At 49.0% G+C, this 71,598-nt stretch overlaps 1 protein-coding gene across 2 annotated transcripts; it reads left to right on the top strand.

Annotated features, from left to right (window-relative positions):
- The first annotated feature begins 20,006 nt into the window (after window positions 1–20,006).
- LOC311520207 (C-type lectin domain family 4 member F-like) lies at window positions 20,007–69,962 on the top strand. 2 transcript variants are annotated; one of them, XM_084627506.1, is made up of 8 exons: window positions 20,007–20,180; window positions 53,739–53,895; window positions 59,693–59,797; window positions 61,612–61,719; window positions 62,094–62,177; window positions 64,259–64,410; window positions 64,923–65,029; window positions 68,958–69,962. In XM_084627506.1, the coding sequence occupies exons 2-8, from the start codon at window positions 53,793–53,795 to the stop codon at window positions 69,109–69,111; spliced, it is 813 nt and encodes a 270-aa protein (XP_084483632.1). In that variant the 5' UTR covers window positions 20,007–20,180; window positions 53,739–53,792; the 3' UTR covers window positions 69,112–69,962. The 2 variants fall into 2 exon arrangements, with proteins under 2 accessions (XP_084483632.1, XP_084483633.1); XM_084627507.1 differs by lacking the exons at window positions 20,007–20,180; window positions 53,739–53,895 and adding an exon at window positions 56,652–56,722.
- Window positions 69,963–71,598: the final 1,636 nt, after the last annotated feature.

Raw genomic sequence — 71,598 nt, 5'->3', positions numbered from 1 at the left:
GGGTGCACCACAAGGCAGCGGCTCCCCACTATCCACCCACCCCACAGGTAGCCTGGAGCTTGGGAGGGGTGCAGCCCATTGATCTGGCTCTCTGAATGCAGGGGGGCTGAAGGGGGAAAGACGCCAGGAAGTTAAGAGAGCTGCGGGGAGGGGGGGGAAGGCAGGGCAAGGGGAGAGATTCTGGAGGCTGCTTTTCCCCTTGGCTGGAGCTGGAGACTTTCCAGTCAATGGCTCATTTCCACTGAGGCAGATAGCCAGTGATGCAACGAAGCCGGCTTGTTCGGTCGCCCACACGGCTCAGCTCCATGTGGGAGCAAGAGAGGCTGGAATACGTGCATGGCTGGCACCCCACTGCTGCCACCCACGGTGCCGGCTGCTGCTCGCGCCAGGCCAGCTGGCAGCGGACAGGCCCCTGCTGGTCTCTGTGCTGCTGATGGAAGCAGTCAGCAGCCGAGGTGCCTGCGAGCAGCTGCTGTGCAGGGTGGGGAAGTCCTGGCAGCCCCATAGGGAAGGATAGAGCCTGCAACTCGGGTGCCCAGGAGGAAGGAGGAGCTGTTGTCTGCCAGGGGGTCAGCAGCAGAAGGAAATGCAGCTTCAGGCCTCATTGGGCCAACAAGTCACTTCCAAGACAGCCTGGCTGAGCCTCACAGCAGCCCGGGGGGCCACAAGGCAGGAGCAAGATCCTGGTCCCAGTGAAGTCAATGGGAGTTTTGCCAACAACTTCAGCGGAGCCAGGCTATCATGCTGGGCGTGAGAGCTTTGAACAATGGCAGTAGGTCCCCCACCTACTGTTCCCTCTAAGCTCTGCGCGGCTAAGCCTCTAAGCACACGGATCCTAAACCCTGCGCACACGGCAAAACACCGCACGCACAACAATTTGCACAGAAGAAATTTTTTGCGCACACGGGCTGTCAAAAATTAGAGGGAACATTGCCCCCACCCCTGCTTTTTCCTCGTCTTCTTGGTGCTTCCCATGCCAGGCCCCCGGGGGCATCCGTGCCCCTTGGGCTGGTGGTGTTTGCTGGGGCCAGCTGTAGGAGGGCACCCCAGAGGCCCATGGTAAGGATGAACCATGTAACTGGCAGACAAACATGTGTGGGTTTAGGAGGAGGAGGAGCTGTGGGTTAGAGGCCCGGGACTCAGGAGGTCAGGGCTCAATTCCCAGCTCTGCCACCGCATACCTGTGTGACCCTGGGTCAGTCACTGAGCCTCAGTTTTCCTGTCTGTAAAATGGGGATCATCTCCCCCCACCTCACTGCTGTGTGACTAAAGCCATTAGTCTGGAAGGCACTTGGGTCCTGTGGCGACGAGGGCTGCATAAGGGCATGTCTACATATGAGAGTTATTACACAGCAAGGTAAGATGGGAATGCAACGCAGAATGGGAATCCCTCCATGTGAGGACAAACCCTGAATGCCCTCCCCTCTGCTGCTTGTCTTCCTGGATGGGGAATGCCCCAGGGCAGGGCCCAGAGGTTTGTTCTGCGTGGCGAGGCCCAGCTCCTGACTGCAGTATCGAAGATGGAAGTGCTGTCGGTCAGGTCTGCCTTTCCTTGCGGGCACCACAGTTTCGGGCTCGCCAAGCAACCGGACAGTCCCCTCACTCTCGACACCCAGGGTGGTCAATAAACCACAGGCACGGCCCAGCATTGTGGGCAGCAGCAGCGGTGGTCTGCAGGGCAGTTATGGGAGGACACAGGAGAGAAGCCCTCCGATCCTGCCCTGGTGAAGGATCCTGAAGCCATTTAAGGGAACTGTGTGAGAGTGTGCAGGAGTCCAGTATGCAGTCCCTGGGTGTGGCTTTGCTGGCCTGGTCTGTGAGAGCTATGAAGGCAGCGTTCCCATCTCTTTTCAAAGACGGAGCACCTCCAGCCAAGCCAGGAGACTCTGGATAGGCCCAGGGTTTCCTTGGGACAGCTCCACCAAAGAAAGATGGCTGCAGGGCCTTCAGGGGGATAAATGGTGCATGTCACCAGGAAGTGCCACGCCTCCCATGTTGGTGTGAACCGATGCATTAAAGTGCGGGTCATCCTGTCCAGGTTCCTTCCCCACTCTGAACTCTAGGGTACAGATGTAGGGACCTGCATGAAAACCCCCAAAGCTTATTTTTACCAGCTTAGGTTAAAAACTTCCCCAAGGTACAAACTGTGCCTTGTCCTTGAACCCTCTGCTGCCACCACCAAGCATGTTAACAAAGAACAGGAAAAGAGCCCACTTGGAGACGCCTCTGCGTAGGTGCCAGAGGAGGGGACATGCTGCTGCTTCCTGGAGCTGCCTGAGGTAAGCACCACGCAGAGCCTGCCCTGCACCCTGAACCTCCTCCCCCAGCCCTGATCCCCCTCCTGCCTTCCAAACCCCTCAATCCCAGCCCGGAGACCCCTCCCACACTCCGAACCCCTCAGCCCCAGCCTGGAGCCCCCTCCTGCACCTCAAACCCCTCATCTCTGGCCCCACACCAGAGCCCACCCCCCCAGCCAGAGCCCTCACCCCCCTGTACCCCAACTGCCAAAATATCCCCCCAAGCCCTACACCCCCCTTCCTGAGGAAAGCTTGATAATAATATCCTCACCAATTGGTACAGGTGTACACAGACCCAAACCTTGGATCTTAAAAACAATAAAAAAAATCAATCAGGTTCTTAAAAGAAGAATTTTAATAAAAGAAAAGGTAAAAGAATCACCTCTGTAAAATCAGGATGGTAAATACCTTACAGGGTAATCAGATTCAAAACAGAGAATCCCTCTAGGCAAAACCTTAAGTTACAAAAAGACACAAAAACAGGAATACACATTCCCTCCCGCACAGCTTATTTTACAAGCCATTAAACAAAAGAAAACCTAACGCATTTTCTAGCTGGATTTCGCACTAACTTTACAGGAGTTGTAAGGCTGCATTCCTGATCTGTTCCCGGCAAAGGCATCACACAGAGAGACCAAACGCTTTGTTCCCCCTCACCCCTTCAGATTTGAAAGAATCTTGTCTCCTCATTGGCCATTTTGGGTCAGGTGCCAGTGGGGTTACCTTAGCTTCTTAACCCTTTACGGTGAAAGGATGTTGCCTTTGGCCAGGAGGGATTTTATAGCACTGTATACAGAAAGGTGGTTACCCTTCCCTTTAGATTTATGACACATCCAATGACACAAATGTCTGTGTCATACATGTGACGACATGACATCTTAGCCTCCCATTGCAGGGTGCCGGCCAGCCTCTCGGAGCTGAGCTGCCCTCCCTCAGACGTCCATAATGAAGTCCGAAGGTCAGTCACTCCTCCTCTCTTCTTCCTATGGTCTCTTGTGGCCCATTGCTGTCCTCCAGAGTGTGTGAGACCTCCTGATCACCGACAGCCATGCGGTGGGACATCTCCTCTGGGCAAAAGGCCTCTGAGCATCCCAGAATGTCCATGCAAGAGTGAGTCCATCCAGGTGGCTTTCCTGGGGTCTTTGAACACCAGGGCCCGAGGCTGAGTCAGATGGGCCTGGATTGGGTTGTAACAGCTCCACTTCTGCCACTGAGTATGACCATACTGAGCAAGAGCTTGGCCCAGGTGTCCCTGTGGGTATCAGGCTACATCTGGGCTACATGGCCATGGCTGGAAGGGATATACTCAAGATCCCATAAAACACTGCACTGAATATCAACGATACACCCTGTGTGTCACCTACATTTCTGTTCTTTAATCTCCCTTTTGCCACTTCTGCCTCTGAACATAGACCCTCAGACCTATTTATCACCACTTAACTACTTAGCACTAGCCAAATGCGCCCCCCAATAGCTACAATTTATGAGCAGACTGTCTCGACTGAATGGCAGACAGTGTCATTCCCGACTTAGATCTGAATCAGGAATCGGCGCTATGTTAACGAGCATTAGGGAACAGTTAGTGCACACTAGCAGGATCTATGTGGGCCAGGCAGGGCACGACCCATTGGTGCGCTTTAGAAATCACACCCTGCTAGTGGGCATCACCGTGCTGTGTAGCCAAGCCCTGGACCTCTGTGAATAGTTGTTCTAATGACACATGGATTGTATGCTGCCCCCAGGTGGGTTTTGGATCTTGTTACCAGGCAATGCCTGCTTCCCTAAGCTGTGAACACAGGCCAGTGAAGTTGCTCCTGACAAAGCCCCGCTGGCCGGCTCTGTATCCCCATGGGCTGCGATTCATTATCAGCCGAGATTGAATTTCGTCTCCTGGCTCAGGCGCTACATTGGAAGCCAGATGATGTATTCACTGCAAACAGTCAATTCATTCCAAGGTGGTTCATGCAAACGAGTGCTCTCTGCATTGCATGAGGCTCCTCCAAAGGCAGGGCAGAGCAGGAGGCCGGGGATTGGCACGAGAGAGGAAATTAAAATCTGCTCTGGACGGGCCCCAGGGATCCGGCTGTCAGGGCGTCTCTCACTAGCAATATTGATGCAGCAATTCTGTTCAATTTGCACCGATCTCAGAGAGCTCAGCTGGCCCCGTTCCACGTCGCTGGGCCTGTCTAGGGGTGCTGTGTGTTTCACACCTCACCTGGGCCAGGGCTGGGGGAGCTGATCGGGGTGGATAACCTGTGGCACTGAGAGCTGGAGTGCAGCTCCCAGGGACTTCCCCTGAGCAGCACTGCAAATCCGTCCCCTTTTACTTGGGTTTAGGTGCTGAGCACTAGGGCCTTAACCCTTCCAGATCTCAGTTTCCCCAGGGGACGAGTTAGCTCGTTACAAAGCTGGGTAAGTATTTGAGGTCGGCAGGCATGGAGGGCTGTGCACTACTGCGGCCTGAATTCAGGCCTCAAGGTTTGAAAAGGTCACTGTATGTGACTTGCCAACGGTCACCCCGCGAGTCAGTGGCAGAGCTGGGAACCGACACCATCTGTCAAGTTAAGGTCCTTATCCATCAGCACAGGACCTGAACACCTCACCTTCCTCAGTATATTTCTCCTCACAATGCCCCTGTGCATCAGGGCAGAGCTATTAATACCATTGTACAGATGGGGAAACTGAGGCACGGAGAAATGGAGTGACTTGCCTGTGGTCACACAGAATGCTTACCGTTGAGCAGGAACTGAAGCTCCTTCCCCGCCAAGGACTTCTTTGTGGCGGGGACAGTTGGATGAATGCTCCCTGGAGTAACGAGAATATTACGAGCACTGGGAAAAGGAGCCAGCTGACTGGGTTGCCACTTCCCCTTCTGCCAGTCATTCCCAGCGCAGTCTGGCCCCCTTTCCCTGGGGCGGCCAGCTGACTGCAGCCCCACCCCCCAGGATCGAAGGACAGCCAGAGAAGACATCAAAGGAGATGCAATTAAAACTGCTAAAGCAGACGGGGAATCAGATCAGAGAAGGTGGCGGCAGGAGCTGAACAGAGCCCGAACCCAGAACTCATAAAGGGACACAGTGAATTATGCAAAGAAATCTAAGGAAAGGAGAAGCCATTATATCTGCCCAGCTTGAGTCATTCAGACTAGACAAAGCGTGACTGTAGGGAACAGACCCACAAGGAACTGGAATAGACACAGCCTAAAGGCTCTTTTCATCTCGGACTGTGGGACGATAGAAGCAATATACTATCTCAATGCACATGACCGTGTCTCGATCTCCTCCGGTGGCGGGCTGCAGTGACCATAACAGCCTGCTACTTTACAACACCTACAGGCGTCTTCCCCCGCTTACGAGGGGCTGTGTGGCCCAGTGGTGAGCATGCTAAGCTAGGGCTCAGGAGAGCTGGGTCCTGGGCCCAGCACTGGCCCCACCCGGCTGGGTGACTGTGACAATACACCCCATATTCCTCATAGAGATATTATTATAATAACAATCATAATATAGTGTATGCAGGAGAGATCCTATGAGATGTCACTGGAAAGGTTATGACTTACTGAATATGATTATCCTATTTGTATTCATGTATCATTTTTGTATCTGAAGTTAGGAATATTGACTATATCTGTATTATGAAAGTGTTTACACCTGGGGAAGGCCCACTAGGCAAAAGACTGTCAGTCTAGATGGCTAGCAGGGAAGGACCCATTCAGGTTAAAGGGCGATTTGGAGAAAACAATAGGCTTTAGAAGCAGCTAATCTACCACCAGGAAGCCTTCCCGAGGATGCTGTAAACAGCTTCTGACTCGTGGCTGCTATGACACTATCAGGTCACCTGGTGCTGGACTCCATCTTGGAATATCAGTGTTTTTCCACTGACGGGTCTGGGAACCAAGCTTTGAGACAAAGGATTCCCGCCATCCGCAAAAGCTATTTAAGGCACTGGAGTGACATCATCATGGTTCTTCACTGACTCCCCGCCCCAAAGAGACTCCTGGAAACACCTGAGGAACAAGGCCTGAACTGGAGGGAAGTGCTGGACCAGTCTAAAGGGATTTTTAGCCTATGAATCATAGAATCATAGAACTGGAAGGGACCTCGAGAGGTCATCTAGTCCAGTCGCCTGCAATCAAGGCAGGACTAAGTATTATCTAGACCGTCCCTGACAGGTGTTTGTCCAACCTGCTCTTAAAAATCCCCAATGGGGGAGATTCCACAACCTCCCTGGGCAATTTATTCCAGTGCTTCACCACCCTGACAGTTAGGAAGTTTTTCCTAACGTCCAACCTAAACCTCCCCTGCTGCAATTTAAGCCCATTGCTTCTTATCCTGTTCTCAGAGGTTAAGAAGAACAATTCTTCTCTCTCCTCCTTATAACTACCTTTTATGTACTTGAAAACTGTTCTCATGTCCCCTCTCAGTCTTCTCTTCTCCAGACTAAACAAACCCAATTTTTTCAATCTCCCCTCATAGGTCATGTTTTCTAGACCTTTAATCATTTTTGTTGCTCTTCTCTGGACTTTCTCCAGTTTCTCCACATCTTTCCTGAAATGTGGCAGCCAGAACTGGACACAATACTCCAGCTGAGGCTTAATCAGCGCAGAGTAGAGCAGAAGAATTACTTCTTGTTCTTGCTTACAACCCTCCTGCTAATACAGCCCAGAATGATGTTTGCTTTTTTTGGAACAGAGTTACCCTGTTGACTCATATTTAGCTTATGGTCCACTGTGACCCCCAGATCCTGTTCTGCAGTACCCCTTCCTAGCTCCACCTGGAGGTCAGTTGCAGTCCTGCAAGGTGCCAGGCTGCACTGCGGACCCTGGGGAGAGTCCAGTGCAGCCTATGCAGGGGTGGTGGTAGCCAAGGAGCAGAGGGCATGGCTAGGGTGATGCAGTGGGTGAGCATCACCCAGAGAAGCCTGAAAAAGGGAGCCCATTCCCGGAGGTAAAGGTGCTCAACCTGGGTGGATCCAGAAGTGGATGGGATCTTCTCCAGAGTCCAGGCGGGCTCAGGTCGAGCAGCCATCAGAGTAGCCAGAGTGCGGCGCTCCCTGCTCATGTTCCTTCTTTCCCAGACGTGCCTTTGACACCCCCATGCCATGGTCTAAAAGGGGCACAGGGTGGCACTATTCTGGCAGGTCCATGCTATCTGGGGACCCCTCTCCTACCTGTGCTATTCCTCAGGAGCCACCTCTACCCAGTCCATAGCCCATTCCTGGTGCCAGAGTGTCAGAAAGAGACCAAAGGGCGAGCCAAAATTAGGCTCTCTGTTAAGACAGGAAACAGCTGGGCCCAAGAAGCCCAGCTGTTGTCTGGCTGGTATTTGAGTGGCCAGCACATGCTTTGAAGTCAATGCAGAATATTGGTTAAGATCAATCCCAAGCCTCCACCTGTTCTCCTTTTGAGATCACCAGGGGAGGTGTTTGATTGGCCCAGCAGGGTGCGGGAGACAGAGCGGACTGCGAATATACTGAGAGCCCATTAGCAACTCTTAATGCATCCTGTACAGGAGCTGTTGAGAGAGGAAGGGAGGGGGAAGGCCCCATCTGCACTGGCAGGGCGAATACCGCATTCAGACTAAGGAACAGTTTGGCTCTGGCTGTGGCTAGACTGAGAGAGTCCTGGCCAGTTTGGACACCCATGATGACAGGTCTCAAAGTCTGGGGCAGGGAAGAGAACGCGGGGAAGAGAGGGAATGGAGCTGCTGTCTCCAAGGCAGACCCGAGCAGCCAAACAAATGCACCCATGTTTGCACTAGCATGTGCTTGGTGTTCATTTAACAATCCCAGCACAGGCCACTGTCAGGGAATGAACCTGGGATCTTCAAAGCACAGACTTCTACTGTGTAAAGCTAAAGGAGCAACTCCATTAGTGGATAGCACTAGTGGGATGTTATCCTGTATGCGGAACAGCCGCTAGAAGGAAACAAGACTCACACGTCACGCTCCCAGCCCTGTGCCTAGAAATGCGGCTGTTTAGATCTAGTTGAGAGAGATTCTGCACTGATATCAAAGCCACCAGATGACAGGACCCTGGACAAGTCTGAGACTCCTTGGGACTAAGGTAAAGGAAAGATTTTAAGCAAAAAAGGAGGCGTGGGAGTCTTTTCCCTCTCATACTTAACTGCACCTGGCCAGGAGCGAGGTCAGGTCTAGCCAAACAAAAAGGCACCAAGTTCACAAAGCCAGCAGACCTCAGTGCATAAAAGCAGCGCAAATGCTTCCCCCTCTCCTATCCATGCCCCAAACCAGGCTCCCAAGTCACCTCCTGCCACACAGGCATGGTCCTGCTCATTGCTCCGAAAGGATGGGATTTATGTGGCTCCAGAGATTATAAACTCGCAGGCTCCAGGGCTTGGGCCAACCTGTACCCACCAGAGGGTAGGAAGAAATGTTTCCTATGGATGGGTTATCCCATTGTTGCCCACCAGGGGATTTTTTGCACTTGCATCTGATGCTAGCCACTGCTGGAGTTGGGATACTGGGTTAGATGGACTTTGGGTCTGATCCATTCTGGCAATTCAGTTAGGACTTCTTGATAGTGAGGTCTGTAACATATGGATTGCCAGACTGGATCAGCCATGAGCCCACCTAGCTCAGTGGCCAGCACCAGATGTTGCAGAGAAAAGTGAAAGAACCCTGCAGTCGCAGATGTGAGGTAGTCCACCCCCATAAAAGTCTCTTCCCAATCTCTAATACTTAGAGATTGGCTTAAACCCTGAAGCAGGAGGTTTAATGTCCCTTCCAAACTTTCTGTTAGAGTTAACTGTGATCCAGAGTTAGCTATATAAATGTCAAACCCCTCTTTGAATCTCACTCCATTCTTGGCCTTACTGACATCAGGTGGCAGTGAGTCCCACAGATTAATAGTATATTGTTTGGGAAAAATAGTTCCCCACCTTTCAGCTTCATTGAACGTCCTCTTGTTCTTGTGTTATGAGCCAGGGAGGTTCAGACTGTAGAAGAGTCTCGCTGTTGAAGCAGCACAAGCCCCCTTCCTGGAGACATTTCACATGAGATTGGAGTAAAGCCCTAGGCACACCAGGAACCATACTGTGTTGTCCTGGAGGTATTGATGCTGTTGTCAGCCTTTCCTTCTCTGATTTCCAGGTTCCTTTGATAAAAGGTTAGAGCACTCACAGGAGGAAGCAGGAGAAGAGCATGGAGCCATCACCATGGCATTGCTTGGCATCGTTTGACACTTGGCTGCGATGTCTGAATAAGCAGATGTCAAAACACACTAGCATGTATTCCCAGGTGTGATGTTGCTCTCTGTATGCTCTATAAAAATATGTTTATAAGTGTGAATATGATGTAACTGGAATATGCTTTATGCAAAAGGTCTCTTGTAGGGTACCATTACAAACCTTATGTTCTACTGAGTGTGTTCATACTATTTGTATGTATGGTTTCAGAGTAGCAACCGTGTTAGTCTGTATCCTCAAAAAGAAAAGGAGGACTTGTAGCACCTTAGAGACTAACAAATTTATTTGAGCATAAGCTTTCGTGGGCTAAAACCCACTTCATCGGATGCATGCAGTGGAAAATACAGTAGGAAGATATATACACAGAGAACATGAAACAATGGGTGTTACCATGCACACTATAACGAGAGTGATCAGTTAAGGTGAGCTATTACCAGCAGGAGAGAAGAAAAAAAAAAAACAAAAAACACCTTTTGTAGTCCATGGAAGTTTATGCTCAAATAAATTTGTTAGTCTCTAAGGTGCCACAAGTACTCCTGTTCTATTTGTATGTATGTATCATTCTTATATCTAAAGCTAGAAATATGAAGTATTACTCTGAACTCCTATTGTAATTATACAAAATGTGGGCCATTAATGTTGACTTGGAATCTTGATGGCTCCCATCAACTAGGACAATTGGTCGTGAATGGCTCTGTTTACTTGCAAAACGTCCGGGGTACATGCTGGCCAGTCTTGGAAGAATGGAGACTAGGGGTCTCACAGGACATTTGACCATGTCACATGATACTGGAATCCATCTTAAACCTGGTACTTTTCCATTTCGAAGGAGGTGTGGGAACCCAGAGAGAGACAAAAGATTCCCGTCTTGTGCCAAAGCTATAAAAGGGAATGGAACAGAACAAAGGCGGTCCCCAGTCATGAGAAAGGTCCTGCTTTTCACCTAAGATGCCTGCTGGAACTAACAAGGACTGTACCAGGGAAAAGGATTGGGCTCAGACTAGGAAGGAGTCCAGTCTGTGAACAAAGATTATTGGAACATCTCTGATGGTGAGATTTACTTGTACTCAGTTTCTTAGTGTATTAGGCTTAGACTTGCATGTTTTGTTTTATTTTGCTTGATAACCTACTTTGTTCTGTCTGTTATTACTTGAAACCTTCTTTTTATACTTAATAAAGTCACTTTTGTTTATTGATAAGCCCAGAGTAAGTGATTAATACCCAGGGGAGCAAACAGCTGTGCTTATCGCTCTATCAATGTTATAGAGGGCGGACAATTTATGAGTTTACCCTGTATAAACTTTATACAGAGTAAAACAGATTTATTTGGGGTTTGGATCCCATTGCAAACTGGGTGTCTGGGCGCTGGAGATATGTGACCTGCTGAGCAGTTTATGGTTAAAGTCTGCAGCTTTGGGGGTGTGGACCAGAGCTGGGTCTGTGTTGTATCAGGCTAGCATGTCTGGATCAACAAAGCAGGGTTCTGGAGTCCCAAGCTGGCAGGGAAAATGGGCTCAGAGGCAAATTCAGCACATTAGGTGACAGTCCCAAGGGGGTCTCTGTGACCAAATCCATCACACCAGGAAACTGAGGGAATCAGTAAACTGGTGAAACATACCTTTTTGATGCAGCTTATTTGAAAGGGGAAAAAAAACGAGAGAGACACACAGAGAGAATTCACCCGTCATCTCCCCAGGAAACACACCTCAGAGTCAGAGAACATGGGAAGGTAGGACAGGAGCTGGCTGGAAAATGACAATTTGGTTTCATGAAAAACCTTGAGGTTTTGAAATTTTAGTTGCATTCTGATGTGGAACAAACTTTTGAAAATTGATAAGGGAAGCCAAGGAATACAAGGAGAAATCTACGGGCAGCAGAGTTCAGGAAGAGTTTAAAAGTATATTATGCATTACCATAAGAATGCAGAAAAGGCAGAAGCGTTCAATAAATATTTCTGTTCTGTATTTGGGGGAAAAGAGATGATGTCATCATATATATGACAACATTCTTTCCATCCCACTAGTATCTCAGGAGGACGTTAAACAGCAGCTACTAAAGTGAGACATTTCTTAAATCAGCAGCTCCAAATAACTTGCATTTGAAAGTTTTACCAGAGCTGTCTGAGGAGTTCACTGGACCATTAACGTTGATTTTCAATGAGTCTTGGAACATTGTGGACATTTCAGGGGATTGAAAGAAAGCTAATGTCATGCCAATATTTTAAAAGGGTAAATGGGATGACCCAAGTAATTATAGGCCTGTCAGTCTGACATTTATCTTGTATAATGGAGAATCTGATAAGGACCTAAATTAATAAAGAATGAAAAGAGGGAAATATAAATTAAAGCCAATCAACATGGGTGTATGGAAAATAGATCCTGTCAAACTAACTTGATATCTTTTTGGATGCAATTACAAGTTTGGTTGATAAGGGTAATAGTGTCAATGTAATATATTTAGACTCTGTTAGGCATTTGACTTGTTACCACACAACATTTTGATTAAAAAACTAGAATGATATAAAATTAACATGGCCCACTTGAAATGCATTAAAGGTTAGCTAACTGACAGATCTCAAAATATAAATGGGGAATCATCCTTGGACTGGTGTGTGTGAGACACTTGGCACCCCATATTCATCATCGTGGTATGATGATGATACAAATGCACCAAGTAAGGGGTCAGTGATTTGCTGAATATGATTATCCTATTTGTATGCATGTATCATTTTTGTGTCTGGAGTTAAGAATATTGGCTGTGCGTCTGTATTTCAAATGTGATTGTCCTGGGTAACACCCACAACCAGCCTTTCAGGTACAACAATGAAGAAGCTAGACAGTGCTAATGGCCCATCAGTGAAAATAGGCCATGGAAAAGGCTTGTCCTCACCTGGGGACGCTTCAGTCAGCCTATGGATAATGGCTTCTCTGACTCATCGGGACATGCAAGGGCTTGTGACTAGACCACATGACGCTGAACTCCATTTTGGTACTTGTATTTTTCCACAAACTGGGCTGGGAAAAATTGGCTTGCTTGGAACAAGGGGGTTCCCGCCATATGGAAGAAACTATAAACGGGGGAAGTGACATCACCAAGGGATCCCCATAACTCAACATCTGGAAATACCTCTGGAACAACAAAGACTGAACGGGGGGAAGTGCTGGTCCCAAGCAGGGAAGAAGGAAGCCTGCCTGTGTATGGAAGCTTGGTGGATTGTTTATACTATTTAACAGAGTGAGACATTGATTCAAATCCTATCTCGTGTATTAGACTTAGATTACAATTTTGTTTATTTCTTAGGTAACCATAGCTGATCTGTTTGCTATCACTTATAATCACTTAAAATCTATCTTTCTGTAGGTAATAACTTTTTTTTTTAACCTAAAACAGTGTGGTTTGAGTGAAGTGTTTGGGGAAACATCTCAGCTCAGTTAACAAAGGCTTTGCACATATTCCTCTCCACATCACGCAGGGGGTGGGGGATGGAGTGGGTAATTTTAATAAATTCATACTGGTCCGGTTTTGACCAGGGAAGGACTGTACAGCTCTGAGGGTCTAGGCTGGGGAGTTGGGAGTATTTTGGCTAGAGCCTCTGTATTGTTGGTTTATACAGGGGCTGGCAGAGCATTCATGAACACAGCTGGGTGTGGTCCCTGCCTGTGGATGCTTGTGTGAGGGCAAGCTTGGAGGCCTTCACAGCTTGTCACAATGTCACAGTGTGAGAGGGAACCCAGATTAGTAAAACAGAAGGCTCAACTGTACCCCAGTTCCAGGTTTAACCCTGGGGAGACCTGTCACAGTGCATTTCTGGTTGGGTCCTGCAGGGATTAGTTCTTGGCCCTATGCTATTTAACATTTTTATCAATGACCTGGAGGAAAATCTAAAATCATCACAGATACAGTTTGCAGATGACCCAGAAATTGTGAGAGTGGTTAATAATGAAGAGGACAGGTCACTGACACAGAGCGATCTGGATCGCTTGGTAAACTGAGAGCAAGCAAACAATAGGAGTTTGAATACGGCTAAACGCAAATGAATCCACCTAGGAAGAAAGAATGCAGGCTATAATTACAGGGTGGGGGAATTCTACCCTGGGAAGCAGGGACCCTGAAAAGGATTTGGAGGTCATGGTGGATAATCAACGGAACGTAAGTTCAAAGTGCGATGCTGTGGCCAATAGAGCTAATGGGATCCTGGGCTGTATAAACTGGGGAACCTCAGGTATGAGTGCGACAGACTGACAATACCCTGTAATATCCCCAACACACCTATGGAAATAAGTTAAACTTTACCGAACAAGCTAGACCTTATTGAATGAGGGTTAATGCCTTTGGGGGACATTGCACTAAAAATGCAGTTGTGTCTGGGTTGTTACAGCATTGTATGCACCGTCTCCTGGCAGGGAGTGGGGATGCTAATGAATTTCCTGTTACCTTTGAAGTCGCCTTTCTGGGACATACCCGTATACTAGTTCAGACTGGATTCTCCAGGGATCAACAGACAAAGAAAAGACTTTTGGGTAACAAAAGGGTGAGTTTAAGCTGGCTGAATGCCTTCTTCCTGGTCCAGCAAACTGCCCTATATTATCCCTTGCTGCTTTTCCCCAGAGCCTCCCCTACCTTTCTCGCTCCTCACCATGCTCTGGGTTTGCCAGCCCAAACTCCCTCCTCCAGGGGGGTAACCATCGTCCACCCTCTATAGCCTCAAACACAGCTCCCTTCACCAGGAGTGACTGCAGCCTGCTTCCCTGAAGCTCCCTTCTGCTCTCAGCTCCCTGGCTTTATAGAAGCCCCTTGTGTTCCTGCACAGGTGAGCTTCTCCTAATTAGAGCTTTCCTCTCAGCCTTCAGCGTAATAGCTTAATTGGTCCATCTGGCCTCCATGAACCCCTTCTGGGCGAGTGTGGGGTGGACACCCCATCCCAGGGCCCCAGTCCTTAGAGGAGGATTGGAAGGACTTGGCCTACTGAGGCCTCATCAGACTGTGTGCTGAAGCTGTGATGAACTTGTAACCACAAAGCCACCCCTGGGGTGGGGGGGTGCCTGTTAAGTTCATTAGCACGTGTGCAAGTTATTTAATTGTTTTTAATATGCTTTCCCTGTAGTAGTTTTTAATGTAAGATTAAGTTGGCTTGCTTAGAAAGAGCTGGGTGGTAACTTATACCGGCAGCAGTCCCTCTGTGATCAGTCTCTGACTAGAAAGCAAGCAGGCCTGTTTAGACAGACTGTCCTTGCTGGGAAACACACAAAGAAGGCAGCCTTGGATTACCCATCAGAAGAGAGAGAAACGCAGGTCTCCACCCAGAAAGGCAACAGCTGGTGACCTGGAAGCCAAGAGCTGGGCTGTTTGCCTGTGGCTGAACAGAAATCTTCCCCGCTGTTAGCCATTCGGTGTGGGGAGGGGTGAAGCCATCATCCCAGAGAATTGGGGGAGTGTGTGTGGGGGGGTTAGTTGGGCTTCTGCTGCACATGAACCCCGGAAACCGCAGCCCCTCCTTCTAAATTGCCAACCCATTGTTAATGGCCAACCCAACGGTTACTTCGTATGGGAAATGAGGGCGCTGCTGTTTGAAACCATTCCCACATGTTGTGAAGGTTAAAGAAGCCAAAAGACTGTGGCTTACTATGGCTGCCTGCAAGCCGAATTCTGCTGCCCAGCCCTGCGTGAGTGATCTCTTATGCCAAACCGGCATACCCTCAATAAGAGGCAAAATAAGAATCACAGAATCATAGAATCATAGAATATCAGGGTTGGAAGGGACCCCAAAAGGTCATCTAGTCCAACCCCCTGCTCAAAGCAGGACCAATTCCCAGTTAAATCATCCCAGCCAGGGCTTTGTCAAGCCTGACCTTAAAAACCTCTAAGGAAGGAGATTCTACCACCTCCCTAGGTAACGCATTCCAGTGTTTCACCACCCTCTTAGTGAAAAAGTTTTTCCTAATATCCAATCTAAACCTCCCCCACTGCAACTTGAGACCATTACTCCTCGTTCTGTCATCTGCTACCATTGAGAACAGTTTAGAGCCATCCTCTTTGGAACCCCCTTTCAGGTAGTTGAAAGCAGCTATCAGATCCCCCCTCATTCTTCTCTTCTGCAGGCTAAACAATCCCAGCTCCCTCAGCCTCTCCTCATAACTCATGTGTTCCAGTCCCCTAATCATTTTTGTTGCCCTTCGCTGGACTCTCTCCAATTTATCCACAACTTTGTAATGAAAGCACATGTGCTATGGAATGTTAACAGCAAGGTTTACCATGAAAGAGTCTACCCTGTCCTATAAAATGTGTCTTTTTAACTACCACTCTCCCTTTTTTTTCCCTCCACCAGCCTGATATGTTTCTCCTTCCCAGAGGCTAGCGAAGATTAGAAGGTGAAAAAAATGCACTTGTGATGAAATGTTCTCTGACCTCATGCTGTCCTCCCACACTGACAGAGCACAGCAAAATACGTGAAGGCAGACATGTCAGAGTGCAATATGACCGTGAGGAGAGGTTGCGGGCTGAAGATGGTAGGTGGCATCAGCTTGCTGAAAGAAGGCAGGAGTCAGTGCTCAGGCTGCTGGAGGATCAAACTCATATGCTCCAGCGTATGGTTGAGCTGCAGGAAAGGCAGCAGGAGCACAGACCACCGCTACAGACCCTGTGTAACCAACCGCCCTCCTCCCCAAGTTCCATAGCCTCCTCACCCAGACGCCCAAGAATGCGGTGGGGGGGCCTCCGGCCACCCAGCCACTCCACCCCAGAGGATTGCCCAAGCAACAGAAGGCTGGCATTCAATAAGTTTTAAAGTGCTGTGTGACCTTGTCCTTCCCTCCTCCACCACCCCTCCCAATGCTTCCCTCCTCCACCACCCCTCCCGGGCTACCTTGGCAGTTATCCCCCTATTTGTGTGATGAATAAATAAAGAATGCATGAATGTGAAGCAACAATGACTTTATTGCCCCTGCAAGTGGTGATCAAGGGGGGGAGGGGAGGATGCTTAGCTTACAGGAAAGTAGAGTGAAACCAGGAGGGGGCGGGGGGTTTCCATCAGGGAGAAACAAACAGAACTTTCACACTGTAGCCTGGCCATTCCTGAAACTGGTTTTCAAAGCTTCTCTGATGGCACCGCGCCCTCCTGTACTCTTCTAACTGCCCTGGTGTCTGGCTGTGAGTAATCAGCGGCCCGGCAATTTTCCTCAATCTTCCACCCTGCCATAAATGTCTCCCCCTTACTCTCACAGAGATTGTGGAGCACACAGCAAGCAGTAATAACAATGGGAATGGGTTTCGCTGAGGTCTAACTGAGTCAGTAAACTGCGCCAGCGCGCTTTTAAACTCCCAAATGCACACTCTACCACCATTCTGCACTTGCTCAGCCTATAGCTGAACAGCTCCTGACTACTGTCCAGGATGCCTGTGTATGGCTTCATGAGCCATGGTATGAAGGGGTAGGCTGGGTCCCCAAGGATAACTATAGGCATTTCAACATCCCCAATGGTTATTTTCTGGTCTGGAAAGTAAGTCCCTTGCTGCAGCTGTTGAAACAGACCAGAGTTCCTGAAGATGCGAGTGTCATGAACCTTTCCCGGCCATCCCACATTGATGTTGGTGAAACATCCCTTGTGATCCACCAGTGCTCGCAGCACTATTGAAAAGTACCCCTTGTGGTTTATGTACTCACCAGCTTGGTGCTCCGGTGCCAAGATAGGGATATGGGTTCCATCTATCACCCCACCACAGTTAGGGAATCCCACTGCAGCAAAGCCATCCACTATGACCTGCACATTTCCCAGAGTCACTACCCTTGATAGCAGCAGCTCAGTGATTGCGTTGGCTACTTGCATCACAGCAGCCCCCACAGTAGATTTGCCCACTCCAAATTGATTCCCGACTGATTAGTAGCTGTCTGGCATTGCAAGCTTCCACAGGGCTATCGCCACTCGCTTCTCAACTGTGAGGGCTGCTCTCATCTTGGTATTCTTGCTCCTCAGGACAGGGGAAAGCAAGTCACAAAGTTCCATGAAAGTGCCCTTACGCATGCGAAAGTTTCGCAGCCACTGGGAATCGTCCCAGACCTGCAACACTATGCGGTCCCACCAGTCTGTGCTTGTTTCCCAAGCACAGAATCGGCGTTCCACGCCATCAACCTGCCCAATTGACACCATGATGTGCACATTGCAGCGGCCCGTACTTTGTGAGACGTCTATGTCCATGTCCTCATCACTCCTGTCACCGCGCTGCAGTCGCCTCCTCCTCACCTGGTTTCGCTTTTCGTGCAGGTTATGGTTCTGCATATCCTGCCGGATAACGCGTGCGGTGTTTATAGTGCTCATAATTGCCGCGGTGATCTGAGCTCCATCTTCCCAGTGCTATGGCATCTGCACTGCAAAAAGGCGCAAAACGATTGTCTGCCATTGCTCTGATGGAGGGAGAGGTGACTGACAACATGGCTTACAGGGAATTAAAATCAACAAAGGGGGTGGCTTTGCATCAAGGAGAAACAGAATGGCCCCCTCAAGGATAGAACTCAAAACCCTGGGTTTAGCAGGCCATTGATTTCACAGAGGGAGGGAGGAGAAAATGAATACAAAACAAATCTGGTCTATTTCTTGTTTTCATCCACTTCATCTGTCTTTATACATCTTGCTGGCAGCAGACGGTGCAGTACGACTGCTGGCCATCATCGTCTCCTGGCTGCTCATTAGAAGACAGTGCAGTAGGACTGCTGGCAGGACTGAATCGCCATGAGATGAAACTTAAAAGGGAAATGACCTGGCTGAGTCACTCCCATGTTTGCCCAGGCGCCCTTGACCGACCTCACCAAGGTTGGCTAAAAGAGCACCCTGGAGTACACTGACGATGGCTACCTGTCATGCTGCACTGTCTGCTGCCACAAGGCAATGAGCTGCTGCTGTGTAGCAATGCAGTACCATGTCTGCCAGCACCCAGGAGACATAGGGTGACAGTGAGCTGAGCGGGCTCCATGCTTGCCGTGGTATGGCGTCTGCACGGGTAACCCAGGAAAAAAGGCGCAAAACGATTGTCTGACGTTGCTTTCAAGGAGAGAGGGAGGGCAGGGGGGGCCTGACAACATGTACCCAGAACCACCCGCGACAATGTTTTTGCCCCATCAGGCATTGGGATTTCTACCCAGAATGCAAATGGGCTGTGGAGAAAGTCCAGAGAAGAGCAACAAAAATGATTAAAGGTCTAGAAAACATGACCTACAAGGGAAGATTGAAAAAACTGGGTTTGTTTAGTCTGGAGAAGAGAAGACTCAGAGGGAACACGATAACAGTTTTCAAGTACCTAAAAGGCTGTTACAAGGAGGAGGGAGAAAAATTGCTCTTCTTAACGTCTGAGGACAGGATAAGAAGCAATGGGCTTGAATTGCAGCCAGGGCAGTTTAGGTTGGACATTAGGAAAAGCTTCCTAACTGTCAGGGTGGTGAAGCACTGGGTTAAATTGGGCAGGGAGGTTGTGGAATCTCCCTCATTGGGGATGTTTAAGAGCAGGTCAGACACACACCTGTCAGGGATGGTCTAGAAGATAATACTTAGTCCTGCCTTGATTGCAGGCGACTGGACTAGATGACCTCTCGAGTCCAGTTCTATGATTCTATGAAAGTTTCTATAACACAGGCCAGAGAAACACTCCGTGCCTCAGCTACCCACTGCCAAACAAAGGTAATAATGCTTCCTTGTCTGCCAGGCCCCTCTAGACTGGTGCAGGGATCAGCTCTCCCTCTGTGCCTGCCCAGCACCCAGCACTGGGGGCCCGGATCTCAGCTCTTGCGATTACTGTCCAATCCTGGCTTGGCACAATGATCATTCAGCCGATACAGATGCAAGTGAGACACACAGCGTAAAAGCAGGATGCCCCGGCTGCTTGCCATGCTCTCCAGAGAGAACTTCCACTGTTCTGAGCTCTCCGGGGAAGTGGACAAGTGCAGCTGAGATGAATCCCTCAGAGCTGGAACGTTATCTACTGTGACAGGAAATGTACATAGGTCCCCAGAGGCATCCCTGCTAGGGGTCAAAGGAGTGGGACTCTCATGAGAACAGCGGGAAGAGGAGTGGTTAGAGATGCCCTGTGTTTGGTTGGGGCTTTGGGAGGAGAGGGGGTGTTTACCAGCAGTGAGGTACGCCCTGTATTTTTAGATATACCCCTAGGACCTGTTCTTTGATGGGTACCGAGCACCCCTGGACTTCCGTTGGATTTGCCCTACAATTCTGGAAGCCAGAACATCACAAACTAGGGTGACCATATTGCTCTATGCTGAATACGGGACATCTGGTAAAATTACTCGTATTCAAGCGAGTTCAACGGCAATCAATCAGAACTATGCAGTACAAACGTTCAAGTTAACATCAAATTAACTCAGCCCTGGTTAAAAAGAAATCCTGCGTATGTAACCCATATGCCTAATAGGGAGATATCTCTTTAAGAGACCCATTGCGGGGTGGTGGGAGTGAGTTGTGCCTGGGTCATTGTTGCTAGACAGATTAAGCAATCCACATCCAGAAGCTTTTGGAATTGGGGGTGTTAGTTTTGGGTCTGCTCCAATAGAGTCCCTGTGGCTGGGGTCAGATTCCAGGAGGGCGAGCAGACAGGGCAGCTGCTTTGCAGGGGACCATGTGCCCTGGGTGAGCTGGGGCAGGAAGCAGGCTGGTGTCCTGAACTCTGAAGCATTTTGCAGCAGGTTAGTGATATTATATACCCTCTAACAGGGAAGCCTGGGCAATGCTAATTATAGCATGGGAAATTGGGAGGGGAAAATAACTTCTATTTTAATTGTATGTTTGAATGTGGTTTTGATTTTAGCCAAACTGTTCTAGTTACATTGTCTGAACTAGCCTGAGCCACCAGCTGTTCTTTAACTGTAGTAATGGGGAAAGAGTCATTTCTAGTTTGCTAGGTTTCAGAGTAACAGCCGTGTTAGTCTGTATTCGCAAAAAGAAAAGGAGGACTTGTGGCACCTTAGAGACTAACCAATTTATTAGAGCATGAGCTTTCGTGTTTGTATTTTCTTGTAACAGGGGTTTCTTGAAATCTGTACACGTAACTGGGTGGTTGGTTAATCAGTTCGCTTACTGGCTAGGTGACTGGGAACTTTCAGTTTCCTCTCCCTGTGTTTCTGTGGGGACTGAACTGTTCAGGTTTTAATTTGTTTTCTTTATTTTTGTTTATGTATAACTGTGAAGATAATGTCTGTGGATTATAAAATAGCCATGTTACGTTGTTAAAATTCTTTGTTTCTTTATCATAAGATGTTATGAAGTTATTTAATTAAATTAATTTCTTTCGTTCTTTTTGGGGAATGTGGGGAGGTTGACCTGTGCTGAAAATCCTTAGAGCTTGAACTCTGGTCTCCAGCTACTTTCTATAGGAGCTGGGTTGTTTTTTACGGCATCGGAGATGGAAAATGAAGTGAACTCTAGCCCACCCAAAGGTTACAAATTGATGCCCGAACAGACAGGAACTTGAGGATTGCTCAGAGCTCACCTCTGAATTCTTTTGAGGAATATTGCAGCAGTTAGTTATAAAAGAATCTGGTGTTATTGAATATTATTGAATTTGTGCACTGTGTTAATATTATTAAGATCATGGAAACTTGCACACAGTTAGGGTTAGATCCCTATGGGACCATTTTGGTCAGTGATGTGTCCCCTGTTGATAGTACAGCAGAAATTAAGAGGGCTGTTAGAATCTTTGGTCATGTGACTAATATGAGGCGGGTGAAGGGAGAACAAAAACATGATTCTCTGTGAATTTGAAGGAATCAGGGATATTCTGTGCATTCTGACAGAGGGTTCAAGACTGAGACACAGGCTGTGGATACACCCATCAGTGACAGACAGACTAGGTGGTTAACAGATGCTACACCAATTATAGACCGAGGTCCAGTAGAAGCCTTTACTCCTGCTGTGCGTCTCCCTCCTGACATGCAACATCTTTTGTTAGAGAGAGTGCTGAAATCTGCCAATGAAACTGTGACTGATGTGAAATTTAAATTGAAATGTTTTTTGGGTCATTCACCCAGACCCAATGGAGAAGTAGATTATCCTGCTTGGCGAGCACAAGCCAAAAAGATGATGGAAGACAGTAAGATTTCTGACAAAGTCAAAAGAAAGAAGATGATCGAAAGTTTATTACCCCCAGCATTGAAGGTGGCCTTAGGAGCTGGTAGCAAGGCATCTGCTGTAGAATGCTTTGATATTTTAGAGAAGGCATATGGCTTAAGGCTCAATTTTCTGAGACCCACCAACACACTAGAGAACTACCTTCTGTGTAGCTGACTACACTACACACATTAGCCCAAGAAATTTTGGAGGCTGGTGGGGTAAAAGATACTGAATTGGACTCTTGTATACAAGATCAATTTTTCCGTGGTTGTTGGCATGAATCCTTATTAAATACACTCTTATTAAAAGGGATTAATTGTAGTGGTAGAAAAAAGAGCATCTCTTACACCACACTCCTTTTTGAGGTGAGATCCATTGAAAGGGAGCACTCTGATAAACAGAAGAGAAAACTTCAACAAGAACTAGAAGAAAAAGTTTAGAGGGAGGTTTAGGTTGGATATTAGGAAAAACTTTTTCACTAAGAGGGTGGTGAAACACTGGAATGCGTTACCTAGGGAGGTGGTAGAATCTCCTTCCTTAGAGGTTTTTAAGGTCAGGCTTGACAAAGCCTTGGCTGGGATGATTTAACTGGGAATTGGTCCTGCTTTGAGCAGGGGGTTGGACTAGATGACCTTCTGGGGTCCCTTCCAACCCTGATATTCTATGATTCTATGATTCTAAAAAGGAAGGCCATTGAGCAGGAGTAGTTTGCAGTTGATAAAGGCATATGAAAATCCTCCCATGAAGAAGTCACTGCACTAGACTGGAAGGAGAAATATCTGCAGGGTGAGCAGCAGTTGCTAGGACTGCAGTTGACCCAGCCAAGTTCTGAAACGTCCATTTCAGACACACAATTTACTCCTCAAAGACCCAAAGAATTTAATAAACAAGCAATACCAAGATTTAACAAAAGAAATACTTTATGTTTTAAATGTGGGCAAATAGGACATTTTCAGAATGAATGTCAGAATTCTCCTAACCCCAATGTAATACATGAGCAGCTGACTGGTACACATTCAAATCAGAGCAAGTTTGAGCCAGGAAGAAAAGAAACTAACAACTCTCAGAGCAAGGCTGCTAGTCAATGGGTTCAGGAGACAGATGTTACCCAAATGGGTGTCAGTGAGGCCATCCAGCAGTTAGTGGGACCTGCTTGTCATGGCTATGTATACCTAGGTGGAGTAAGGAGTACCTGCCTAATAGATACTGGTTCTCAAGTTATTTGCATATGTGAAACGGTCTATAATGAGCATTTATCTTATCGAAAGTTACAGTCAATTGGCAGTATACTTCAGATAGAAGGGGCAGGAGGGCAAATGGTTCCATACCTGGGATATATAACCTTGAAGATACGATTCCCAAAGTTTGTGTCTGGGACTAACAAACAACATGGGGTACCAGTCTGCGTTTGTCCAGACTAACGTGTGAATCAACAAGTGTCAACGCTCATAGGCACCAATGGTCTGAATTCGTAAGTGGGATTTCATTACCAAATGAGTGGGCTGAAACTTATAATCAATTTTTACTCAGTCAGAGGTTACAGCAAGAAGCTGACGGTGGGCTAGCAGTTCTTCCTCAATTTGTTAAAATCACTGGCTCCAGTGTGAGAATAGGAGTACATGTCAAAACCTTAACAAGGAAGGATGTCATATTGAAACCTCACTGACATTGGGAAGGGGCAAGCAGTTGAGTGGATAAAACCAGTGCCAACCCAGGTTTCAGCAGCTGCGACTGAAGAGAGAGATGGTGTCATACTGCCACTCAGCTCTGAAGGATCAGCTCTCAGTGCTGCTGAGAAGAAAAGGATTGCTGAGACTTAAGGAAGGAAGCTTATAAGGCTTTTGCTGTTCATGATCTAGACTTTGGAAGAGTTTCAGGAGTGACACATCACATTGAATTCACAAATAATCTCCTTTTAAAGAACTAGAAGGGTTTCACCCTCAGATTTTGAAGATCGACGTCAGCATCTATGTGAGTTGGTGGCCCTTGGAGTGATTCAGGAAACATGTAACCCATATGCATCACCTGTGGTGTTGGTGTGTAAGAAGACTGGAGCTCTTAGGACGGTGGTGGATTATAGAAAACTGAACAGCATAACCAGAAAGGTTGCCTATCCATTACCCAGGACAGAAGAAACCTTTGCCTTATTGGCAGGACCTAAATGGTTTTCTATATTGGATCTAAAGAGTGGATACTATCAAGCTCCAGTAGAGCCGACTGACTGTCTGAAGACAGCCTTCACTACACCGTTTGGTAATTGGCAATTCAAAATGATGCCTCAAGGTCTGACTAATGCTCCAGCTACTTTCCAACGAATGATGGAACGTGTTATGTCTGGTATGAATCTCACAGAAGTTGTAGCATTCTTGGATGACTTAATCATATTTTCAACCACGTTGGAACATGAGGAATGTCTCCTACAAGTTTTGAGAAGACTTCAGGAATATGGTTTAAAACTTGCACCATCAAAGTGTAAATTATTTCAAACTTCAGTGAAATATCTCAGTCATATCATTTCTCAAGATGGGATCTGTCCAGATAAAGAGAAAACTGATGCTATCATCACTTGGCCAGTTCCAACTACTCTCAGAGAACTTCGTAAATTCTTAGGATTTGCTGGTTATTACCGACGATTTGTAGCAAGGTATTCTATTATTGCAAAACCTTTGAATTCTCTTCTTGCTGGTGGCCCTAAAGGAAGTAGATGGAATAGAAAACAGCCACTTGAGAGTAGATTGGATGCAGCTTGCCAAGAGGCCTTTGAAACCTTGAAACAAAAGCTGACTACTGTACTCCTCCTTGGGTTTGCTAATTGGAGGCTACCATATATTCTGCATACTGATGCCAGTACTACTGGGTTAGGTGCAGCTTTGTATCAAATACAGGACTAATGGGAAGCCACGAGTTATCGCTGATGCCAGTAGAGGATTGAGCAATAGTGAACGCAATTATCCAGTTCACAAGTTAGAATTTCTAGCCTTGAAGTGGGCGTTTTGTGATAAGTTCCATGGTTTCCTGTATGGAGCCCAATTTAAAGTAATGACTGATAACGACCCTCTTACTTACATCCTGAAGACTGCAAAGTTGGATGCGGCTGGCCATAGATGGGTGGCAGCCCCGTAGGGTGACCCGAGGTCCTGATTTTATAGGGACAGTCCTGATATTTGAGGCTTTTTCTTATATAGGTGCCTATTACCACCCCCCCCATACACACACACACACTGTTCCGATTTTTCATACTTGCTATCTGGGCACCCTACAGCCTTGTCACTATATAACTTTGATATCATTTATAAATCTGAAATGCCAGTCTTGATGCCGATGCTCTTTCTCGGTGACCGCATGGTATTCCAGGGATAGCTGTTTGCTTTTCTGACTGCCGCTGCACACTGCATGGACGTCTTCAGAGAACTCTCCACCATGACTCCAAGATCTTTCTCCTGATTTGTTGTAGCTAAATTAGCCCCCATCATATTGTATGTATAGTTGGGGTTATTTTTTCCAATGTGCATTACTTTACATTTATCCACATGCAATTTCATTTGCCATGTTGTTGCCCAATCACTTAGTTTTGTGAGATCTTTTTGAAGTTCTTCACAGTCTGCTTTGGTCTTAACTATCTTGAGCAGTTTAGTATCATCTGCAAACTTTGCCACCTCACTGTTTACCCCTTTCTCCAGATCATTTGTGAATAAGTTGAATAGGATTGGCCCTAGGACTGACCCTTGGGGAACACCCCTCTCCATTCTGCAAATTTACCATTTATTCCTACCCTTTGTTCCCTGTCTTTTAACCAGTTCTCAAACCATGAAAGGATCTTCCCTTTTTTCCCATGACAACTTAATTTACGTAAGAGCCTTTGGTGAGGGACCTTGTCAAAGGCTTTCTGGAAATCTAAAGACACTACATCCCTGGGATCCCCCTTGTCCACATGTTTGTTGACCCCCTCAAAGAAGTCGAATAGATCAGTAAGACATGATCTCACTTTACAGAAACCATGTTGACTTTTGAGCGGAACATAAATTGTTGCGCTAGGCCAACGGGGACTGCAGGAAGCGTCATGGGCTGAAGGATGTGCTGGCCACCACTTCTCACAGCCTCCACTGGCTTAGAGCGGTGAACCGTGGCCAGTGGGAGCTGTGACCGGCCGAACCTGCAGATGCGGCAGGTAAACAAACCAGCCCGGCCTGCCACGGGGCTTACCCTGGCGGGCCGTGTACCAAAGGTTGCTGATCCCTGATATAGCCTGTGTGATTCACTTCCTAGAGGCAGGTTATAGACCAAAGCCAGAGGAGGAAAAGAAGGAGAAATATGAGACTCGGTTATATTTATGGGAGTGGTCCAAACTTTTCATTTCAAATGGGGCTTGTACCGGAAAGCACAACGGCAATGAGAGAATAATCCCTATACACATCGGGATAGAGCACTAGAAGGCATCCATGATGAAATGGGTCATCTTGGGACTGAGAGAACTTTGGAATTAGCTAGAGACCGATTTTATTGGCCTAGAATGACCAAAGCAGTAGAAATAAAATGCCAAGACTGTGAGCGCTGTATTAGAAGAAAAGCTAGAGTGGAAAAAGCTGCCAATCTTATGAACATTAAATTATATGCTCCTCTGGAACTGGTTTGCATAGACTTTTTAACCTTAGAGCCAGATGCTTCCGGCACTAAGAATATTTTTGTGGTGACTGATCATTTCACTAAATACGCTCAGGCTTATCCAACGAAGGATCAGATGGCCAGAACGTGTGCTCTGGGAGAATTTTATCACGGGAGAGGTGACACACACATATTCCCGTACACCTCTCTCACACGACCCTCACTGCCCGGCGCTCTCCACCCTCCATGCCTGGCTGGGCCCCCGGGACAGACCCACCTCTCCTGGTACCTGCTGCCACATCTTCCCGAGGCAACACATGGCGGGGGACACGCAGGGTCACATGTCCCCCCTCCCCAGATTTCTGCCAGGGTTCACACCAGAATGGGTCCAGCAGCAGCCATTCTGCACTGTGTGGGAGGGAAGGGGCAGGAGCTGCTTTCAGCTGCAGGGGAGGTGGGGGGAAAGGGATGACCTGGCCTGTGTCTTTGCAGAGCTCGTGGCACCTTAGAGACTAACCAATTTATTTGAGCATAAGCTTTCGTGAGCTACAGCTCACTTCATCGATGAAGTGAGCTGTAGCTCACGAAAGCTTATGCTCAAATAAATTGGTTAGTCTCTAAGGTGCCACGAGTACTCCTTTTCTTTTTGCGAATACAGACTAACATGGCTGTTACTCTGAAACTTTGCAGAGCTCATCTCTTCCCCCGCCCACCCCCTGGGGCTGGAAGCAGCTTGTCCCTTCCTGCCCGCACAGTGCCGAAAGGCAGCTAACACCTCCAGGCTGCTGCTGGCCACCGACAGAACCCACCTGCCTCCTGTCCCCCGGCTACAGCACGGGCAGGAAGGGGTTGGGCCCCAAGGATGCATTGTGCACCACGGTCCAGGGAACCTGACTGCAGGGGCTTCAGCGAACCCGGCCAGAGCGGTGGCTCAGCAGGGGATGGAGCAGCCCCGCACTGGTTGGTGGGGAGGTGAAGAGGGTGCTAAGCCCCTGCCCGGGGGGCTGCTGTGGAGTCTGCAGGGTTGGGGCACAAGCAGGCTAGAAATCCTCCCCTCCCCCGCCACTCCAGAGCTTAGCTGAGGGGCCGAGAGGCTTCCCCGGGCCAGCGCTGGGTGGGGATTCGGCACAGGGAGGGCTCGGCTCCTCCTGGCCAGCGTCCCGGGCCGGAGGGTCTTGGGCTTTCCCGGGGCACCCGCCCAGCCAGAGGCGGTGGGGGAAGGACGGAGCCTGCCAGCCAGGCTGTTGGTGAGCTGGGCGCGCCGGCCAGGGGCTGGCTCTCCGCACACTAAACGGGGGGATACGGAGCAGCAGCGGGGCTGGGGAGGGGGCGAAGGGCAAAGCAGGGAGAGGACAGCCAGAGGGGGAGCACGTAAAGGGCTGAAGGGTGGCAGCAGAGGTGACAAGTAACCGGCCGGCACCTCCCTGCACTCACCATACACCGCAGCACGCAGCCAGTGCCGGTCGGAAATGAGACTGAGAGCCATCACACAGCGGGGGCTGCGCTGATGGACCGGCAGGGAGAGCGCCCGGCCCTGCACACTGCAGCTTTGCCCTGCCACCAGCCTGGCACGCCACCCCCATTGTTGGCCACTGGACCCCACCACTCACCACTGGTAGGCAGGCAGCTGGCGAGCAGGGATCCGGCCAGTAGCAGGACCTGCCAGTACTGATGTGGGGGAGACAGAAAATATGGGACAATTTGCCCATTTTTAAGAAAAAGTCGGGACACCTGCATGGGAGCCTAATTGCGGGACTGTCCCTTTGAAAACAGGACGTCTGGTCACCTTGTCACAAGCCAAGGGCCGGGAGCTGGGAACTGCTGATTTTTAATCCTGCCTCTGTATGCCTGGGGCCAGTCGGTTCACTCACCAGGGAACTATTCCTGTGCTTAAAGTTATGCACATGCGTAAGGGCTTGGGGCCTCAGCGTGCTTCCTGCTCCCACAGAAGTTAATGAGAGTTTTGTCCCGGACTCCAACGGCTGCAGGAACAGGCTTTTAAAAAGGGCCGCATCAGCTGCAAAAGCGCAATTATCTGTGAGCACTGTGAGCTGCCAATTTCTCTACAAACTACAACCCATAAATCACAGAGGCCGGGGCTCCCACAGAAAGGGAATTGCAATCAGCTGGCCGGGCTGTGTCTCAGGCTGAACCTTGATGTGTCTTAGACTGTATCTCTGAAGCGCGTCCTGACCGTGCAGTGCATTCTGCCAAGTAGTAGCTGGTTCTCGCAAGGTTTCATTGCATTTCTACCAGCCACTCAGTCCAGAGGCCATCATCTGAGAACTGCACCCCAGGGGAACACTCACCATCAGACACAACTCCTCAAGCCAGGACAGTGCAATCGGCCAGCCAGTCTGACCTACCACTGACAGTAGAAGTGTGGCTGAATCTCATGAGCCATGACAGAGCTGGTTACATTTTTAACAAAGACTGGCTTAGTAGATTAACACTCAGTTTGGTTCCAAGTGGCTCATGGGGAGCTGTTGTTAGTCATTTTGGACAGCTGCTGGGCATCCATGAAAATGTTCACAGATCCCCAAAGTCTCCTGGATTTTATCAAGGCTGAAATTCCATTCGGCAAGTCAAGGGGCCAGGGAGGAGAAATGACACCATGTGACTCAAGTGACCAATCATGCCCCACAGATCGTTGGGCGCTGAACCAAACAGGTCATGAAGGATGCAGTGGATGAAATCTGTTTGTGTAAATAATTCAGTGAATCTTCACCTCTAGATTCATAGAAATCGGGGTCCATTTGCTGCCCAGAAAAGAGAGAACTCAGTGGTGAATATTCCTAATGAGTCATTCAGCCAGCGCTAATCAATAGCATCAAATGCCACCTGGAAAAACCATACACTTAGCAGCAAAGCAATATGAAACTTCTGTGCTGAGCCCTGAATCCAAGATGAAATTCACCAGATCTCAGGTTCCATTAGAAACTCAGGGGGAACCGGGCTAGGACTGAAACAAACCCTGCCATGATTAAAGGAGGAGCTGATCCAGGTGGAAACCATGGTGGGATTCTGTGCCTTTGCTTGATTTTGGCCCCAAACCAGGTGAAATGGGGTGGTTTTAGCCATCTGGCTGCAAGATTTTCAGTTCACTCAAAACAAAACAAAATGGGGGTTAGATCCCATATGAGATGAAACCAGAAGAGGCTCATGCAGCTCTGCCTTTATGTGAGGTTGTCAAAGCACTTTGAAGATATAAATGATTTAATCCTGCAGGGGAGTAGGGAAGTTTCACGAGCCCCATTTTACATATGAAGGACACTGGGGCACAGAGAATTCAAGGCCAATATTTTCAAAAGCATCTGTCTGGGGTGCTCTGCACCCTGCAGCTCCCATTGCACCCCGAGTGAGTGAACACTAGGTAATCTAAGCCTAAGTGATGTTACAAAAGGAGCTGGAAAGAGAACCCAGGAGCTCTGGCTGCCCAGGTCTGTGTGATCTAACCATTAGACTGATTGCCTTCCTTTCAGAAATCCACAGGAACTAGGGGAGGGAAGGGAACCTGAAATTGCTGTGGCCAATCAATAATGCTGTACTCGTGCATGTCCAGTTTCTCTGCTGCCATATGATGGATTTTAAAAGCAGACTGAAATGTGGATTTAAACCACGAGGAAGGTAAAGGGCAGCTGATTGATTATTCAGTCTTTTCAAGAACCTTTGACAGAAAAACACAAATGAGAAGCTGGCTGAAAATGAGATGCCAGCAGCTGCCAAGGTCTGGCTCTTCCATAATGGAATGATTAAAACATGCCGGAGCGATTCCAGAGACGGAGTCACAATGCAACCTATCCAGGAGGATTATCACAGCAAGCGCTGGTTAGCATCCCTCTACCTGCCAAGCAGGGACTGGATTGCAGCCCCAAACCCTGAGGCAATTTCAAAATATCTGATTGTGGCACGAAATAATGTGCATGCAGGACCAAAATATGGCTCGCCTGATGTGGGAGGGAGACCGTGAAGGAAGCCATTTCGGCTCCCCGTGCACCTGTTTTTGATATGTGTGCATGTAACTACCTGGTGCGGGCGTAGGACACATCCCCACTCCCCTCCCCCACCTCATCCACAGAGGATATGGGCAGGGTAGTCAATAGGCGGACTGTGAGCCAAATCGGGACCACCAGATGTTTTTGAACCTCAAAATCTTTTTATTTACTCATTATTATTGTTATTATTTTAAAAATAATTTTCTCTGGAGTCTGGACCATGACTATACCATGAGCAAGAAATTTGGACCTTGACAAAAAAATTGACTGTCCCTGGGATATGGGTCTGTTACAGCTCTCAGCTTGAGAGCCTGGCTGGTTACCACAAACTTCAGCCATTCATGATCTCAACCGTGGAGGTCCCTGGGTCGATCTCTGTGGTTGGCCGGGATGGGAACTGTCATAGGTGGGCATCTGGGTTTCACAAAGGTGCTGAGCACCTGTAGCCCCCATGGAATGCAGCTGGGACTGTGAGTGCTCAGCCCCACTGTGAGTCGGGGATTAACCCTGGGCTGGAAGTCTCTCAAAGAGCATTAAATGCCTTTATTAGGGAAAAGTCAGTGGGAAGTGGCAGCTCTGACATCCTGTTCCATTTATTCCTGAGTCTATTCCTGCCCTGTCCAAGGGCTGTGGAAGGGAACCAAGGGGTCCGGACTGAGTGGGGTTCTTGGGTGGAGTTTGGGGACAGTTTAGCAAACAGGGTGCCCCCACCACACTGGTCAGTGTACTGCAAGGGTCATAGAACATAAGAACGGCCAGACTGGGTCAGAGCAAAGGTCCATCTAGCCCAGTGTCCTGTCTTCCGACAGTGGCCGATGCCCGATACCCCAGAGGGAATGAACAGAACAGGTGATCATCAAGCGATCCATCCCCTGTCACCCATTCCCAGCTTCTGGCAAACAGAGGCTAGGGACACCATCCCTGCCCATCCTGGCTAATAGCCATTGATGGACCTCTCCTCCATGAATCTATCTAGCTCCCTTTTGAATCCCGTTATAGTCTTGGCCTTCACAACATCCTCTGGCAAGGAGTTCCACAGGTTGACTGTGCATTGTGTGAAAAAATACTTCCTTTTGTTTGTTTTAAACCTGCTGCCTAGTTCTTGTGTTATGAGAAGGAGTAAATAACACTTCCTTATTTATTTTCTCCACACCAGTCATGATTTTATAGACTTCAGTCATCTGCCCCCTTAGTCGTCTCTTTTCCAAGCTGAGAAGTCCCAGTCTTATTAATCCTCTGGCAAAGAGTTCCACAGGTTGACTGTCGATCGGGTCATGCTGGGTAAGACGGACTTGTCTTAGACAGACAGGAAAGAGGTAAGAAGAATAATGCAAGGGTGGAAACAAGCACTGGGGAGAAGGCAGCAGGAACGGTAGGGTTCTCATCTCAGGAACGAGCTAGTTCAGAACAGAGCCATGGAAACGGAGCTGGTGGGGGTGGGGGGAGACCTGTGGAGCTGCCTGGGGGCTGCTTGCCCGCCCCCCCCCCCGCCCAGGGCAGGTGGAGGATCCCTGCCGCAGTTTCTCGCAGCTCCCCGCCTGGCTCTTACCGTCAGAGCCCAGCGCGGATATAAAATTTGTGTCCGCATCTGCGTTGCTATTGGCAGAAATGGTCCACAGCTATAAAGCGGAGACCCGCGGATTTGCAGGGCTCTACCCACGCACCCACTTGCACCAGGGTCGTACACACTAGGGCTGGTTTTGCTCAGCTGAAGTCAATGGGCTGCACCGACTTACCCCCGCTGAGGATCTGGCCCGCTTTATCACCAAACTGGCCGAATACACCCACCTCCCCCTGCCGCTCCCAGGTGAGATTCTATCTGCCTCTGTCCTCGGCCGTAGAGCCCGGCCGCGGGACAGGGGAGTGGGATTGCGGGGTGGGGAGTGGGATTAAAAAAAGAGCCGCAAACAACACGAACGGCCCAGCCAGCCACCGCCGCCCTCTGGCTGCCCAGCTCTGAAGGCCGCGCAGCCGGGCAGGGGTGCGGGTGGTGAGGGAGACTCTCGCGGCCTGTGCCTGGGGATGGCGAGGGGTAGGGGCTCCCCGTCCCCTCGGCACGGCGATGCGGGGGCTCTCCGGCCATTTGCATGGAGGGTTAGAGGTTTCTAATCCCTTTGTGTGGGGAAGGGGAGAGGCAGGGGCTGCGCCTCCCCTTGTCGCAGTGCGTGAGGATGCCGATCTCTCTGCATGGGTGAGTTGGGAGGGTCGGGGGGGGGTCCCCATGCCATTGCACGGGGTGCAGGGAGTGGGTGGGTGCCGGTGGGGAGACATCTGCTGACTGCAGCACATCCAGCCGTTGCTGGGACAATTTTAGAGGGTCTGGGATTCCACAGGTCCCACAGGACCTGCTGGCATAATAGCAGGAGTGGGATAAAAAATCAAGAAACGGTGCGGGAGCAGGTGGGATTGGGAGTGGGTATTGTGGGGCGGGGCGGGAGCGGGCTCTGCTCTGCAGCCTCAATGCCGCCCTCCACCATGGCTCAGGTGACACACCTGCAGCCTCCGTAAGGGCTCCATTGGCTCTCAGAGACAGAATGCAGCTCTTTCCTGTCCTCAGAGGGTACGTAATGCTCAGGACCGGCCAGAGAGCAGGCGGGGGACTGCCTGGCTGCACAAGCAGCTCTGATGTTATTAAGCTTGTCCATAAAATGATGACAAATAAAAATGGCAACCAGTACGGCAGGACCTCCGAGATAACCATGGATCGGTCTGGGTTAAGAAGTCCATCCAGAGCATTACATAGAGTCGCAGACAGGGCCATCCTTCGGGTTTATGGAGCCCTGCGCAGTATTATCAAACTGGTGCCCCTGTGCCTGACAGCAGCCCGGCTCGCGGCCTGGGGGGAGGACGAGGCAGCAAGGGGGTACCGAGCCTCAGACCGGCGCACAGTCTCAGTTCCCCGCAGAGACCCCCGTACCCTCTCCCTCACGCAGAGCGCACGGTGCTGGAGCATTCGGCTCTGTGAATACAGCCCCTGCTTAAGGAGGCTGCAGCGTGCACTGGGTGTGCGGGAGCCGACCCGCTCTTACCTGCTGTCCCGGGCACTGGGTGAAGCTGCCGGCTGGGGACGCCCGGTCCCCAGCCCTTCTCTTCTGCCTGTGGCCCCGCCCATATTCCACCCCGCTCTGCCCCAGGCCCCGCCCCCACTCTGCCCAGGCCCCGCCCTCTCCCCACTGTCTCCCTCCTCTCTTCCCTCCCCCTCCCTGCTCACCCCCTTCCAGGCAAATCCCTGAACCCAAATGAAGCAAAGGACATTAGAAAGAAATTGCAGGAGAGTGTTTTTTTCAAAAGACAATGGAGCATGTTTTCCATGGCACGCCGGAAGGTGAAGACTAGACACACAGAAGGTACCTAATTAAAAGCACAAAATTTAGGAATAAAAAATGTCGGTCACCGGTATTTTGATATACCCTGAAATTTGTTAGATTTGCAAAAACTCTGTGGTAAGGGCGAGTCAGCTGCCCTGCTGAATCCAACATGAAATGTCATGGGATACACGAGGCACATCTTCTCTGTTTTACGTTTTCTTAATTAGTATTTTTAAGCTGATTTTCTATTTTAAATGTACTCTTAAGCCTTCAGAAAGGAATCATTCCAGATGACTACATATCTAACTCACTGAAACAAAGACATTATTTAAAATGAATCAGTCACAGAGGTTTAGTGTGTTCATAACAATGTTCCCTGCTTTTTGAAAAAGGGAACACTCATTTGCTTTGTGTGATCTCCATAACAAGAGACATGTTTATGAAATTTCACCAACTTTGAATTTCCCCACTATATTTTCCACTGAATGCATCCAATGAAGTGAGCTGTAGCTCACGAAAGCTCATGCTCAAAGAAATTGGTTAGTCTCTAAGGTGCCACAAGTCCTCCTTTTCTTTTTGCGAACACAGACTAACACGGCTGCTCCTCTGAAACCTTTAAAAATATGTTTCCAAAGATTTTAGGCATAACAAAGGATTTTATATCTTGCTAATTACTGATTTTGCTGGAGGGTTCTCTTAAAACTAGTTCATCAAATAGTCAGAAGTAAAGAAAGGGAAACTCGTTTGTCCAGCTATCTGGCAGGAAACGGGTGTTGTCCCTTTAAGGGCTGTCTTCAAGAGCGGGGTGAAGGGAGAAAGGGATGGACAGAAAGGACAGGAAGACTTTGGAAGCAAGTTTTTTGTACTATCGTAATTCAAATGAAAATGTGTATTTTAGATGGGGGTGGTCTTTTGAAGGATTTATTTCCAAAACTCTATGTCCAAGCACCACAGTAACGCACAACCGCTTTTGTCAGTACGTTCAGAAACTGACCGTCTATACCTGGGGGTTGGCAAATGCCTGTTAAGTGGCTTCATTACCAGTGAATGGCTCTTTACCAGTGTCAGTGTTGTGCTAATAGGGCTGGCAGGCTGGAGGCTTTTTCACTTGTAAGTTACTAGATCCCCTCCGGAGGAAGACTCGCCAGGCTGCACCAGCCAGCTGTGATGGAAGCCTGCAGGAAGGGTCAGAAGAGGGATAGGAAGAAGGGGAGAGGGTGGACATGAAGACCCAGGGGTGCCCCAAATTTTTTGGTGCCCTACGCAGCCCGGTATGCTGCGTACGCCTAAGCACGGCCCTGGTCACAGAGCAATTCTTGCTGGTGGAAATAATATGAGAGAAACAAACTGCCTTTGCGCGAGCAAGAGACCCACAATCTATATTCTTAACAGGCCGTATTCTTAGCACTCCGATGAAGTAAGTTGTAGCTCACGAAAGCTTATGCTCTAATAAATTGGTTAGTCTCTAAGGTGCCACAAGTACTCCTGTTCTTTTTGCGGATACAGACTAACACGGCTGCTCCTCTGAAACCAACCATTACTAATTGTGTGAATTGATATTTGAGCTTCCCTAGCACCTTTCATCAGAGGGTCTCAAAGCTCAGCTCCTCTGCTGACGAGTGCTGTAGAAAAACCAGACAGGAGGGTGCGCACGGCAAGGGATGCGACAGGTTCGCCGGCTGTGCAGCATGCAATTCAGTAGAGGTTCTATATAATTAAGCAGGTGTAGAGCCAAATATAACAATTTTACCCTTTAATAATAACGGTAACAACTGTATCTGCCTCCTGCCCCCTTCTGGGATTTAATTCTCAGGTAGGACTCTCATCGGGGCATGATCAAAGTGGAGAAATAGCCCCTTTATGCCTACAGACTGGCAGTGATAATGGCTTTATTTATAGTGGCTAATTAGTTTCTGGGATATGCCAGCCGTTCGCACTCCGCTAATGATGATTTTGTCTGGATGTCGGTGCGTTGGGGAGGGCTCTTGTGTTGATCATGCAGCTAATGGCATGCAAACGCTCCTCGGGCCGAGCTCAGCGAGGGTGGCAGAGGACACTGCCCTGTTAGGACAGAATAGGGGTGTCGGGCAGGGCCTGGCACCAATGGAAGTGGCTGGACCCAGTTCAGATCTTCAGTTACACAAATGCAAATCCAGGGCTACCAATGGAGGTACACTGGCCTGGTACAGATCAGACACGCTGCTGCAAATCTGGAGCCGCTCCACTGATTTCAGTGACTGGGATGTAGCCGGGTGTCTCTGAGAGCCAAACCTGACCCTTCATGTCCATTTTGCAGAGCAGATCTATCTGGGTTCAGCTCCCTGGGCAGATCTCTGTTCTCCATTGCCCATGCTGCGAGTTACTCTTCTGCCACGTGTTATTAAAGTGTGTTTACCTGCTCCACCAGCCTTGAACGGGATTTTCCTTGAGCAGTTGGGCAAGCAGTTTACATATGGCTGAGGGCCTAGCGTCACCTAGTGGTCTGCTGTGCTATTCCATACTGCTGTATCTGCTGCCTCGTTCCCTGCTCAGTGGAAAGCAGAAGAATAATAATACCCGGCTCTCCTATAGCGCTTTTCCTAAGCAGATCTCAAAGCACTTCATAAAAGAGGTCAGTACCATCACCCCCATTTGGGGAAAATGAGGCACACAGCAGGACAGTGACTTGCCCAAGGTTACCCAGCAAGTCAAGGAGGACTTGTGGCACCTTAGAGACTAACCAATTTATTAGAGCATAAGCTTTCGTGAGCTACAGCTCACTTCCTCAGATGCATATCGTGGAAACTGCAGCAGGCTTTATATATACACAGAGAATATGAAACAATACCTATTCCCACCCCACTGTCCTGCTGGTAATAGCTTATCTAAAGTGATTTCCAGCACAAATCCAGGTTTTCTCACCCTCCACCCCCCCACACAAATTCACTCTCCTGCTGGTGATAGCCCATCCAAAGTGACAACTCTTTACACAATGTGCATGACAATCAAGCTGGGCTATTTCCTGTATAAATCCAGGTTCTCACATCCCCCCACCCCCATACACACACAAACTCACTCTCCTGCTGGTAATAGCTCATCCAAACTGACCACTCTTCAAGTTAAAATCCAAGTTAAACCAGAACATCTGGGGGGGGGGGTAGGAAAAAACAAGAGGAAACAGGCTACCTTGCATAATGACTTAGCCACTCCAAGTCTCTATTTAAGCCTAAATTAATAGTATCCAATTTGCAAATGAATTCCAATTCAGCAGTTTCTCGCTGGAGTCTGGATTTGAAGTTTTTTTGTTTTAAGATAGCGACCTTCATGTCTGTGATCGCGTGACCAGAGAGATTGAAGTGTTCTCCGACTGGTTTATGAATGTTACAATTCTTGACATCTGATTTGTGTCCATTTATTCTTTTACGTAGAGACTGTCCAGTTTGACCAATGTACATGGCAGAGGGGCATTGCTGGCACATGATGGCATATATCACATTGGTGGATGTGCAGGTGAACGAGCCTCTGATAGTGTGGCTGATGTTATTAGGCCCTGTGATGGTGTCCCCTGAATAGATATGTGGGCACAGTTGGCAACGGGCTTTGTTGCAAGGATAAGTTCCTGGGTTAGTGGTTCTGTTGTGTGGTATGTGGTTGTTGGTGAGTATTTGCTTCAGGTTGCGGGGCTGTCTGTAGGCAAGGACTGGCCTGTCTCCCAAGATTTGTGAGAGTGTTGGGTCATCCTTTAGGATAGGTTGTAGATCCTTAATAATGCGTTGGAGGGGTTTTAGTTGGGGGCTGAAGGTGACGGCTAGTGGCGTTCTGTTATTTTCTTTGTTAGGCCTGTCCTGTAGTAGGTAACTTCTGGGAACTCTTCTGGCTCTATCAATCTGTTTCTTTACTTCTGCAGGTGGGTATTGTAGTTGTAAGAAAGCTTGACAGAGATCTTGTAGGTGTTTGTCTCTGTCTGAGGGGTTGGAGCAAATGCGGTTGTATCGCAGAGCTTGGCTGTAGACGATGGATTGTGTGGTGTGGTCAGGGTGAAAGCTGGAGGCATGCAGGTAGGAATAGCGGTCAGTAGGTTTCCGGTATAGGGTGGTGTTTATGTGACCATTGTTTATTAGCACTGTAGTGTCCAGGAAGTGGATCTCTTGTGTGGACTGGACCAGGCTGAGGTTGATGGTGGTATGGAAATTGTTGAAATCATGGTTTCCACCATGGTTTCAACAATTTCCATACCACCATCAACCTCAGCCTGGTCCAGTCCACACAAGAGATCCACTTCCTGGACACTACAGTGCTAATAAACAATGGTCACATAAACACCACCCTATACCGGAAACCTACTGACCGCTATTCCTACCTGCATGCCTCCAGCTTTCACCCTGACCACACCACACAATCCATCGTCTACAGCCAAGCTCTGCGATACAACCGCATTTGCTCCAACCCCTCAGACAGAGACAAACACCTACAAGATCTCTGTCAAGCTTTCTTACAACTACAATACCCACCTGCAGAAGTAAAGAAACAGATTGATAGAGCCAGAAGAGTTCCCAGAAGTTACCTACTACAGGACAGGCCTAACAAAGAAAATAACAGAACGCCACTAGCCGTCACCTTCAGCCCCCAACTAAAACCCCTCCAACGCATTATTAAGGATCTACAACCTATCCTAAAGGATGACCCAACACTCTCACAAATCTTGGGAGACAGGCCAGTCCTTGCCTACAGACAGCCCCGCAACCTGAAGCAAATACTCACCAACAACCACATACCACACAACAGAACCACTAACCCAGGAACTTATCCTTGCAACAAAGCCCGTTGCCAACTGTGCCCACATATCTATTCAGGGGACACCATCACAGGGCCTAATAACATCAGCCACACTATCAGAGGCTCGTTCACCTGCACATCCACCAATGTGATATATGCCATCATGTGCCAGCAATGCCCCTCTGCCATGTACATTGGTCAAACTGGACAGTCTCTACGTAAAAGAATAAATGGACACAAATCAGATGTCAAGAATTGTAACATTCATAAACCAGTCGGAGAACACTTCAATCTCTCTGGTCACGCGATCACAGACATGAAGGTCGCTATCTTAAAACAAAAAAACTTCAAATCCAGACTCCAGCGAGAAACTGCTGAATTGGAATTCATTTGCAAATTGGATACTATTAATTTAGGCTTAAATAGAGACTTGGAGTGGCTAAGTCATTATGCAAGGTAGCCTGTTTCCTCTTGTTTTTTCCTACCCCCCCCCAGATGTTCTGGTTTAACTTGGATTTTAACTTGAAGAGTGGTCAGTTTGGATGAGCTATTACCAGCAGGAGAGTGAGTTTGTGTGTGTATGGGGGTGGGGGGGATGTGAGAAAACCTGGATTTGTGCAGGAAATAGCCCAACTTGATTGTCATGCACATTGTGTAAAGAGTTGTCACTTTGGATGGGCTATCACCAGCAGGAGAGTGAATTTGTGTGGGGGGGTGGAGGGTGAGAAAACCTGGATTTGTGCTGGAAATCACTTTAGATAAGCTATTACCAGCAGGACAGTGGGGTGGGAATAGGTATTGTTTCATATTCTCTGTGTATATATAAAGCCTGCTGCAGTTTCCACGATATGCATCTGAGGAAGTGAGCTGTAGCTCACGAAAGCTCATGCTCAAATAAATTGGTTTGTCTCTAAGGTGCCACAAGTCCTCCTTTTCTTTTTGCGAATACAGACTAACACGGCTGCTACTCTGAAACCAGCAAGTCAGTGGCAGAGCTGGGAACAGAAGGTGACTTGACTTTCATGAAGCCTTTAGGAGGTGTTATATATATATATGAATGATGGGAATTTTTGCAACATATTCCCTCTTAACCATGGATTTCCATGGGAAATTTAACTTGTGTTTGTAGCTACCTGGAAGCCTGGGCTAGTCAAACACTCACGATTCTTGTCTGGACGTCAAGAACCCGACTGCTGGAACAAGCAGGGGAATCAAATAAAAAGGACATGCAGCAGCCCCACCCACAGGGGTGATCAAAGCCGAATGCAGCTCCAGGCGCAGAGATTCTGTGCTGCGATCTAAATCTGAGGCCAGGCCCTAGGCTGAACTCAGCATTCAGTTCTGACCCTAGCCCCAAACCTTCTCCGCCACCGGTGGGTTTTAATGTAGTCCCAGACCATCCGTATCGCTATGTCCACCGGGCACCGGGGCGGCCCTCTCACCAGTGTGTCAGTTGAGTTCCCTGCGTGTGGTGGAGCTAGCATGCTAAAAATAGACAGGGAGGCTCAGCAGTGCAAGGAGCAGGATGGGCTAGCGGCCTCAAATCCCGCCCGGGCCCCTAGGTACATACTCAGGGCAGCGAGCCGTCCCTCTTGTTCACGGGTCGCCCTGGTGGTTTCCGCGCTGTAGCCGAATCAGACCTAGTGCGGGTACGTCCCCTTGAGCTGGGACGCACAGGTCCAGCTCCATTGCAGCCGCACCCTACGTGACTTAGGGGCCCAATGAATTTGACTCTCTAGGTCTTTCCCACAGCAAATCAGCAGCATCACCTCTGACCTTTCCAGATGGAGCCTTAGCCAGCTTCTGCTCATCCAAGCTCCGATCGCAGCCGGGTTCTGGAAGCCAAAGCCACCCTCCCACTTGGGTCTGGTCAACAGGAGAAGCGCATACGGAGAAGCGCCAGAGACTGCTGGCAATGAAGCGGGGTTGAGCCGGGACGGTGTCCCCGTGGGAGGCGTCCAGGGACCCTGTGGTGCAGCTCGGAGTGGTGGGGGTTGCTGAGTCAGATTGTGACATTCCCTTCTGAGAGTCGGGATGGACTCAGCGACCCAGCGAGGTGCTATGGAGCACTTAGAGGCATGGGCGGCTGGTATCATAGGCCAGGGGAGGCTAAGCCTCCCCTAACCCAGGCCATGCTCATGCCCACGCTCGGCCCCGAAGCCCTGCTCTCATTTCCCTGAAGGTGGTGGGGGTCAGCTCCAGCTGGTGGCCTGGAGCTTGGAGCTTGGTCCGGCTGGAGGCCTGGGGGGTGGGCTGGCAGCCAGGGACCGGGATGGCAAGGGGCAGCTCGGGCTGGCTGGTAGCCCATGTGTCGGGCCAGGGTTTGAGCCAGCCATCAGCCCGGGGCAGCTCAGGCCGGCCCGGAGGTTGGGGTGGTCGGCGCAGCGGTGGTGGGGCCGGCCAGCAGCCTGGGGTTTGGGGTGTCTGGGGCGGGCAGGCTGGGCTCCTTCAGCCGCCGGGGGAGGTGGGGAGGAGCTTGGGGCTCCGGAGGGCAAGGAGGGACGGGGTCTTGGGTGGAAGGGATGGGGCCATTGGGCTAGCCTCCCCGATGGGGTGGTTCATGCACCAGCCATGCTTGGAGGTGTCATTTTGTCATTTGAGGTCCCTGCCTGTCATGCTAAGCAATACTGTTGCATTGTTCTCTTGCACCCCCATCTGTCTGTACCCGTCTGTTGTCTCTTGCCTTACACTGAGAGTGTAAGCCTCTTGGGACAGGGACCATCCTCTTGTCCTGTGTTTGTACAGCCCCTTGCACAGTGAGGTCCTGCTCCATGACTAGGGCTCCAAGGCTTTACAGAAATACAAATAATAATAAAGCATGCAGGATGCTTTTCACAGGAGAAGAGGCCTCTGGTTTAGTAGCCTGCCCTACAGCCTGTCTTACGTTCTCTCCTGCCCCCTGCCCCAGTTTCAATGGAATATGACATTCTTCACTTCCTGTCCTAAACTGGTGTGCAGTGCTGCATTGTGCACTGCTAAGCAACTGCATGCTGCACCCCAGACGTAGCTGCATTTCTCTGGCAGGCGAAGTGAGAACCTCATCCACAGCAATGTGCTGACTGGCTTTCTCCTCTGACCCGGTGCGGCTGGAAGCTGCCTGAGAGAAATGAGTCACCGGATCCGGAGCATGGAGGTCCGAGTGCCCTGCTCCCATTGTGTCCGAGGGACAAGCACAGAACAGTGCCCTGCAGTGACGTTTCCTAGCACCACCCATACCTCTTCATTCGTTCTTGGCTACAGGGCCACAGTCCCCACTGCCTTAGATGTACTATGGCTTCACGTCACTGATCTCAGGGCAAGGCCACCAGCAGAGCGGTCCCATTACTTTCCTGTCGCAGCCCCTCGCCACCTCGTTAGCCTCCCGCACCCCGGTACAGCGGGAGTGCTACCACCCCCATTGCACAGATTGGGACTGAGGCACCTCACAAGGGCCACATTTTTAACCATATCTGGGTGCCTGCAGATGCATTTTGGCCCCTGGTCGGGTCGGGCTTTTCGAAGTGCCCGAGTCCCACTGATTTCAGTGCCAGCAAGGCGCTTTGGAAAATCCCCTAGCTTTGGATTTTTGGGAGCCTAGTTACCTTTACAAATCTGGCTCTAGGTGACTTAGTTGGCTACGTACCATTTTCAAAAGTGATTTAGGCATCTCAGAGGCTAAGTCTCATTGGAAGCCAGTAGAGCTTGGAGCCTAAGTCACTTTTGAAACTGAGGCATAGCAAGTCCCTTAGGCCTTGGACCATGGAACGGAGCAACAGCTCCATCCCTGTAAAAATCTGGGCCTAGATGACGTGCTCAGTGTCCCAAATGACAGCTGCAGAAGTGTAGGGAGTTGAACCTGGGTCACCTCCTAAACTGTGGCCCCCACCCCCCAGGCCATCCTTCTGCTTTCGCATACCCCCCTGACAATCCCTCCCGAAGCTGCTACACAGCACACAATGCAGCGCTAGAAGGTAAATAACCAGCTGATATTCAACACCCCACCCATCACTTCCCCTTCGCAACCTCAGCTTCCTCCCTTCCACCGCCCACACAACTCAACTTCCTCCTGAGTGCCTGCAGGGCACCCGGGATGCCAGCCGCAGCCAGTGCCCAAACCCGCAGATTTCAAGCCTGTATCATTTGTACAGACAAATTCATGCCAAACACTGTTTAAGAACATAAGAACGGCCAGATTGGGTCAGACCAAGGGTCCATCTAGCCCAGTGTCCTGTCTGCCGACTGTGGCCAATGCCGGGCGCCCCGGAGGGAATGAACAGAACAGGGAATCACCAAGTGATCCATCCCCTGTCGCCCATTCCCAGCTTCTGGCAGACAGAGGTTAGAGACACCATCCCTGCCCAGCCTGGCTAGTAGCCATTTGTTTCCCTTTCCAGGGATGCTGTAACATTCTGACAACCTGGGCCTTCACTCACCCCTCTCCTCGTCCCTTCCAGGGCCTCTTGCTGTTAAAAAAGGGCTAGGGCAAGGCGGGGAAAATGGAGTCACAAGTGATCGGAGACTGGCAGCTTGTGGCTCCGCTATACAAGGAACTGCCTCCTGTTGTACTGGAACAAGGAAGTAGCTGGGGGATGTGAGCAGTTCCGCTGGGTTTTCTTGGAAATTGGTTCTGAGGAATCAGAGGCATTCCTCAGTACGTGTTTACTATAGATGTTCAAAAGAGGACTATGTCTGATGTGTTATATGAGAGAGAGGGAGGGGGGAGAGAGGGTGTTGGGGGTGTGGAGTGTGCAGTTCAGCGTTGCTGGGGACTGGAGTTGTTTAGCTAGAAGGAAACCCCAAAAGTGAGCCACCTTCTCATCCCAGAGCATCTTTGCAGCCCCGGGGAGCAGTACAGCATTGCCCTTCCTTCCTGTCCATGGCTTGTTCCTCAGGACTCATCGACTCTAAGGCCAGAAGGGACCATCACAATCATCTAGTCTGACCTCCGGCACAGTGGAGGCCACAGAACTTCACCCACCCCCTCCTGTAATAGATCCAGAACTTCTGGCTGACTCACTGAAGTCCTCAAATCATGATTTAAAGACTTCAAGTTACAGAGAATCCGTCAGCCTGGTCACGACCCTGCAACCGTGTCCTGCCATCTCGAGGGTAGTCAGCCTCTAGTCATAGAATCATAGAATATCAGGGTTGGAAGGGACCTCAGGAGGTCATCTCGTCCAACCCCCTGCTCAAAGTAGGACCAACCCCAACTAAATCATCCCAGCCAGGGCTTTGTCAAGCCTGACCTCAAAAACTTCTAAGGAAGGAGATTCCACCACCTCCCTAGGTAACCCATTCCAGTGCTTCACCACCCTTCTAGTGAAAAAGTTTTTCCTAATATCCAACCTAAACCTCCCCCACTGCAACTTGAGACCATTACTCCTCATTCTGTCATCTGCTACCACTGAGAACAGTCTAGATCCATCCTCTTTGGAACCCCCTTTCAGGGAGTTGAAAGCAGATATCAAATCCCCCCTCGTTCTTCTCTTCCACAGACTAAACAATCCCAGTTCCCTTAGCCTCTCCTCATAAGTCATGTGTTCCAGTCCCCTAATCATTTTTGTTGCCCTCTGCTGGACGTTTTCCAATTTTTCCACATCCTTCTTGTCGTGTGGGGCCCAAAACTGGACACAGTACTCCAGATGAGGCCTCACCAATGTCGAATAGAGGGGAACGATCATGTCCCTCGATCTGCTGACAATGCCCCTACTTATACATCCCAAAATGCCATTGGCCTTCTTGGCAACAAGGGCACACTGCTGACTCATATCCAGCTTCTCGTCCACTGTCACCCCTAGGTCCTTTTCTGCAGAACTGCTGCCTAGCCATTCGGTCCCAAATCTGTGGCGGTGCATTGGATTCTTCCGTCCTAAGTGCAGGACTCTGCACTTGTCCTTGTTGAACCTCCTCAAATTTCTTTTGGCCCAATGCTCTAATTTGTCTAGGGCCCTCTGTATCTTATCCCTGCCCTCCAGCGTATCTACCACTCCTCCCAGTTTAGTGTCATCTGCAAACTTCCTGAGGGTGCAATCCACTCCGTCCTCCAGATCATTAATGAAGATATTGAGCAAAACCGGCCCAAGGACCGACCCTTGGGGCACTCCACTTGATACCGGCTGCCAACTAGACATGGAGCCATTGATCACTACCCATTGAGCCCGAGAATCTAGCCAACTTTCTATCCACCTTATAGTCCATTCATCCAGCCCATACTTCTTTAATTTGCTGGCAAGAATACTGTGGGAGACCTTGTCAAAAGCTTTGCTAAAGTCAAGGAACAACACATCCACTGCTTTCCCCTCATTCACAGAGCCAGTTATCTCATCATAGAAGGCAATTAGATTAGTCAGGCATGACTTGCCCTTGGTGAATCCATGCTGACTGTTCCTGATCACTTTCCTCTCCTCTAAGTGCTTCAGAATTGATTCCTTGAGGACCTGCTCCATGATTTTTCCAGGGACTGAGGTGAGGCTGACTGGCCTGTAGTTCCCAGGATCCTCCTTCTTCCCTTTTTTAAAGATGGGCACTACATTAGCCTTTTACCAGTCATCTGGGACCTCCCCCGATCGCCATGAGTTTTCAAAGATAATGGCCAATGGCTCTGCAATCACATCCGCCAACTCCTTTAGCACTCTCGGATGCAGCGCATCCGGCCCAATGGACTTGTGCTCATCCAGCTTTTCTAAATAGTCCCGAACCACCTCTTTCTCCACAGAGGGCTGGTCACCTCCTCCCCATGCTGTGCTGCCCAGTGCAGCAGTCTGGGAGCTGACCTTGTTCGTGAAGACAGAGCCAAAAAAAGCATTGAGTACATTAGCTTTTTCCACATCCTCTGTCACTAGGTTGCCTCCCTCATTCAGTAAGGGGCCCACACTTTCCTTGACTTTCTTCTTCTTGCTAACATACCTGACGAAACCCTTCTTGTTACTCTTAACATCTCTTGCTAGCTGCAGTTCCAGGTGTGATTTGGCCTTCCTGATTTCACTCCTGCATGCCCGAACAATATTTTTATACTCTTCCCTGGTCATTTGTCCAATCTTCCACTTCTTGTAAGCTTCTTTTTTGTGTTTAAGATCAGCAAGGATTTCACTGTTAAGCCAAGCTGGTCGCCTGCCATATTTACTATTCTTTCTACACATCGGGATGGTTTGTCCCTGTAACCTCAATAAGGATTCTTTAAAATACAGCCAGCTCTCCTGGACTCCTTTCCCCTTCATGTTATTCTCCCAGGGGATCCTGCCCATCAGTTCCCTGAGGGAGTCAAAGTCTGCTTTTCTGAAGTCCAGGGTCCGTATTCTGCTGCTTTCCTTTCTTCCTTGTGTTAGGATCCTGAACTCGACCATCTCATGGTCACTGCCCCCCAGGTTCCCATCCACTTTAGCTTCCCCTACTAATTCTTCCCGGTTTGTGAGCGGCAAGTCCGGAAGAGCTCTGCCCCAGTTGGTTCCTCCAGCATTTGCACCAGGAAATTGTCCCCTACACTTTCCAAAAACTTCCTGGATTGTCTGTGCACCGCTGTATTGCTCTTCCAGCAGATATCAGGGTGATTGAAGTCTCCCATGAGAACCAGGGCCTGCAATCTAATAACTTCCGTGAGTTGCCGGAAGAAAGCCTCATCCACCTCATCCCCCTGGTCCGGTGGTCTATAGCAGACTCCCACCACAACATCACCCTTGTTTCTCACGCTTCTAAACTTAATCCAGAGACTCAGGTTTTTCTGCAGTTTCATACCGGAGCTCTGAGCAGTCATACTGCCCCCTTACATACAGTGCGACTCCCCACCCTTTTCTGCCCTGCCTGTCCTTCCTGAACATTTTATATCCATCCATGACCATACTCCAGTCATGTGAGTTATCCCACCATGTCTCTGTTATTCTGATCACATCAAAATTCCTTGACTGTGCCAGGACTTCCAGTTCTCCCTGCTTGTTTCCCAGGCTTCGTGCATTTGTGTATAGGCACTTGAGATAACTCGCTGATCGTCCCTCTTTCTCAGTATGAGGCAGGAGCCCTCCCCTCTCGTGCGCTCCTGCTCGTGCTTCCTCCCAGTATCCCACTTCCCCACTTACCTCAGGGCTTTGGTCTCCTTCCCCCGGTGAACCGAGTTTAAAGCCCTCCTCACTAGGTTCGCCAGCCTGCTTGCGAAGATGCTCTTCCCTCTCTTCATTAGGTGGAGCCCGTCTCTGCCTAGCACTCCTCCCTCTTGGAACACCATCCCATGGTCAAAGAATCCAAAGCCTTCTCTCCGACACCACCTGCGTAGCCATTCGTTGACTTCCACGATTCGACGGTCCCTACCCAGTCCTTTTCCTTCCACGGGGAGGATGGACGAGAAGACTACTTGCGCCTCAAACTCCTTTATCCTTCTTCCCAGAGCCACATAGTCTGCAGTGATCCGCTCAAGGTCATTCTTGGCAGTATCATTGGTGCCTACGTGGAGAAGCAGGAAGGGGTAGTGATCCGAGGGCTTGATGAGTATCTCGGCAGTCTCTCCATCACATCGTGAATCCTAGCTCCTGGCAAGCAGCAGACTTCTCGGTTTTCCCAGTCAGGGCGGCAGATAGATGACTCAGTCCCCCTGAGGAGAGAGTCCCCAACCACCACCACCCGCCTCCTTCTCTTGGGAGTGGTGGTCGTGGAAGCCCCATGCCTAGGACAGGGCATCTCATGCCTTCCAGTCGGCAGAGTCTCCTTCAGGTCCCTTCCCTCAGATGTATCATCTAGTCCACTCTCCGCAATGGTACCTGTGGAGAGAACATGAAAACGGTTCCTCACCTGTATCTGCGTTGCTGGTACATGGACGCTCCCCTTTCTTCTTCTGGAGGTCACATGCTGCCAAATTTCTTCACCGTCCTCCGGTTCCCCGCAGTGCAGCCTGCTCTGAATCTTCAGAACGCTGTGCCCGTAGAAGCATATCCTGATGTCTGTCCAGGAAATCTTCAGTTTCTCTTATGCAACGGAGGGTCGATACCTGTTGCTCCAGACCTTGAACCTTCTCTTCCAATATGGAGACCAGCTTGCACTTTGTACAGACAAAGTCGCTTCTCTCCTGAGGAAGAAAGACAAACATGGCACATCCAGTGCAGGTCACAACATCTGAACGCTCCCCATCCGTATTACCTTCCTTCTACGAGCTTCCTCAGGAGTTGTAGTAACTACTCAGAGAAGCCGGCAAGATGTAAGCCTCAGTGGGCTCTCCCCAGGTGAACTCCCTTTGTTAGCCTCTCTGCTGTTCGCCGCTCAGCTGGTTCGCAGCTGACTGGCTTTTTATAACAGTCAGGCCCACTCATGGCTCACCTGGAACAAAGCACTCCCTATTCACACTTTTCAAACAACCAGTCAAGCACACGGTCAAACTGTCCCCCCGTCAGACCCACCTGGTTTTGTTTGTATTATTTTCTTTTGTATCCTCTCACCTGCTTGTCTTCTGCAGTATCCCCACCCACACTGGGATACAGCGGTGCAGAGACACATCCCTGTGGCGGTGGAGGGAGGTCACCTGTCTTCAGGAAACCCAAAAGGGGTTGCACCAATATTACAAATCAGGTGCTGTAAACCAACTGTATTCAGGAGAAGGGAAACTGATTTCAAATTAGGGCAGTCAGCGCTCACTTTGCCTCTTCAGGCAAGTCTGTCCAGGAGAAGGAAACCTCTGATTTCAAATCTGAGCAATCCAAGCTCATTCGCCTTGGAAGACGAGCGGACTGATACCTGTTCCTAGCAGGGCAGCAGGCTATGGCACAACATGGAGAGGCTGGATTGGCCTACCAAGCCTTTGCACCCAAAACTCCTGGTTCCAAAAAAGGTACAGCAAAAAGTGAGGCTATCAGGATGAATTTCAAAACAGAGCATTTCAAAATGGTTCCTCTGCAAAATTACTCTGTTATTTCCAAGAAAAGTTCATCTGTCTCAGGAAGAGAGATTGAGTCAAATCTGGAGACTAAATTCAGTAATTGAATTGAGAAACACATGGACTTTCATCCTTCTATGAAGTGCAAATCTCAGGGCAGACAGAACTCTGCGCTCGCTTCCAATGCCTCAGAGACTCACTTCGTTCCATTAGCAGGAGAGAGATTTACTTTCTACTTAATACTCCTCAACTATACTATACCAAAAGCGTTGCATTTGGTCTTTTATCTACAGCAGCACACTGCAATCTCATGTTTATCCAGTTATCCACCATGACCTCAAGGTATTTTTCAGTGTCACTGAAATCCGGGATACTGTCTCCCACGCTATAAGTGTAACCTTGTATTCTTGGTTCCTAGATGTCAGACCTTGCATTTATCTGTATTGACACATGTTGTTCAAATGAACCCAGTCTACCAAGCAACCCAGATTGTGCTGTCAAACCATCACCATGTTCTGTTATTTACAACTCCACCTATCTGTCATATGCAAACTTTAGCAGCACAGATTTCATGTTTTCTTCCAGGTCACTGTTAGAAATAGTACTGGGGCAAGAACAGAAGACTTTGGTATCTCACCTCTCTGGGTGTTGATTTACATTTACAATTAACATTTACACTTACTTCTTGAGATCTAGCAGTTAGCCCGCCTTTAAACCCTTCAATATGTGCTGCATTGGCCTGGGATAGTGCTAATTTTTAAAAACCAGAACGTCACACAGGACGCCGGGAATTGCCTTACAGAAGTCTAGGTACATTATAGCAGCAGTTTTCTTTGTCAACCAAATTTATAATCTCCTAAAAAAACAATATCAGGTTTGTTTGACAGGACCCATTCTCCATAAAACCAGGTTGACTGGCATTAATTAGGAAACCGTCCTTTAATTTTTCATTGATTGAATCCAATATCAGCTTTTCCATGATTTTGCCCTGGGTCGATGCCTGGCTAACTGGCCTATAGTTACTCAGATCATCCCATTTACCCTGGTTACGTGTTGGTACAACATCAGCTTTATTCAGCTCCTCTAGAATTTTCCCAGTGTTCCGAGTTGTGTTAAATATCAGCATCAGTGGCTCAAGCTCCTCAGCCAGCTCTTTAAAGACATGCAGGTGCACACCCCTCCCGACAAAATAATTAAAACCAAAACCAAAACCATGCAGTCCTAGCGTGTTTGAAACTCATCCCGCAGTTTGTATGTTGCATTCCTTTCCCTCCCAGATTCTTTGTCTGTCTTAACTCTTTAGAAGGCAAGCTCTCCAGGGAAGGCACTGACTCTGCACATGTATCTGTTTAGCACCGGGTGTCAAGCTGCCTTCAGTGCCTCAAGAGAACGGGTACCAATCTCAGGGCAGGCTGTTAGGAAGCAGGGCACAAACCCAAAATGGATTGTGAGTTCTATACTTAGGTTTCACCAACCAATTATCAAGTGTAAGCTCCTTAGGCACCATAACGGCCTAAACATGGAGTCACAGACAGTTCCCTTGGGTGCTCCAATCTGTCTTGCCACTCAGAGGAGCCTACCTTTGTGACAGATGGTCATTTACACCAAGAATCACAGCAATATTCAAGTTTCTCCCATTCTCAAAGGACCAGTCACTTACCCCAGGTCAGTTGCACCTCAGATCTCACACCAAAGACAATGCTTGTAGCCAATCCTACAATAAACTATCTAAAGATTTATTAAATCGGAAGAGGAGACAAGAGAGTTATTTACAAGGTTAAAGCAGGTAAACATACACACACACATGAATTGCAATCTTCAGTTTCAAAAAGTAAGAGAAGCTTCTATAATAAGCAAGGCTCTATATGTCCCTTAGGGCTAACTCAGGCTGAGCAGCTGGGGGTCTCTTGCTTATGCCTCGAAAACCTTCCACCACCCCAATTCCAAGCAGTGTAGAGATCCAGTTCCTTCTTGTTAGGGTTTTTATCCCCCTCTTCCCATGTGCTCTGAGCTGCAAACTCAGCTGACTGGAGGAATCCACTTGCATGACTCGTCTTCACGGAGAGGGGATGGGGATAGCAGAGCAACTAAGTCCTTTGTGCTCTTTAAAATCCCACTATTGTCTGTCTGGTGTCAATGGACCTTCCCTGTTGGCCAGGACATAACACCTTCTGCTGGAGACCAGCCTTTCATACTAAGTAATGTCGCTTTCCTGTCTGGTGATTTACACAGTCACAGGGGCTCACAATACAACCACTCAAATATTACATAAGAATATAAGAATGGCCATACTGGGTCAAATCAAAGGTCCATCTACAGTATCCTGTCTTTGGGCAGTGGCCAATGCCAGGTGCCCCAGAGGGAATGAACAGAACAGGTGATCATCAAGCAATCCATCCCCTGTCGCCCATTCCCAGCTTCTGGCAAACAGAGGCTAGGGACACCAACCCTGCCCATCCTGGCTAATCGCCATTGATGGACCTATCCTCCATGAATTTATCTAGTTCTTTTTTGAACTCTGTTATAGTTTTGGCCTTGACAACATCCTCTGGCAAAGAGTTCCACAGGTTGACTGTGTTGTGGTAAGAAATCCTTCTTTTTGTGTGTTTTAAACCTGCTGCCTATTAATTTCACTTGATGATTCCTAGTTCTTGTGTTATGGGAAGGAGTCAATGACACTTCCCTATTCACTTTCTCCATCCCAGTCATGATTTTATAGACCTCAATCATATCCCCCCTTAGTCGTCTCTTTTCCAAGCTGAGAAGTCCCAGTTTATTAATCTATCCTCAAATGGAAGCTGTTCCTTACCCCAATCATTTTTGTTGCCCTTTTCTGTACTTTACAATGTGGGATACAGATACTATAAGAGAGATGAATTCCGGCAGCAACTCAAGTATTCAATAAAATCTAAACACCAAACACATTCTTATAATTCTAACACCTATTTTAAAAACACTGACACACAGGTGAGCCAGACTTATTCCAACCAGGAATTTGTCAGTGTTTCATTGAGGCATGGGGACCTTCGCATGAGCTGGCACCTGGTCTGCGAGCATCACACCTGGCACAGTGGGTCCCCAATTCTGCTTGGGCCCTCTGGAATAGGCAACCGAGTGCCTTGAAAGCCGATGGTGCAAGCACCAACCAGTTGATTCACTGTGACTCGTGCTGCAGCATCATGAGTCTAGGAAATCCAGTTCTCGAGCGACCATCTTTGCCACAAATAGTGCAGGTATACGGCACACGACCAGAGGAGGAAGTGGGTGCTTTACTAGCTCTTGAGCCCTTTCCTCTTCTCTCTCTTTGCTTCCCCCTCTCTCTTAACCACCTCTCGCCAGCCTCTTTGATTCCATAGTGCAGTGCAGCCCTCCAGCACGGCCTTTTGCTAACCCTCGCTTCCTAGCTTACCAGGTCAGTGTTGAAAGTTTTCAGGTCCTTGGGACATTCACAAGTTTTCCATACTGGAGACCCTTTGGAGAGTGTCCATCGTTCATCCAGAGCAGTAATTAAGACAACAATGAAGAAATCTGTGTTTAGTGATGAAATTTGGGGGTTTTGCTTTCTCAAGTTCTTTGTTGCCAGGAAGTTTGGTTTCCAACTTGATATTTAGAAGATGGTGACGACAGCAGGTGTGGATGGAGTTTAGCTTTCTGTTGTGCCTCCTATAGGTGGTCCATCTCTCACCACCATATAGCAGCATGCTCAGAACACTCATCTGGTAGACCCACATTTTGGTGTTCAGAGTTAGTTTCCTGTTATCACACACACACTTGGCCAGTTGGCCGAATGTGCTAGCTGCCTTTCCAATGCAAGAATTAAGCTCATCAGTGATCGAGACAAGTTATTTGATACAATTGATCCTAGGAAGAAGAACTTGTGTCCAACTTCTAGTGTGGCGTTACCCATTGAAGCATCTGGTGCAGTCAACACACCTTGTGCCAAAATCATTTTCTTCTTTAGATTAACGGTTAGTCCAAAGTCACCGCAAGCTAGCACAAACCTATCGCAAAGTTGCTGGAGCACCTCTTCGCTGTGTGCAACAAATGGCCTCTGGACTACCAATTAATTAATTAATAATAATAACAATAACAACAATCATAATAATTTATTAATTAATAGTTTCCCCTGCTGTTCTATTACCTCATAAAGATGATGAATTTGGGGAGATGGACTGCATGTGAGGAAGACAAGCAGGGTTTAGTCCAGAGGTGGGCAAACTACAGCCCCGGGGCTGCATCCGGCCCTTCAGACCTTTTAATCCAGCTCTCAAGCTCCCGCTGGGGAGCAGGGTCTAGGGCTTGCCCCACTCCAGTGCTCCAACCAGGGAGTGCGGTCGGGGGCTTGCCCCACTCCACACATGCTGTGGCTCCGCGTGGCTCCTGGAAGCAGTGGCATGTCCCCCCTCCGGCTCCTACATGTAGGGGCAGCCATGGGGCCCCAACTCCACCTCTGCAGCTCCCATTGGCCGGGAACTGCAGCCAATGGGAACTGCAGGGGCGGCGCCTGCAGACAAGGCGCAGAACTGCCTGGCCGTGCCTCCACATAGGAGCCGGAGCGGGGACATGCCGCTGCTTCTGGGAGCTGCTTGAGGTAAGCGCCACCGGGAGCCTGCACCCCTGACCCCCTCCCGTGTCCCAACCCTCTGCCCCAGTCCTGATCCCCCTCCCACCCTCCAAACCCCTTGGTCCCAGCCCGGAGCACCCCCAACCCCACCCCACCCCAGAGCCCGCACCCTCAGATGGAGCCACACCCCAACCCCCACCCAAGTCTGAGCCCCCTCCTACACCCTGAAAGCCTCCTTTCTGGCTCCACCCCAGAGCCCACATCCCCCAACTGGAGCCCTCACCCTCACCCCCTCCCACATCCCAACCCCCAATTTTGTGAGCAGTCATGGCCCGCCACACAATTTCCATTCCCAGATGCAGCCCTGGGGCCAAAAAGTTTGCCCACCCCTGGCTTAGTCCCTGGTGCTGCAATTATAGAGGTTTCCTCTAGTTTTCTGCGAGTAGCCCAAAGCAAGTGGGGATCAGAAGGTTGTCTGAGCTGCCTGTTGACTCTTCGTGTTGGTGAAAGCAGCTGGGGGGAAGAGGGATAGCTCAGTGGTTTGAGCATTGGCCTGCTAAACCCAGGGTTGTGAGTTCAATCCTTGAGGGGGCCATTTAGGGATCGGGGGCAAAAATTGGGGATTGGTCCTGCTTTGAGCAGGGGGTTGGACTAGATGATCTCCTGAGGTCCCTTCCAACCCTGATATTCTATGATTCTATGATTGGCATCCCTTGCAAGTAAAGTCCACTTTAGCCACAGACCAGATATAGCACAGTGCTAGCTTCCCCCACACCAATCCAGCTCCCTTTGAGCGTTCTTCGCCTCCTAGCTCTTGTCCTTTCTGCACAGTCCATCGCGAGTCTCCTGAACAATTGTGGCAGGTTTTGTGATCTGGACACTTGCCTGTGGAATGGTCTGTGTCAGTTCATGCCATAGTTTGTGGCTAACTTGCAGCCTGGCTGATCCCCCTTATCTCTCCCTACACCTGCAGTCGCTCAAAGATCACAGCGGTGTCTGACTTGGCACTCTGTGGTCTGAGCCGTTTTGGTTTTGTTGTCCTTGAGACTTTGTAGATCTCATTTCCCATTTTTATTTCTCAGTCACACATTTGGGTGAGAGAGACATTCACAAACCAGTCAGGAAGACCACCTGACATGGACCAGCTGCGAAGTTTTCCACTCACAAAGTGGGCAGGAAAAGAGGAAAATACCTATCAGAATGTGACCAGAGTAATTCCGAGTCGGCAACTTGGGGAAGGTAAGAAGCATTCGGTCTTTTATTTCATCTTTCCTGGGCTTCCTTTTCTCTGCAGTTCAGCTTTGCTGAGTGGCAGTCACTGGTGGGTATAGAATCATGGAATATCAGGGTTGGAAGAGACCTCAGGAGGTCGTCCAGTCCAACCCCTGCTCAAAGCAGGGTATGGGACGCACAGCCTGCTCTGACAGCTTGAGCTGCACAAGTGGTGCTCAATCTGTTTCTGAATTTTTCCTCCACCTCAGAGGGGCCAAAGAAAACAACCCTGGCTTGTGTTATGCAGGAGGTCAGCAGGATGGTCCTGATGCCTCTTTCTGGCCCTATGAATCTGTCTGTACAGAAAGACAGCTTGACCAGTTTTTTAAAAGAAAATGATCAGATCTGAGGAGAAGATTCTTATTTTATCTGAATTGGTTCAGCCACTTCCTGCCAGAACTAATTTTTGGAATTTCCAAAATTTCTAGATATTCCCCTTCTCCTGGGGTCTAGTTTGTGTAGTTCATACAGCTTCCCCAAAAGACATCAGACTCTCCTAAAACCTTAAAGGGGCATGCCATGCAATCAGGGTAGGCTAAGCACTAGCCACCACTACCGTTAAAGGGACAGACTCCCCCCCTCCCCCACAGCCATATAATTATAGGCCTGCCTGCCTGATGTTGATCCAAAGCAAAATAAAGGGGTGGTTGATATGGGACTCAAATAATAAAGAATTAAAGGAGGTTTATACAATTAATGCCAATCAACATGTGTTTATGTATAAATAGATCTTGTCAAACTAACTTGCTATCTTTCTTGGATGAGATTACAAGTTTGGTTGATCATGGTAATAGTGTTGATGTAATATAATTGCAATCTGTAAGGCATTTGACCCGGTACCACCAGGGCCAGATTAATCATTTGTGGGCCCCAGCGCCAGGACCGTAGCCCCGCCTCCCACTTCTCCTGCGCTCTGCCCCAGGCCCCACCCGCACTTGGCCTCTTCCCCCCGAGGCCCTGCGCCCGCTTGGCCTCTTCCCCACAAGAGCCTGCCCCCAATCAGCTTTTCCCCCCTAGGCCCTAGGGGGAGGGGTGGAGAGGAGCAAACGGTGGGTGGTGCCTCAGGGGGAAGAGGCCGAGCAGGGGCGGGGCCTCAGGGCAGAGCAGGGGGTGGGGACACAGTCTAGGTCCCCTGGCTCCTTCTGAGTGTGGGCCCGGTGCCATGGCATCATTGGCGCCATTGCAAACCAGGCACTGGTTAAGAAACTAGAATCATTCAACATCAACATGGCCCACATTAAATGGATTTAAAACTGGCTAACTAATTGTAACTGTGAATGGGGAATCTCAGAGAACAGGTGTGTTTTTAGTAGTATCCTGCAGGGATCAGTTCTTGTTTTCCTGGAAGAAAACATAAAATCATCACTGACACAATTTGCAGGTGACACAAAGATGGGGGAGTGGCAAATAGTGAAGAGGATGGGTCAGTGAACGAGCTAGACCACTTGGTGAGCTGGGCACAAGCAAACAATTTGCATTTCAATACAGCCAAATGTACAGCCATACATCTAGGAACAAAGAATGGAGCCACACTTACAGGATGGGGGACTCTGTCCTGGGTAGCAGGGACTCTGAAAAAGACATGGGACTCACAGTGGGTAATAAACTGAATATGAGCTCCCAGGGAGATGCTGAGGCCACATGGGCTAATGTGATCCTGGGAGGCATAACCAGGTTTTCTTGAGTAGGAGTGAAGAGGGTGTATTACTTTTATGTTGGTCACTGGTGCTACTGCTGCTGGATACTGTGTCCAGCTCCTGCGTCTGCACTTCAAGAAGGATGTTGATAAATTTCAGAGGGTTCAGGAAAGTGCCACCAGAATTATTAAAGTATTAGAAAACCTGTCTTACTGAATCATAGAAATGTAGGGCTTGAAGGGACCTCGAGTGGCCATCTAGTACAGCCCCCTGTGCTGAGGCAGGACCACGTAAACCTAGACCAGCTCTGACAGATGTTTGTCCAACCTGTTCTTAAAAACCTCCAATGACAGTGTGACGGGTTCTCTGGGGTGCAACCTGGAACTGGAATACCGCTGAGCCCTCTGACATACCAATCTGGGCTCCCTCTCACACTGTGATGCTGTGATAAGCTGCAAACCTCTCCAGGTTCTGCACTTACACAGCCATCCACAGGCAGGGACACACGCAGCTGAGTTACATGAATGTTTTCACCAGCCACTCACGAACTAACAATAGAGAGGCTCCAGACTAGGACCCCAAGGCTGTACCCTCCTGCCCTGTTCAGAAGCCTGACCAGTGTAAATTTATTACGCAGTCTGCCCCTCCCTCAACGTGGAGAGGGCATGCACCACCTTTTGTACAGTGAGCAGATTTCCCAAGCATTTCAACCAAACCACACTGTTTAAGGTAAAATATAAAACAGATTTATTAACTACAGAAAGATAGATTTTAAGGGATTATAAGTAGTAAGAGTACAGCTCAAAGTTGGTTACCTAAGAAATAAAAGTAAAATCACAATCTGAGTTCTATTAACTAGACAGGATTTGAATCAAGCAGTGTCTCATCCTGATGATATAGTTCCTTACTACACAAGCTGGAATTCTCCTTTCCAGGCTGGGACCACCTTCCCCTTGTCAGTCTTTGTTCTCCTTATGTGCTTCCAGGTGTTGCCTTGTGGGGGGAAAGTGAGGCCAAGTAATGATGTCACTTCCCCTCTTTTATGGTTTCTTCCAGCCTGCTGGAAACATCTATGCTTGTGACATGGGTCAAGCAGTCTCCATTGCCTGTGTTCTCTCTGGGAAGTCTCCATTGTACAGATTCCTGGAACAGTCCTTGTGAGTGTGGATTCCCTTTAATGGGCCATCATCATGTCTGGCTCCTCCATTGTTGCACCTGATAGGCTGGTTGTGGGTGTTCCCAACCTCACAACATATTTCAGTAATGCGCACACACACACACACAGCAAAACTTCATAACTCCACATACAATAACAGCACATACAATCCAACAGGATATTAATGTTCAACAGATCAAGCCTTTTAAAATGATACTTCTCAAGACATACTTTGTACAAAACATATCATAAATATATCACCATGGTAGATGTGGGGGTGCCAGGGTACTGCTTTGGAGCACTGAGTGCCACATACGGGAACTCCGCAACCTCCGTTGGACACCTATTCCGGAGCTTAAATACCCTTAGAGTTAGAAAGTTTTTCTCAATATCTAACCTACATCTCCCTTGCTGCAAACTAAGCTGATCACTTCTTGTTCTATCTTCAGTGGATATGGAGAACTTATCACCATCCTCTTTATAACAGCCTTTAACATATTTGAAGACTGTTATCAGCTCCCCCTTCAGCCTTCTCTTCTCTAGATTAAAAAAGCCCAATTCTTTCAACCTTTCTTCATCAGTCAGTATAGCAGGATGACCATGTATATAGTGACCCCTCCTGGCCAGGGATGTCTCTGCAGGCTCCTCACCACTGAGTTTTTTTCTTATAAGGGCCCTTTAAGAATTTACAGGAGCTTTCTCTGATTAATAACGCTCTTACATGGGGCTAGTTTAGTACAGAACCAGTTTACAACAACCCAGAGTCCCAAACGAAAGCCAGTTCCAACCACACAAAGTCCTTGTGTTTTCTCTTGCCCCCAGGGCTCTTCTTCAGGCCCAGTCTGATCTCCCAGGCAGCTCGCCCAGCACTCCCTTGCTGGGACTCTGACATTCAGTCTCAAACACAGTCAGGGTTTCCTGCACCCCAACTGCCTCCCACTCACTGAGCTATACCCTCCACGCTCTGTGGTGCCGTGGTCCTGCAGCACCCCTTTTTCTCCCTGCAGTATCCTTCAGCATAGCTGCAGCTCCTTGTGCTTCCCTCTTTTCCTGCTCTTTGTAGAGAACTGCCTTATCCCCCTCAGGTGGGGCTCATTCCGTATTCGGGTTGGCTTAGCCCCAGGCTCTCCAGCTGGCAGGGCAAGGCACCCTGTTACAGTCAGGTTTTCTCTTATCATTTTTGTTTTCCTCTGGACTCTCTCCAATTTGTCCACATCTTTCTTAAAGTGCGGTGCCCAGAATTGGACACAAGCCTCCGGAGGAGGCCTCACCAGTGCTGAGCAGAGTGGGACAATTACCTCCTGTGTCTTACATATGACATTCCTGTTAATACAACTCAGAATGACATTTGTCTTTTTTGCAACTGCATCATGTTCTTGACTCATATTCAATTTGTGATCCTCTATAAGTCCCAGATCCTTGTCAGCTGTACGGCTGCCTAACCACTCCCCCCCCATTTTGTGTTTGTCACATTTTTCCTTTCTAAGTGTAGTACTCCACACTTATCTTTATTGAATTTCATCTTATTGATTTCAGACCAATTCTCCAATTTGTCAAGATCATTTTGAACTCTAATCCTGTCCTCCAAAGTTCTTGCAACCCCTCCCACTTTGGCGTCATCTGCAAATTTTATAAGCATGCTCTCCACTACACCATCCAAGTCGTTAATGAAAATATTGAATAGTACCAAACTCAGAACAGACCCTTGTGGGACCCTACTGGATACATCCTCCTGGTTTGACAGTGAACCATTGATAACTATTCTTTGAGAATGGTCTTTTAACCAATTGGGCACGCACCTTATAGTAATTTCATCTACACCACATTTCCCTAGTTTGCTTAGGTTGGATATTAGGAAAAACTTTTTCACTAGGAGGGTGGTGAAACACTGGAATGTGTTATCTAGGGAGGTGGTGGAATTTCCTTCCTTAGATATTTTTAAAGTAAGGCTTGACAGAGCCCTGGCTGGGATGATTTAGTTGGGGATTGGTCCGGCTTTGAGCAGGGGGTTGGACTAGATGACCTCCTGAGGTCCCTTCCAACTCTGATATTCTATGATTCTATGATTCTATGAATATCATGTTGGACTGTGTCAAAAGCCTCAATAAAGTCCAGATATATCACATCTACTTCTTCCCTGCTATCCACTAGTAAGAAACTCAAGGAGCTAGTCTATTTAGCTTATGGAAGAGCGGTTAAAGGATGGCTTGATCACAGTTTATAAGTACCTTCTTGGGGAACCCAAATTTAATAATACAGGGTTCTTCAGTTTAGCAGACAAAGGCATAACAGTGGTTATGTCTTTGTCAACCTTTTTTCAGTTGTGGACTCCTAAAAATATTGAATGAAGGTGCAAATCCCTTTGGAAATCTTAGATATAGTCTGTGGACCCCCAGGAATGTGTGGACAACAGGTTGAAAACAGGTAACAACAACCTTTCATCGATGTCTTAGACATAGTCTGCAGAGCCCCAGGGATCCACAGACCATAGGTTGAAAACCACTAGTATAACACAATCCCGTGGCTGCAAGTTGAAGCTAGACAAATTCAGACTAGAAATGAGGCACAAATTTTTAGCAGTGAGGGTACTTAATCATTGGAACAACTTATCAAAGGCTGTGGTGGATTCCCCATCACTGGAAATTTAAAAATCAAGACTGGATGTTTTTCCGAAAGGTACACTCTACATCAACCACAGCTATTGAACTTGAAGTAGGAATTATCTCAGGGCAGTCCTTTGTCCTGTGTTATGCAGGACATCAGACTAGATGATCACAGTGGTACCTCTGGACTAGAAATCTATGAATCTATGAATTTCTAATTTACACAACCACTTAATAAATTTAAATATTTATAAGACTCTGTGTGTGTGTATTCTTTTAATGTATTAGTATATGATTTTATCTTTATTATAATTAATAGCATTTCAGCCCTTGCAATGCAGCTGTAACATTTCCTCTTCTCCTTCAAGGAAGACTACCTGAGACATCTCAGAAGAGAAAGGTCATCCTCCGTGCTGTACTTATGCTGCTGAGTCTTTCCCTCAGTGCTTCTTTTGTTACTATGACCATTATGTGTAAGTTCAACTATAGCTATAAACTCAACATTTATGTGAGTTTTGGGGGGTGGCGGTGGGAGGAGGGTAGCAAAAAACTGTTAAGTGTTGAAGGCTGGAATGCCATTGCCTCGGTAATACTGTTCAGGCTGCTTGAGCCATTCCAGCTGCTCAGTTCTTCTGTTCTTGGAGCTCCAGTGTTATCAGCACTAGCAGAGAGTGCAGCCTGCTAATTCAACAGACCTTGATGTTACTCATAAAGAAAGACCACTGGCACAGTTCGCTGACAAAGGCACTCGGCCAGGTTTATTGCCCTCAAGGCACAGTCCTAGTGTCCCCAAGGAGCTACAGATAGACTAACGCATGAGTCCCCCATTGCAAGGAATGGCTCAGTCAGCAGTGGGAATTTCTGCTGTCTCCTCGGCCACACACAGGACTAAGGCGAGGTCCCCTGACATTTATAGTCTGAGACAAACAATTTATCTACCCACCTTATGTGTCCTGTGACATCTGCTGGTTACCTTGCTCCAGATGTCATGGGCAAAACATCCCTCTTCCTCATTTCTGTCAAACCCTCTTATCTTGTGCTAGGTCAGGATGTATCTGGGCTGATCTTTTGGAATGTGTTCACATACACACCCAGTATCTGTTGCTTCTTAGGAGTGCCTGTGTTTTAGCAAGGCAGTGCCCTTGCCAAGTTCATATATTGGACAGTGAACGTGTAAGCATCTGCTTTCATACATGGCTTGACTTTGCTGACTATGGTTCAGACCTTAGCTCTTACACCAGGCCCAGTGCTCCAGGCTCGCTCACTCTCTGACAAAAAACATCCATTTAATGATAGGGTTTTTTAATATTTAACTATGTTACAAAAAGAACTTGAAGGTTGCAAGTAGGACCATTCAAAAGTCAGAAAATTCCAAAATTGAATTAGTCCCAAAAACTCTTAAGTCTTCCCCCACACTTTGACATTGGTTACAAATAGTTTATAAGTACAGGATCACATTCTCTTTGTTCTGCTGGCTCCTTGTCTCATCCAGTGTGAAGGCTGGACAGTGTGCAGGAAATGAGGAATTTGTTCAATATGTATTTTTGTCCTCTCTCGCCTTTGAGGGGATGTCTGCCTAATTTATTACACATCCCTCACTCATTCAGTGACAGCAGTGTCCATTCAGATATATACCATGGTAATTGCCAATAGAATTTGACCAAAAATAAGGCATAGATCCATAAATTTCAGCCCAAAATATGAAAGCTAACAAACGCCTAATCAACTGAAAAGATCCTTTAGAATGGAAATATTGAGGAATTGTAATTATGCCACATGCCCTATGTCACTCTGTATTCAAACTACAATATATGGAAGGAAGATTTAGGAAAATACCACAGCGTGATCCAGGCTTCCTGCAGCATCAGCATAGACATTCTCTGGCGTGTTCTATGCAGGAGGGCAGACTAGCTGATCTTATGATCTCTTCTGGCTTTAAAATCTATTAATCTAAGCTTGCGGCGTCTCCTTCAGATGATTTAGTTAAACAGGTGTAATGTCTGTGTGTGAACACTCTTATTTCAGTATGAGTGTGTTACACTGAAATTGACTTTAAGTGAATCAGTCTGAGGCATTCAGAAACTAAACTATGAGGCTCCCCACAAGGAAGTTGCACCCGTTTAACCAAATCAGTTTATAAACCAATTTAATTTTCTCATGTAGACAAACCCTTAGCACCCACCGGCGTGGGGGAGGGCATTGCAATCCAATTTCTTCTTTCTCCTCTGAAGACAGGGGGCAAAATGTCGACTCTCCAGTTATTTCTCCCTCCTGTCATCTCTTGTAGATCACCAGGAGCTCAGGAAGAAACACCAAGTTGCAGAAGCGATTCAGAGAATCAAAGACTTTTTGAAGCTTGGCAATGCATCTTATTCACCAGCCCTGGAACAAAATGGCAAGTATTATTATTATATTAGAAAGTATTAGAATCTTGTCTGCTGGCTTTTCCTACTGATCCCCTTACTCACACTGAGCAGTGCCTTACTCCATGTGTTGTCCCATTCGTTCCAGCGGGGCGTGAAGATGGCACCCCATGCATAGGTGGGTATTTTACTGCATTTATCTACACTTTGTGTCACTTCAGGGTATTTGCTGGACTGTGAGTCAGGCCCGGGTCCGTTCAGACCTAGTATGCCTGGAGCTTACAACTATGGACACAAGACATCCTAAACCCTCAGAATATCATCTGAGATCCTGGGGTGGGCAATTGCTAACGCTTGGACCTACACCGCATGGCAGTGCCCCTTTAACTATTTTAATGGGTTTTAGGCCCATTACTGGACACGCTGCAGCTGTTAATGGGCCCTTTGGAGGAAGTCGGTACCTCCCGTGCCACGATGCGGAAGCAGTACAGTAAGTAACGGGAGCAAATGCTGCAGGGAATCTAACTACCAGTGGGACAGGCATTAAAGTAAGGGGGTGGGGGAGGGTGAAAGAGGGCAGCCAACCCATCTCTTCCTCTCCTGGGCTCGTGGGGAGCTCAGTCTGAACCACTGGTCAGTGTTTGTTACGTGCCCCTGCTCCGTGCCCGATCCACGGAGGGTGTGAGCCTGTCTCAGTTCCAGCTACGGGGTCTGGCTCTCCAGCTCAAGCTGTAGTGACTCGTGCTTCCCGCCCTGGAGGCTCCTGGCTCATTCCCCTACGGCGGTCGTCACATCGGCTTTGCAGAAACTATAATGCAGCTTGAACGTGGGTTACCTTCCCCAGGTGATTTCCACAAGGCTGGAGGCGGGAGGAAGACATGGCACCCCACAGTTCAGCCTGGCTATACCCCCTTCTCCTACACAGCCCCTGGACTGTGGAGAGAGAGTGCCCCAGGTCTGGGGTGGGGAGGGGGAACGGTGCCATGGAGTTCGTGATTCTACCTGCAAAGGGGGAGATCTGTACTTGGAGGGCCCTTCCACATGCAGGCTGGAGAGGGGTACAATTAGGATTGCCAGGTGTCCAGTTTTCGACTGGAACTCCAGGTCGAAAAGAGACCCCAGCGGCTCCGACGACCAGGTGTTAAAAGTCCAGCCGGCGGCACAGCAGGGCTAAGGCAGGTTCCCTGCCTGCTGTGGCTCTGTGTGGCTCCTGGAATCAGGGGCATGTCCCCCCTCTGAGTCCTGTGTGTAGGAGCAGCCAGGGGGCTCTGCACGCTACCCCTACCCCAAGCGTCAGCTCTGCAGTTCCCATTGGCCAGCAGCCACGGCCAATGGGAGCTGCGGGGGTGGTGCCTGCGGATGGAGCAGTGCGCAGAGCTGCCTGGCTGCGCCTCCGCATAGGAGCCAGAGTGGGGACATGCCACTGCTTCCAGGAGCTGCTTGAGGTATGCGCCGTCTGAAGCCTGGACCCCTGACCCCTCCTGCACCCTGGACCCCTCATTTCTGGCCCAACCCCAGAATCTGCAGCCCCCAGCCCAGAGCCCGTACCTCCTCCCATACCCCAACCCCCTGCCTCAGACCGGAGCCCCCTCTCTTACTCTGAACCCCTCAGCTCCACCTCCCAGCCGGGAGCCCGCTCCTACACCCCAAACTCCTCATCCCTGGCCCCCCTCCAGAGCTCTCACCCCCATCCAGAACCCTCACCGCCTCTCACATCCCAACCCACTGCCTCAGCCCGGAGCCCCCTCCCATACCCTGAACTCCTAATTTCAGGTCCTACCCTGGAGCCCTCACCCCTCCCGCACCCCAACCCCCTGAACCAGCCTGGTGAAAATGAGAGAATCAGAGAGGGTGGGGAGAGCAAATGACATAGGGAGGAGGGATGGAGTGAGTAGGGGAGACCTCACAGAAGAGGCGGAGCATGGGCGGGGCCTCGGAGGAGGGGCAGGGTAGGGGACAGGGCAAGGGTCTTTGGTTTTGTTTGAGTAGAAAGTTGGAAACTTTAGGCACCATCTGTCCCATAAAAAGACACTCATGGTGTGTATTCTTCTGGTAAAAGAACAAGTGGGACCTGTGCTACGGGGCTAAAATTAGCAATGTAGATGTTTGGGGTCGGGCTGGAGCCTGGCCTCTGAAACCCAGTGAGCAGAGAAGGTCTTGAAGCCCAGGCTCCAGCCAAGCCCCAAATGTCTACACTGCTACTTTTAGCCCCGCAGCACAAGCCCCAGGACCCCAAGACTGTTAACCCAGGGTCTGATGCTCGCTGCGGCATGGTTTGGGGTTTTTCTGCTGTATAGACGTCCCCTTAGAGACACTCCACACCATGGAACCATTGGTGCAATCAATGGGGGCCTTCAGGTGAAGAGATCTTTGCAGTAAACGGGAAGGAGCTGCTGTCAGGGCTTGCTCTGTGCTGAAAGAATCATGGCTTAGAAGTTCCCTGAATCTGTAGCTGTCGAGAGGCAGAGGGTTGGGGGAAAAGCAGCTCCAGAAATCCTGACCTCTCTGTGTATTTCCCAGGAGAGTGTAGCACCTTTGTACTGCGCTTCTGACCTCAGTCTCTGCTCCTAGGTGACGTGCTGACAAAGCTCTCCAGCGGCTGGAGATTTAACGGTGGGAACCTCTATTACTTCTCACGAGAGACAAAGTCCTGGGAGGAGGCCGAGCGGTTCTGTGTGTCTCAGGACTCGCACCTGAGCTCCATTGTCACGGAGGCAGAGCAGGTGAGAGCAGTAACTTCACAGCGGCCTGAAGGATGATTGAATCACCTTCCAATCACCTGTGATATCTCCGCCCCATGCCACAAGCCATCGGGGGTGGAGCCAGAGTCCACCACTTCCCAGGCTTTCCAGTCCCCTCCCCAAAGGAGACTCAGAGGGAAGCTGGTTCCCACTTTGTTGTGCTTCTGTAGCACCTTTCTGTGCCACAAATGGAGACTCTGCCCTGTACTTCTCTCCTCCAGCCCAGCCCCTTCTTCACAGAGAGCTCCAGGGAGCTCCTAGAGCCAGGACTTGAACTGGGAGCATAAGCCCCTGTCCGGCATGCGGACATCAGTGGAGTTACTCCTGATTTACACCAGTGTCAGATGGGAACTGGGCCCTTCACTTACCAATCAAATACAGCAGAAGACTTTCCATGTAACACCTATTAACCCCCGGCAGCCGTGGCTGGATTACTATCATATTGCTCAGGGTCCTGTGGGTGAAATGCAAGCAATATAAGTTGTATTTTGCAGAAATATCTTGTCAATGCAACCTGGGGAACACATCGCTGGATTGGACTCACTGACAAAGGGACAGAAGGCAACTGGCGCTGGCTGGATGGTGCCAAATACACAGGAGGGTAAAGTTTGAAATGAATCATTATGCTGCTGCCACGTATTAATTATCTAGGAAACGGCTACGGATGCTCCTGCCTATAGGGGATCAGTGTCAATGCTCAGGCCTGTGCTCAGCAGAGCCAGCTGAAGAAAGAAAAGGGAAGATTTCACGAACATTTTCAAAAGAAATGACTTACCCATTCTTTAATGAAAGCTTTGTTCTTTCTCCAAAGAGAAATAGTTTGTTTTGGGTGGGTTGGTTTTCATTGAATCATAGAATCATAGAATCATAGAATATCAGGGTTGGAAGGGACCTCAGGAGGTCATCTAGTCCAACCCCCTGCTCAAAAGCAGGACCCATACCCAATTAAATCATCCCAGCCAGGGCTTTGTCAAGCCTGACCTTAAAAACTTCTAAGGAAGGAGATTCCACCACCTCCCTAGGTAACGCATTCCAGTGTTTCACCACCCTCTTAGTGAAAAAGTTTTTCCTAATATCCAACCTAAACCTCCCCCACTGCAACTTGAGACCATTACTCCTTGTCCTGTCCTCTTCCACCACTGAGAATAGTCTAGAACCGTCCTCTCTGGAACTACCTCTCAGGTAGTTGAAAGCAGCTATCAAATCCCCCCTCATTCTTCTCTTCTGAAGACTAAACAATCCAAGCTCCCTCAGCCTCTCCTCATAAGTCATGTGTTCTAGGCCCCTAATCATTTTTGTTGCCCTTCGCTGGACTCTCTCCAATTTATCCACATCCTTCTTGTAGTGTGGGGCCCAAAACTGGACACAGTACTCCAAAATAGGCCTCACCAATGTCGAATAGAGGGGAACGATCACGTCCCTCGATCTGCTCGCTATGCCCCTACTTATACATCCCAAAATGCCATTGGCCTTCTTGGCAACAAGGGCACACTGCTGGCTCATATCCAGCTTCTCGTCCACTGTCACCCCTAGGTCCTTTTCCGCAGAGCTGCTGCCTAGCCATTCGGTCCCTAGTCTGTAGCTGTGCATTGGGTTCTTCCGTCCTAAGTGCAGGACCCTGCACTTATCCTTATTGAACCTCATCAGATTTCTTTTGGCCCAATCCTCCAATTTGTCTAGGTCCCTCTGTATCCTATCCCTGCCCTCCAGTGTATCTACCACTCCTCCCAGTTTGGTATCATCCGCAAATTTGCTGAGAGTGCAATCCACACCATCCTCCAGATCATTTATGAAGATATTGAACAAAACCGGCCCCAGGACCAACCCCTGGGGCACTCCACTTGACACCGGCTGCCAACTAGACATGGAGCCATTGATCACTATCCGTTGAGCCTGACAATCTAGCCAGCTTTCTACCCACCTTATAGTGCATTCATCCAGCCCATACTTCCTTAACTTGCTGACAAGAATACTGTGGGAGACCGTGTCAAAAGCTTTGCTAAAGTCAAGATACAATACATCCACTGCTTTCCCTTCATCCACAGAACCAGTAATCTCATCATAGAAGGCGATTAGATTAGTCAGGCATGACCTTCCCTTGGTGAATCCATGCTGACTGTTCCTGATCACTTTCCTCTCATGTAAGTGCTTCAGGATTGATTCTTTGAGGACCTGCTCCATGATTTTTCCGGGGACTGAGGTGAGGCTGACTGGCCTGTAGTTCCCAGGATCCTCCTTCTTCCCTTTTTTAAAGATTGGCACTACATTAGCCTTTTTCCAGTCATCCGGGACTTCCCCCGTTCGCCACGAGTTTTCAAAGATAATGGCCAATGGCTCTGCAATCACAGCCGCCAGTTCCTTTAGCACTCTCGAATGCAACTCATCCGGCCCCATGGACTTGTGCACGTCCCGTTTTTGTAAATAGTCCCTAACCACCTCTTTCTCCACAGAGGGCTGGCCATCTCTTCCCCATGTTGTGATGCCCAGCACAGCAGTCTGGGAGCTGACCTTGTTTGTGAAGACAGAGGCAAAAAAAGCATTGAGTACATTAGCTTTTTCCACATCCTCCGTCACTAGGTTGCCTCCCTCATTCATTAAGGGGCCCACACTTTCCTTGGCTTTCTTCTTGTTGCCAACATACCTGAAGAAACCCTTCTTGTTACTCTTGACATCTCTGGCTAGCTGCAGCTCCAGGTGCGATTTGGCCCTCCTGATATCATTCCTACATGCCCGAGCAATATTTTTATACTCTTCCCTGGTCATATGTCCAACCTTCCACTTCTTGTAAGCTTCTTTTTTATGCTTAAGATCTGCTAGGATTTCACCGTTAAGCCAAGCTGGTCGCCTGCCATACTTACTATTCTTTCGACACATCGCGATGGTTTGTCCCTGTAACCTCAACAGGGATTCCTTGAAATACAGCCAGCTCTCCTGGACTCCTTTCCCCTTCATGTTAGTCCCCCAGGGGATCCTACCCATCCGTTCCCTGAGGGAGTCGAAGTCTGCTTTCCTGAAGTCCAGGGTCCGTATCCTGCTGCTTTCCAAATGATTTGTAGATATTGTTCCTTAGGAGAAGGTGCATTTTAACCCAGTTCAGGTACTTCTATGGCCCCCCTTTACCATGCCTCACAACCTTTAATTGGCCAAGCTTGTAAAGGCCATATACTCAAGGGGGGCCAGGTCTATGCTACAGACCAAGTGTGAAAAATCCACACCCCTGAGTGACAGAGTTATACCAGCTTCACCCCCCCGTGTACACAGCGCGATCGTAACGCCGATAGAACCCAGTTGTCAGCAGCCAGGATCAAACCTGGGACCTCTGCAGCTTAGTGCAGGAGCCTCTATTGCATGAGCTAAAAGACACCTCTCTCTTAGCCAAGGCTGTAGCAGCCTCATTGAGCGCTAGCTGGTCTAGCTGCCACTGCAGGGGGACAGAGCCCCAGCCCCAGCAGGCTTGGGTTACACTGTCGACGGGAGAGCTTCTCCCAACGACGTAGCTGCCGCCTCTCCGGCAGGTGGATTAACTCCGCCGGTGGGAGATGCTCTCCTGCCCGCGTAGGCAGCATCTTCCCGAGAACGCTGCAGCTTCGCTGTGATAGTGCGGCACGTGAAGACGAGTCCTAGATGTCGTTACTGCGTTTGCCTGGAGTGCACTAACTGTTGAACGCGAGCCATCAATTCCAGCATTAATGGCCAGAATCCTGTTGATTTGTGGGGGATCAGCACTCCACAGAGGGAAAGGGGGGCACCTGGAGCCCCTGCCATCTATTTAGCATACAGCCCCAGCTTCCATTCATTGATCAAACAGTTGGTTGATGGTGCATTAGTGCCTTCCAGCATAGCAGTAACCCTGCTCAGCCTCCCAGTCGAACTGGATGTGTTGACACCCTGAGTGACCTATCGCCCAGGCAGATAATACTGGTGGTGGGACTGGGAGGAGGCGGATAAGGACGGGAAATGGTCACTTGCACACAGCCGCTGGCATGGGCAGGAATGGGGAAACCCTAGTATGGGAGCAAGGGGAAATGGGGGCACACAGACCCCCCGGTTGGGGGAGATTGTGGGACCTTTCTAGGGGGGAAGGGGAGCATGAGGGGAAAGAGAGGACTGGGGGTGCACCTCGAGCCTCTGCCATGGTGGAGAGAATGGGGGACCTGCTATGTGCGGAAAGAGGAAAGGGAGTGTACAGCGCCTCTGCATGGGTGTGAGAATAGGGGACCCTGCTATGGAGGAAGGGGGCCCACACACAGCCCTGGTAGGAGGGGAGAGCATATGGGGACCCTGGGGAATGGGGCCCCAGAGAGACCCTGGCGTGTGGGGGACGTGAATCCCTGAAGTAGAGGGCGATGAGATGGTGGCAGACAAGGAGCTGGGGGGGCGGGGGGAATGGAGCTGCCAAAGGAGCCCTGGGGTGGGCAATGAGCTCTTCCTGCAGAAGCTCTGAAATGTGCGACCCCCCAAGTAAAAAAAAATCTTTGTAAATGAAGTCCAGTCCATTCAATCAACAGGAAATTTCATTTTATTTCTAGGTTCTGGGCTACAGGTCAGCCAGACAACTGGAATCAGAGCATAGACAGGACAGAGGACTGTGTGTTCCTAGACTCATTCCAAAGCGGTTTTTGGAACAATGTCAGCTGCACTTTCCTGGAAAGGTGGATTTGTAAGAAGGTCGCTGCGCTGTGACATGGCAGGTCTGAACACAGTGGAGCATACTGTCCCCGCCCTGGCTAGAAGAGCAGACAGGAAACAGCATGTCCTATTGCAACACAGTGGCAAAAAGAAAACTAGGCTGAGATAGATGCAGTGCTGCCAGCTCCCACAATTTCTTCACAAACCCTGTAATATTTTTGGGAGGTGCAGGAGGAGAGGCTGACCCAGAAGTTTTGAAGACTTGCGGGTGGCAGCACCGTAGTGATCCCTACGGGGTCAGGTCTACGTAGGTCGGCCATTCAAACGTTCCCAGAATACCGGACGTTCCGATACTTCCAGGAATGGCGTGGGCCGGCCCCCGCTGGTGTGACCTCACATACACGGTGCATGTGAGGTCACACCACAAAGGGAGCACCATTTTGCAGAGCACACCCTCCTTTCCCGCCCATGCCAGCACAATCTTGCACGCACGGTGTTCAGAATGGCATCCCCCATCTAATACAGGACAAAACCACGCCCAGTTTTGTCTCAGTACCGGATGGGGGACAAACCATCCAAAAAGATGACTGTCCGGTTCAAAATGGACAAGTGGCCTCCCAAAGTCCAAGGAGGGGTTTCATCCCTCTCTTGGTCCAAAGCTGGAAAAAAATAGATTCAACTGGTTTGTGTGACAGCAACAGCCAAGCCACCGTAACATCCTGGCCTCTTAATGCTAATAAATATCAAAGCTGCAAAGAGTCCTGTGGCACCTTGTAGACTAACAGACGTACTGGAGCATGAGCTTTGGTGGGTGAATCCCCACTTCGTCGGATGCATGTGTTTGTTTAGTCTGGGAATATTTTTGCGTGCATCCGACGACGTGGGTGTTCACCCACCAAAGCTCATGCTCCAATACGGCTGTTAGTCGAGAAGGTGCCACAGGACTCTTTGCCACTTTTACCGATCCAGACTAACACGGCGACCCCTCTGATACTAAATATCAAAACATCCCTAGATAATAGAATAAAAATATTCTACTCTGTTGTGTTTTCCTTTCTTATCATAATGAGTTTTGTCTTCCTTTTTCTCCCCATTCTCTAACTATTTCAAGTTATTTTTTTCTCTAAAATGTCCTCTCCTAATTCAAGATTTTTTCCTGGTTTCTTCTTTTTCCCTTATCCATCTTCGGTTTCTTAACAATAAGTGCTGCAGCAGGCAGGCAGAGTTGTAGGGGACAGGTCTATAATCATTATGCTAAGATGCCAGCATTACATACTGAGGCTCTAAGGATTGTGCGCTAGCTCGCCACCCCTTCCCCCAAGACCCCCCCTCCCACCCTGTCTCTTCCCCCGCCCCCCCTGCCCCGTTCTGTACCCCGAGCCTCTTCCTGTCCAGTTCTGCCCCCTCCCCTGATTGCACCCCTTTCTTGCTCCTCCCCTGCCCATGTATTCTGCATGCTGTTAGAGGGCTTATTCCTTCACCCACTTACTTCCCTGGTCCTTCTCGCATGAACAGAGAGCAACAATACTCGAAGTCCAAAGGTGCAAACAATTCGATGTTTATTGGGGTGAACTTCCAGCAAGCATGATTCCAGTTTCCTTCCCTTAGTGTCCCCCTTCCCAGCTCTGACACCACAGAGCCTTACACCTGTGTCCCTGTTCCCATTCCTGCCCTTAGCCAAACATGATTCCAATTTCCCCACCCCATTCCCTGTTCCCATTTCCCTCTTTAGCAAAACATGATTCCAATTTCCCCACCCCATTCCCTGTTCCCATTTCCCTCTTTAGCAAAACATGATTCCAATTTCCCCACCCCCCATTCCCTGTACCCATTACCCCCCACTTCCTGATTGACTGCAGACTATGTAGTAAAACTTGAGTTCTGCTTAACCTTAACCAATCATTTTCCTGAAATTTAACTAACCAATCCTAACATATTGTAACATGATTATGTAACCAATTATATCCCACCACCTTAATTAGTTTACACCCAGCAAAATTAATTATACAGCAGACAGGAACAATCACAGAACCAGAGATGATACAGACAAACAATAGCAAAGTGGGAACTATAATGACAAAACAATACAGAAGTGAGGATTTCACATCCCAGCTATTGATAAGTGAGTTCTTGCCAGACAGGATGCTATCAAACTAAGTTTCCTTTTACATCTTCTAGGCACTTTCCTTTCTCTGGAGGCGATAGGCATTATCAGGACAGGGTTGTATCCTAACAGCCCAATAGCACCTTCTTTCAATGTGACTAGTTTGGAATGTGAGGAGGTGACCGGTCGCTTCCCAGCTTATGGCTGCCTCTGTTGCTTAGCCAAAGGCCTTAGCCTAAGCACAGGGCCTCAGGCTGCCACAGTAAGAGAAGGCCCTTACACCAGCAGACAGTGATTTTGATTCTTTCTTTTATACCTCTAGACCTAGCCAAGTGATAAGAATACACCTAAATTCTTAGAGTATAGGCCTTTACAGACAGGCCTGAATATCTATATCCTAACACTCACCATGGAACAGCTGATCATGGCAGGTGGGA

The sequence above is a fragment of the Lepidochelys olivacea genome (genome assembly GCF_965140295.1).
Source record: "Lepidochelys olivacea isolate rLepOli2 genome assembly, chromosome: 4".
Classification (NCBI taxonomy): Eukaryota; Metazoa; Chordata; order Testudines; family Cheloniidae; genus Lepidochelys; species Lepidochelys olivacea.
The sequence above is the reverse complement of the archived record's forward strand: the minus strand, read 5'-3'. Positions and strand labels throughout refer to the sequence as shown.

Excerpts from the sequence above, each read along its gene's own strand:
- LOC311520207 (XM_084627506.1), top strand. The coding sequence starts at position 53,793 with ATGGACCAGCTGCGAAGTTTTCCACTCACAAAGTGGGCAGGAAAAGAG. Across the intron at positions 53,896-59,692 it reads GAGTCGGCAACTTGGGGAAG|GAAGACTACCTGAGACATCT; the intron begins GTAAGAAGCATT and ends TTCTCCTTCAAG. Across the intron at positions 59,798-61,611 it reads TGTTACTATGACCATTATGT|ATCACCAGGAGCTCAGGAAG; the intron begins GTAAGTTCAACT and ends CATCTCTTGTAG.